The 72,089-nt window shown below is 43.3% G+C and overlaps 1 protein-coding gene across 1 annotated transcript; it reads right to left on the reverse strand.

Annotated features, from left to right (window-relative positions):
- Positions 1-28,457: 28,457 nt before the first annotated feature.
- On the reverse strand, positions 28,458-48,516 carry TNFSF15 (TNF superfamily member 15). The gene is made up of 4 exons (XM_065879511.1): positions 48,292-48,516; positions 33,800-33,842; positions 32,799-32,846; positions 28,458-29,369 (listed from the first exon to the last, which is right to left on the reverse strand). The coding sequence occupies exons 1-4, from the start codon at positions 48,514-48,516 to the stop codon at positions 28,915-28,917; spliced, it is 771 nt and encodes a 256-aa protein (XP_065735583.1). The 3' UTR covers positions 28,458-28,914.
- Positions 48,517-72,089: the final 23,573 nt, after the last annotated feature.

A 72,089-nucleotide genomic window follows, 5' to 3' on the forward strand; every position in this document is an offset into this window, starting at 1 on the left:
CGGCATATATATGGGTCTTATTTTTGTATCCATTCAGCCAGTCTGTGTCTTTTGGTGGGAGCATTTACTCCATTTACATTTAAGGTAGTTATCGATATGTATGTTCTGATTCCCATTTTCTTAATTGTTTTCGGTTTGTTATTGTACGTCTTTTCCTTCTCTTGTGTTTCCTGTCTAGAGAAGTTCTTTTAGCGTTTGTTGTAAAGCTGGTTTGCTGGTGCTGAATTCTCTTAGCTTTTGCTTGTCTGTAAAGTGTTAATTTCTCCACTGAATCTGCATGAGATCGTTGCTGGGCAGAATAATCTTGGTTGTACGTTTTTCCCTTTCATCACTTTAAATATGTCCTGCCACTTCCTTCTGGCTTGCAGAGTTTCTGCTGAAAGATCAGCTGTTAACCTTACGGGGATTCCCCTGTGTGTTATTTGTTGTTTTTCCCTTGGTGCTTTTAATATGTTTTCTTTGTATTTAATTTTTGACAGTTTGATTAATATGTGTCTTGGCGTATTTCTCCTTGGATTTATCCTGTATGGGACTCTCTGTGCTTCCTGGACTTGATTAACTATTTCCTTTCCCATATTAGGGAAGTTTTCAACTATAATCTCTTCAAATATTTTCCAGGTCCCTTTCTTTTTCTCTTCTTCTTCTGGAACCCCTATAATTCGAATGTTGGTGCGTTTAATGTTGTCCCAGAGGTCTCTGAGGCTGTCTTCAGTTCTTTTCATTCTTTTTTCTTTATTCTGCTCTGCATTAGTTATTTCCACTATTTTATCTTCCTGGTCACTTATCCGTTCTTCTGCCTCAGTTATTCTGCTATTGATCCCATCTAGAGTATTTTTCATTTCATTTATTGTGTTGTTCATCATTGTTTGTTTCATCTTTAGTTCTTCTAGGTCCTTGTTAAATGTTTCTTGCATTTTGTCTATTCTATTTCCAATATTTTGGATCATCTTTACTGTCATTACTCTGAATTCCTTTTCAGGTAGACTGCCTATTTCCTCTTCATTTGTTAGGTCTGGTGGGTTTTTATCTTGCTCCTTCATCTGCTGTGTGTTTTTCTGTCCTCTCATTTTGCTTATCTTACTGTATTTGGGGTCTCCTTTTTGCAGGCTGCAGGTTTGTAGTTCCCGTTGTTTTTGTTGTCTGTCCCCAGTGGCTAAGGTTGGTTCAGTGGGTTGTGTAGGCTTCCTGGTGGAGGGGACTAGTGGCTGTGTTCTGGTGGATGAGGCTGGATCTTGTCTTTCTGGTGGGCAGGTCCACGTCCGGTGGTGTGTTTTGGGGTGTCTGTAGACTTATTATGATTTTGGGCAGCCTCCCTGCTAATGGGTGGGGTTGTGTTCCTGTCTTGCTAGTTGTTTGGCATAGGATGTCCAGCAGTGTAGCTTGCTGGTCGTTGAGTGAAGCTGGGTGCTGGTGTTGAGATGGAGATGTCTGGGAGATTTTCGCCGTTTGATATTATGTGGAGCTGGGAGGTCTCTTGTGGACCAGTGTCCTGAAGTTGTCTCTCCCGCCTCAGAGGCACAGCACTAACTCCTGACTGCAGCACCAAGGGCCTTTCATCCACATGGCTCAGAAGAAAAGGGAGAAAAAGTAGAGAGAAAAAATTAGAAGTAGAAAGAAAGAAAGGAGGGAGGGAGCAAGGAAGGAAGGGGGGAAGGAAGGAAAAAAAGAAAGAAAAAGTAAAATAAAATTAAGTAAGATAAAATATAATAAAGTTATTAAAATAAAAAAAATTATTAAGAGAAAAAAAAACAAAATAACGGATGGATAGAACCCTGGAACAAATGGTGAAAGCAAAGTTATACAGACAAAATCTCACACAGAAGCATACACATACACACTCACAAAAAGAGGAAAAGAGGAAAAAATCATAAATCTTGCTCTCAAAGTCCATCTCCTCAATTTGGGATGATTCACTGTCTAAAAGAGGTAAGGAAGGAAAGAAAGAACGAAGATAAAGTAAAATAAAATAGGTTTATTAAAATAAAAAGTAATTATTAAGAAAAAAATTTAAAAAAAAAGACGGACGGATAGAACCCTTGGACAAATGGTGGAAGCAAAGCTATACAGACAAAATCTCACACAGAAGTATACACATACACAGAAAATAAGGAAAAGGGGAAAGAATAATAAACCTTGCTCTCAAAGTCTACCTCCTTAATTCGGGACCATTCGTTGTCTATTCATGTATTCCACAGATGCAGGGTACATCAAGTTGATTGTGGAGCTTTAATCCGTTGCTTCTGAGGCTGCTGAGAGAGATTTCCCTTTCTGTTCTTTGTTCTCAGAACTCCTGGGGGCTCAGCTTTGGAGTTCGCCCCACCTGTGCGTGTAGGTCGCTGGAGGGCGTCTGTTTTTTGCTCAGACAGGACGGGGTTAAAGGAGGCGCTGATTCGGAGGCTCTGGCTCACTCAGGCCAGGGTAGGGAGGGTCACGGAGTGCACGGCGAGCCTGTGGCGGCAGAGGCCGGCGTGAGTTGCCCCAGCCTGAGGCGCGCAGTGCGTTCTCCCGGGGGAGTTGTCCCTGGATCCCGGGACCCTCCAGTGGCGGGCTGCACAGGCTCCCCGGAAGAGGGGTGTGGATAGTGACCTGTGCTCGCACACAGGCCTCTTGGTGGCGGCAGCAGCAGCCTTAGCGTCTCATGCCTGTCTCTGGGCTCCGCGCTTTTAGCCGCGGCTCGCGCCCGTCTCTGGAGCTCCTTTAAGCAGCGTTCTTAATCTCCTCTCCTCGCACACCCGGAAATAAAGAGGGAAGGAAAAGTCTCTTGCCTCTTCGGCAGGTCCAGACTTTTCCCCGGACTCCCTCCCGGCCAGCCGTGGCGCAGTAACCCCCTGCGGTCTGTGTTCACGCCACCAACCCCAGTCCTCTCCCTGCGCTCCGACGGAAGCCCGAGCCTCAGCTCCCAGCCCCGCCCGCCCCGGCGGGGGAGCAGGCAAGCCTCTCGGGCTGGTGAGTGCTGGTTGGCACCCATCCTCTGTGCAGGAATCTCTCCGCTTTGCACTCCGCACCCCTGTTGCTGTGGTCTGCTCCGCGGCCCCGAGGTTTGCCCGCTCTGCCACCCACAGCCTCTACCTGCGAAGAGGCCTTTCCTCCTTCACAGCTCCCTCCCACTGGTGTAGGTCCCGTCCCTATTCTTTTGTCTCCGTTTTTCCTTTTTTCTTTTGCTCTACCCAGGTACGTGGGGGGTTTCTTGCCTTTTGGGAGGTGTGAGGTCTTCTGCCAGCATTCAGTAGGTGTTCTGTAGGAGTTGTTCCACGTGTAGATGTATTTCTGATGTATCTGTGGGGAGGAAGGTGATCTCCACGTCTTACTCTTCCGCTGTCTTCCCAGAAGTCCCTCTGATAACCTATGATCTTAATTTCCCTACTTGTAAACACTTGAGGCAAAAGGGGATCATATGGAGAAGTTGCACAGCAGAAACACCAGGAAAGGCTCAACATTCCAATTTTCAAAATCCTTATAAGTCGGAATCTCTAAGATTGGACCTGGATAAGTATTACTTTAAATATTTCTATGTGAGGTGATTCAGAATCTCTGATCTAATCCTTCCTTCTGCAGGGGAATAAGCTGACGCAGCAAGCAAATAACGAATGATCCCATTCTCTTGCTCAAAACCTTCCAATGGCTTCCCATTGCAATTAGAATTAAATGTCCACTGTGGCGATTTGCTGACTGTGATCTACAAGGCCCTGCATAACAGGACCCCACCTGCCTTTAACCACTCTCCTCCAGGGATTCTCAGGGACTTTGCACTGGCTGTCCTTGTGCTCATAATGTTCCTCCCAGAATTTTTTGTGCGTCACTCCCTCCTATCATTCTCAGCTCAAAAGTCACCTTCTTGGAGAGGCTTCCCCCAACCGTAGCAAGCCTGAACCCTACCCCTGCTCCCATCACTCTCTCCGTTGTTCCTGTTGTCCGTACAGAGCATGTACCACTATCCAAAATCATGTTTGTTTGTTTCAACCCAATTAAGAAATGGCCAGGAGAACTGAATAGACATTTTTCCAAAGAGGACCTGCAGATGGCCAACAGGCACATGAAAAGATGCTCAACATCGTTAATCAGAGATGCAAGTTAAAACCACAATGAGATACCAGCTCACGCCTGTCAGAATGGCTGTCATCAAAAAGAACACAAATAATAAACATTGGCAAAGGTGTGGAGAAAAAGGAACCGTTGTACATTGTTGCTGGGAATGTAAATTAGTGTAGCCACTGAGGAAAACAGTATGGAGGTTTCACAAAAAAACTAAAAATAGAGCTACCATATGACCCAGCAATTCCACTCCTGAGTATATATTAAAAAACAAAACAAAACACTAATTCAAAAAGATACATGCACCCCAATGTTCTTAGCAGCGTTATTTACAATTGTTAAGATAAGGAAGTAACCTAAATGACCATCGACAGATGAATGGATAAGGAAGATGTGGTGTGTGTGTGTGTGTGTGTGTGTGTATGTATATGTATATACACGCACAGTAGAATACTATTCAGCCATAAAAGTAATAAAATTTTGCTATTTGCACCAACATGGATGGATGTGGAGGATGTTATGCTAAGTGAAATAAGTCAGACAGAGAAAGACAAACATGGTATGATATCACTTATATGTGGAATCTAAAAAATACAACAAATTAGTGAGCATAATGTAAAAGAAGCTGATTCACAGATATAGAGAACAAACTAGTGGTTACAGGTGGGGAGAAGGAAGGGGGAAGGGGCAAAATAGAGGTAAGGGGTTAAGAGGAACAAACTATTAGGTATAAAATAAGCTACAGGGCTTCCCTTCTGGCGCAGTGGTTGAGAGTCTGCCTGCCGATGCAGGGGACATGGGTTCGTGCCCCAGTCTGGGAAGATCCCACATGCCGCGGAGCGGCTGGGCCCGTGAGCCATGGCCGCTGAGCCTGCACGTCCAGAGCCTGTGCTCCACACGGAAGAGGCCACAACAGTGAGAGGCCTGCGTACCGCCAAAAAAAAAAAAAAAAAAAAAAAGCTACAAGGGAGAAAATGGCAGCCTGCAGGGGACCTCATGAGGTGGAATATTCTCTGGAGCTTCTGCCACTAGTGTCTTTGTCCTCACAGTGAGTCACAGGCAACCCCACCTCCCCAGGAGACCCTCCAAGACCTGCAGGTCCTATGGGAACTTGTCTTCCTGGTGGAACAGTCAATAGAGCCTGCAGACACTTCATGAAATCGATTTCTTGACCAAGGGCCCTGTCTGTAGGGATCAATGAACCCCCAGAGTTTTGGAGGCTCTCATCCATGAGCCAAGAACTTGGAATGGAAGCCGTGTGACTGACAGGATCTTGGTGCTCCGGCCAGGTGTCAGCCCTGTGTCTCTGAGGTCGGAGAGCCGAGTTCAGGACATTGGTCCACCAGAGACCTCCTGGCTCCAAGTAATATTAAATGGCAAAAGATCTCCCAGGGATCTCCATCTCAGTGCTAAGACCCAGCTCCACTCAAAGACCAGCAAGCTACAGTGCTGGACACCCTATGCCAAACAACTAGCAAGACAGGAACACAACCCCATCCATTATCAGAGGGGCTGCCTAAAATCATAATAAGGTCACACACACCCCAAAACACACCACCAGACGCGGTTCTGCCCACCAGAAAGACAGGATCCATCCTCATCCACCAGAACACAGGCACCAGACCCCTCCACCAGGAAGCCTACACAACCCACTGAACCAGCCTTAGCCACTGGGGACAGACACCAAAAACAACGGGAACTACGAACCAGCAGCCTGCAAAAAGGAGACCCCAAACACAGTAAGTTAAGCAAAATGAGAAGACAGAGAAATGCACAGCAGAAGAAGGAGCAAGATCAAAACCCACCAGACCTAACAAATGAAGCGGAAACAGGCAGTCTTCCTGAAAAAGAATTCAGCGTAATGAGTGTAAAGATGATCCAAAATCTTGGAAATAGAATGAGGAAAATACAAGAAACGTTCAACAAGGACCTAGAAGAACTAAAGAGCAAACAATGATGAACAACACAATACACGATATTAAAAATTCTCTAAAAGAAATCAATAGCAGAATACCTGAGGCAAAAGAACGGATAAGTGACCTGGAAGGTAAAATAGTCAAAATAACTACCACAGAGCAGAAGAAAGAAAAAAGAACGAAAAGATTTGAGGACAGACTCAGAGACCTCTGGGAGATCATTAAACACACCAACATTCGAATTATAGGGGTCCCAGAAGAAGAAGAGAAAAAAGAAAGAGACTGAAAAAGTATTCGAAGAGATTATAGTTGGAAACTTCCCTAATACGGGAAAGGAAATAGTCAATCAAGTCCAGGAAGCACAGAGGGTCCCATACAGGAAAAATCCAAGGAGAAACACGCCAAGACACATGTTAATCAAAGTATCAAAAATTAAATACAAAGAAAAAATATTAAAAGCAGCAAGGGAAAAACAACAAATAACATACAAGAGAATCCCCGTAAGGTTAACAGCTGATCTTTCGGCAGAAACTCTGCTAGCCAGAAGGGAGTGGCAGGACATTTTTAAAGTGATGAAAGGGAAAAACGTACAACCAAGATTACTCTACCCAGCAAGGATCTCAGGCAGATTCAGTGGAGAAATTAAAACCTTTACAGACAAGCAAAAGCTAAGAGAATTTAGCACCAGCAAACCAGCTTTACAACAAATGCTAAAGGAACTTTTCTAGGCAGGAAACAAAAGAGGAGGAAAAGACCTACAATAACAAGCCCAAAACAATTAAGAAAATGGTAATAAGAACATACATATTGAAAACTACCTTAAATGTAAATGGATTAAATGCTCCAACCAAAAGACATACACTGGCTGAATGGATACAAAAGCAGACTCATATATATGGTGTCTACAAGAGACCCACTTTAGACCTAGGGGCACATACAGACTGAAAATGAGGGGATAGAAAAAGATATTCCATGCAAATGGAAACCAAAAGAAAGCTGGAGTAGCAATTCTCATATCAGACAAAATAGACTTTAAAATAAAGTATTACAAGAGACAAAGAAGGACACTACATAATGATCAAGGGATCAATCCAAGAAGAAGATATAACAATTGTAAATATTTATGCACCCAATCTAGGAGTACCTCAATACATAAGACAAATGCTAACAGCCATAAGAGGGGAAATCGACAGTAACACAATCATAGTAGGGGACTTTAATACCCCCCTTTCACCAATGGAAAGATCATCCAAAATGAAAATAAATAAGGAAACACAAGCTTTAAATGATACGTTAAACATGATGGACTTAATTGGTATTTATAGGATATTCCATCCAAAAACAACAGAATACACTTTCTTCTCAAGTGCTCATGGAACATTCTCCAGGATAGATCATATCTTGGGTCACAAATCAAGCCTTGGTAAATTTAAGAAAATTGAAATCATATCAAGTATCTTTTCCAACCACAACGCTATGAGACTAGATGTTAATTACAGGAAAAAAATCTGTAAAAAATACAAACACATGGAGGCTAAACAATACACTACTAAATAACCAAGAAATCACTGAAGAAATCAAAAAATACCTAGAAACAAATGACAATGAAAACATGACGACCCAAAACCTGTGAGATGCAGCAAAAGCAGTTCTAAGAGGGAAGTTTATAGCAATATAATTCTACCTCAAGAAACAAGAAACATCTCAAATAAACAACCTAACTTTATACCTAAAGCAATTAGAGAAAGAAGAACATAAAAAACCCAAGTTAGCGGAAGGAAAGAAATCATAAAGATCAGATCAGCAATAAATGAAAAAGGAATGAAGGAAACATTAGCAAGGATTAGTAAGACTAAAAGCTGGTTCTTTGAGAAGATAAACAAAATTCATAAACCATTAGCCAGACTCATCAAGAAAAAAAGGGAGAAGACTCAAATCAATAGAATTAGAAATGAAAAAGGAGAAGTAACAGCTGACACTGCAGAAATACAATGGATCATGAGAGATTACTACAAGCAACTCTATGCCAATAAAATGGACAACCTGGAAGAAATGGACAGATTCTTAGAAAAGCACAACCTTCCAAGACTGAATCAGGAAGAAATAGAAAATATAAACAGACCAATCACAAGCACTGAAATTGAAACTGTGATTAAAAATCTTCCAACAAACAAAAGACCAGGACCAGATGGCTTCACAGGTGAATTCTATCAAACATTTAGAGAAGAGCTAACACCTATCCTTCTCAAACTCTTCCAAAATATAGCAGAGGGAGGAGCACTCCCAAACTCATTTTAGAAAGTCACTATCACCCTGATACCAACACCAGACAAAGATGTCACAAAGAAAGAAAACTACAAGCCAATATCACTGATGAACATAAATGCAAAAATCCTCAACAAAATACTAGCAAACGGAATCCAACAGCACATTAAAGGATCATACAACATGGTCAAGTGGCGTTTATTCCAGGAATGCAAGGATTCTTCAGTATACACAAATCAATCAATGTGATACACCATATTAACAAATTGAAGGAGAAAAACCATATGGTTATCTCAATAGATACCGAAAAAGCTTTTGACAAAATTCAACATCCATTTATGATAAAAACCGTCCAGAAAGTAGGTATAGAGGGAACTTACCTCACCATACTGAAGGTCATGTATGACAAACCCACAGCCAACTTCGTGCTCAATAGTGAAAAACTGAAACCATTTCCTCTAAGATTAGGAACAAGACAATGTTGTCCACTGTCACCACTATTATTCAACATAGTTTTGGAAGTTTTAGCCACAGCAATCAGAGAAGAAAAAGAAATAAAAGGAATCCAAGTCGGAAAAGAAGAAGTAAAGCTGTCACTGTTTGCAGATGACATGATACTATACATAGAGAATCCTAAAGATGCTACTAGAAAACTACCAGCGCTAATCAATGAATTTAGTAAAGTAGCAGGATACAAAATTAATGCACAGAAATATCTGGCATTCCTACACACTAATGATGAAAAATCTGAAAGGGAAATTAAGGAAACATGCTCATTTACCATTGCAACAAAAAGAATAAAATACCTAGGAATAAACCTACGTAAGGAGACAAAAGACCTTTATGCAGAAAACTATTAGACACTGATGAAAAAAATTAAAGATGACACAAGCAGATGGAAAGATATACCTTGTTCTTGGATTGGAAGAATCATTATTGTGAAAATGACTATACTACCCAAAGCAATCTACAGATTCAATGCAATCCCTATCAAACTACCACTGGCATTTTTCACTGAACTAGAACAAAAAATTTCACAATTTGTATGGAAACACAAAAGCCTCTGAATAGTCAAAGCAATCTTGAGGAAGAAAAACAGAGCTGGAGGAATCAGGCTCCCTGACTTTAGAGTATACTACAAAGCTACAGTAATCAAGACAGTATGGTACTGGTACAAAAACAGAAATAGAGATCAATGGAACAGTATAGAAAGCCCAGAGGTAAACCCACGCACATATGGTCACCTTATTTTTGATAAAGGAGGCAAGAACATACAATGGAGAAAAGACAACCTCTTCAATAAGTGGTGCTGCACAAACTGGACAACTACATGTAAAAGAATGAAATTAGAACACTCCCTAACACCATATACAAAAATCCACCCAAAATGGATTAAAGACCTAAATGTAATGCTAGATACTATAAATCTCTTAGAGGAAACCATAGGCTGAACACTCTATGACACAAATCACAGCGAGATCCTATTTGACCCACCTCCTAGAGAAATGGAAATAAAAACAAGAATAAACAAATGGGACCTAATGAAACTTAGAAGCTTTTGCACATTAAAGGAAACCATAAACAAGATGAAAAGACAACCCTCAGAATGGGGGAAAATATTTGCAAATGAAGCAACTGACAAAGGATTAATATCCAAAAAATACAAGCAGCTCATGCAGCTCAATATCAAAAAAACAAATAACCCAATCCAAAAATGGGCAGAAGACCTAAGTAGACATTTCTCCAAAGAAGATATACAGACTGCCAACAAACACATGATAGGATGCTGCACGTCACTAATCATTAGAGAAATGCAAATCAAATCTACAGTGAGGTATCACCTCACACCAGTCAGAATGGCCATCATTAGAAAATCTACAAACAATAAATGCTGGAGAGGCTGTGGAGAAAAGGGAACCCTCTTGCACTGTTGGTAGGAATGTAAATTGATACAGCCACTATGGAGAACAGTATGGAGGTTCCTTGAAAACCTAAAAATAGACCTACTATACGATCCAGCAATCCCACTACTGGGCATATACCCTGAGAAAACCATAATTCGGAAAGAGTCATGTACCGCAATGTTCATTGAAGCTCTGTTTACAGTAGCCAGGACATGGAAGCAATCTTAGTGTCCGTTGACAGATGAGTGGATAATGGAGGTTTGGTACATGTATGCAATGGAATATTACTCAGCCATAAAAAGAAACGAAATTGAGTTATTTGCAGTGAGGTGGATGGACCTAGAGTCTGTCATACAGAGTGAAGTAAGTCAGAAAGAAAAAAATACTGTATGCTAACACATATATATGGATTCTAAAAAAAAATAAAAGTGGTCCTGAAGAGCCTAGGGGCAGCACAGGAATGAAGACACAGACATAGAGAATGGACTTGAGGACACAGGGAGGGGGAAGGGTAAGCTGGGATGAAGTGAGAGAGTGGCATGGACATATATACACTACCAAATGTAAAATAGATAGCTAGTGGGAAGGAGCTGCATAGCACAGGGAGATCAGCTGGGTGCTTTGTGACCACCTAGAGGGGTGGGATAGGGAGGGTGGGAGGGAGACGCAAGATGGAGGAGATATGGGGATATATGTATATGTATAGCTGATTCACTTTTTTATCTAGAAAAAAGTAACACACCATTGTAAAGCAATTATACTACAATAAAGATTAAAAAAAATAAAATTGCCTTCTACGTAATAAGGAATTAACTCATCATTGGTGAGTAATTTATCGTTGCTTGGCTAATATATGAGCCATTTGGAACTTACTGTTATTGTAGCTTCTTTTTCATTTCTCACTTTTGTGAGGACATTGTGCTGTGAGGACCTTTGTTATTTCTAAATTTTGTAGTTCTGACCATTGCTAGCTCACGCATGGGAAATATTGTGACAAATGCTTAGTCTCGTGATGTTGACATATATTGTATTCTTTTCATACTGTTATAGTGCCATTGTATAATAAACACACTGTATTGCCATCTATTTGGCAAAAAAATAATCCACACTCCACTGTACCTTAAAGCGAGACCTCGGAAGTCCACTTGTTTTTTTTAACATGACAGATTTGCATTGGTAATATTAAGAAAAGTTGCATTACAGGTATAAGTATGAAACTCAAAATGCTCTAAGTTATGACTGCATTACTGTGATTTACAGTTTACTACACAGCAGTTAGAGGTGATGGGAGTGGCAAATACCGGTTCTGTTGGTCTTCTGTGCCATTATTGTGCAAAAGCAGCTGCCTAAGCAAATGAGCATAGCTGTGTTCTATGCAGTGAGTGTTTTTATGGACAGTGAAATTTGAATTTCATATAACTTCCCACATGTTGTGAAATGTTATTACTCTGTTGATTTATTTTCAGCCATGCAACATTAAAAATTTTTTATCTTTAACAAGCCGTTTTACCTTGTGGGCTGTACAGAAGTAGACAGCAAGCCAGATATGACCTGCTTGTTGTAGCTTGATGAGCTCTACTTTAAAGTCAATTGTCTTTTTTTTGGCGTATAATTGCTTTACAATGTTGTGTTAGTTTCTGCATCACAGGGAAGTGAATCAGCCATATGCATACACACATCCCCTCTCTCTTGGACCTCCCTCCCACCCATCCACCCAACTAGACCATCATAGAACACAGAACTGTCAATGGTCTTTTAAAAAATTAACAACTAAGGGAAATTTTCTTTTATATTCCCTCTTATATTTGCCGTTTCTGGTGTTTTCATTTCTTTGCGTAGATCTTTGTTTCCTATGGTTTCATCTTCCACAAACCTGAAGAAATTCCTTTAATATTTCTTTCAGTACAGATCTACTGCTGATAAATTCTCAGTTTCAGTATATTTTAAATGGTTTATTTTGCCTTCATTTCCCCCCCCCACTATTTTTTTTGATGGGGACCATTTTTACAGTCTCTACTGAATTTGTTACAGTACCGCTCCTGTTCTATGCCTTGGTTTCTTGGGTGTGAGGCACGTGGAATCCCAGCTCCCTGACCTGGGATCCACCCTCCTGCCCTGTCCCCACACTGGAAGGTGAAGTCTCAACCACTGGACTGCCAGAGAAGTCCCCATTATGCCCTTTTAAGTATTTTTATTTTCACAAAGACAAAAGAGAAAAGCACTACACCAAATAATGACAATATTAATAACATTTTAAGGAAATTAGAAGCAATTTGTAGTTCTATTATGTAATCACTCATTTATCTTGGCCATCATAATATCCAATAGTATTAATTTCCAATTAGCATTCACACTGCTTATTAGATACATTTTTCTCCTTTCTTTAGTTCCAACATGATGCTGGTACATTTGTTTATGTGATAATGCACATCTCAAGAGGTGTGTGTAAATAGGTGTATGTGTGTGGTATGTGCATGCATGTTTTGGTCCTCTACCCACAACTTTACGAATGTCAAGAAAATCTGGAGTTCCTCTTTTCTGGATCTTCTTTTGTGTTACACCCTCTCAGTTGTCTCCATCTTCATCAAGGCTTCGTGAAAGCTAAGGTCTGCTTTAATTCCAAAACATTATATTCCTCTGCTCTCAATTTAACTCTTTTTTTAATAACTATCAACCAATTGAAGTTATTCAGTTAGATGAAAATTCAAATTCTTAAGGTTACCAAAATAAAATTCATGTGTGCTTAAAATTCAGCATATGGAACTCTCCATTAAGGAGAAGAAAGTGCAGATATATTGTGGCTTTAAAGACTTTTTTTGGTGATCAAGTTTAAGCTGAAATATTTTTATACGTTTCATAGTTTTCATATACCTCAGGAATAGAATTAGCATTTTTTGTAGAATGTTTATACCTTTATACTTCAATTTCAACTTAAAATTTTATCTTACAGACTGGCTATAATTAAAAACTATAAAACTTCTTAGTGTAAATATTTAAAGATGTATAATATATGCATTCCTGCCTTTCAGTAAGCTATTTTCCAGTTGAATATTCATTCAACACATTTTTGTTACATAGTCACTATAATTAGGGCGCTGTGTTAACTGCTGGGATTCTTCAGTGAAACGGCAGATATTCTACCTTATAAGCACTTAAAAATAAACTATGCAAGGTGACATGAAGGAAACGAAAGAGATGTAGAGTTTCAGGGAACTCTTCACTAAGGTAATCAATGAATTGGACGACTTTGATAAAAACATGGGTGAGAGGGATGGTCTCTGTGGGCCATCTGAGACAACAGGAGATTCATTTCAGGTTACTTGTAGCCATATGGAATCTAGTTTCCTTTCGTTCAGTCTTAGAAGCATTCCTATGTGTGGCTGCTGAACTGGAGCTATTGCCTATTGCTACAGCTGAGCTGTATTACCTGCTGAAATGTTAGTTCATCACTGCCCTGAAAGAGCTGCTGCTGGGAACTGTGGTCCAAAAGACCTAGGGTAGCTTCTGAAGAGTCCACTGGTACCTGAATACCAAGACTGTCAACTATAAAAAGTCCAGATCAACTTGTTCCAGGTGTCCAGATTCTGTGTTTCAGCATTTGAAAATTCTTCAACTAGGGCTTTATTACCTATAGAATTCTGAAGAGGCCACAGTTCATCTGGGAGGTTAGTACTGGGGCCCAGATGCTCAACTACTTCAGTTGAGAGACTTGATGACTTCTAGGAGTACACTTAAATCTTTGCAATTAACCTCCATTCCATTTGATAGATTTTTAAAATTTATTTTATTTATTTTTTGTTTTAAATTTTTAATTTATTTTTTTTACGGTAGGTCCTTGTTGGTTATCTATTCTAAATATAGCAGTGTGTACATGTCAGTCCCAAACTCCCAACCTGTCCCTCTCCCCGACCCCCGGAATCATTATCATCATCTCCTTTTTTAAGATCTCTGTCCCCAACTCCATCACTTTCTCCATGGCCCCTATTGCCGATATAGAGCATGTGTACTATCCAAATTGTGTTTTTAAAAGATTCTCCACTCCCACCCTACTAGAATGTTAGCTTCTTTTTTTTTTTTTTTTTTTTTTTTTTTGCTGTACGCCGGCCTCTCACTGTTGTGGCCTCTCCCATTGTGGAGCACAGGCTCCGGACACACAGGCTCAGTGGCCATGGCTCACGGGCCTAACCGCTCTGCGGCATGTGGGATCTTCCCGGACCGGGGCACGAACCCGTGTCCCCTGCATCGGCAGGCGGACTCTCAACCACTGCGCCACCAGGGAAGCCCTAGAATGTTAGCTTCTGGAGAGCAGAGACCATGCCTATGTTGTTAATGATTATAGCCATGACACATAGAACACTGCCTGGTACAAGGTAAGCACTCAACAAATACTGGGTGAATGAATGAGCTGAATGCATTGGCCTCCTAAAATGATATCAAGCCCATAGGTCCTTTCTGTTGATATGTTGTCAATCACAGGAAATTTACCCTAGTGAAATTCTCTGGGGTATTTTAAAAAGGGAATTCTAGTTACTCCGTTCACACAATGCTTTCTGATCGCAGAGGCAGTATCACATTTACTGCATTGTTTCCATGAAAACAACCCTGTCCAGATTTTCTCTGTACCATAAACTGGAACACTGAATGATGAGAAGTTTCCCATGCAGTCTCTCTTCGTTTATTGTCCCCCAAGAAATGTGCCTTTTTGTCGCTTTTGTTAAGGCTCCCAAAGAATCTTTTTCCATAGAAAAAGTTTTCAAAAAATTTTGGTAGTCAAAAGCTATTTCTGGGTGAACAAGTAGAAGAAATTACCCTTCTGGTCGTGTGTCAGTAAAGTTATCATCATCTCTTTCATTCCCTGAGATTTTAACCTAAGAGCTTGAGAGTCATGATTCATTTCATCCACAGACAAACCTAGACTAGTGCAATTCTCTCAGGTCTCCCATGCTGAAATCTCATCTCTATTTTGCCTTCATTTCTGAAGGAGAGTTTCACTGAATACAGAATTGTGTGTTGATATATTTTTTCCTTCAGCAATTTAAAGATGTTATTCCACTGTCTTGTTTCTGTTGAGAAATCGGATGTCATTCCTATCATTGTTTCCCTGAATGTAATGTGTATTTTTCTCTGACTGCTTTGAGATTTTTCTCTTCTCCATTCATTTGAATATGATAACCTTCGTTTGGTGTTCTTTCTTTCTTTTTAAAAAACATATCCTGTTGGTGGCTTTAAGTTTCTTTGGTTCATGTGTTGCTTTTTTTCCATTAAATTTGGAAAAATTTTGCTATTATTTCATGTACATTTTCTGCTTCAGTGAATTTTCTTTTCTCTTTTGGGGACTCTCATTAAACATACATTGGACCTGATTTTGTCCCGCGGGTCACTGGGTTTCTGTTAATATTTTCAGTATTTTTTCTTCTTCTGTCTTAATTTGGTTCATTTCTATTAACCTGTCTTTGAGTTTACCAATGTTTTTTTTCTGCAATGTCCATTAAGCTGTTAAACCCATCCAGCAAATTTTGAAATTCGTGATGTGGTATTTTTCAGTGCTAGAATCTTCTTTTGATTGTTTTTGTAGTTTCCAGTTATTCCCTGAGAGTCCAGATGTTTACTTGTCATGTCCATCTTTTGATTTAAAGCAATGACCATATATATAATATCAAATAGATATTGTCCCCTATTTCCAACAGCTCTGCCATCTCTGGGTATGTTTCAGTGATTTTTTTTCTTTCTGGCTGCAAGTCACATTTTTCCTGACTTTTGCGCATGTCTGGTAATTTTTATTGTATGCTGGATATTATGGATGCTAGGTTGCTGAGAGCCTGGATTTTTGTTGTCTTACTTTGAAAAATGTTGAGCTTTTTTGTGTTTTCTTTTGTTTGTTTGTTTTGTTTTGTTTTGTTTCTGGAAGTCTTGATCCTGTCAAGCCATGTTCAAAGGGCTTGTTAGGATGAGACTCATGTCTACTAACATTTATCCTATTCCTAAATGTGGTCTTTCTAGGGTCTCAGCTGAATGCCTGGGCTTGCAGTCATCTGTCTCTACTCTGGTTGGTCAGAATTCCATCCTATCACAATAGTGTGTGACTTCTGTAATCTCCATTCAGCTCTTAAGCTCCCTGTAGCTGTTTGCTGTGATGCTTCTGCATTTGCACAGTTTGATATTCAACCAAAGGGACCTGCGTGAAGATTTCTGCAGCTTCTCTACACAACATCCTTCTTTCCTGTATCCTTCCGCACAAATTCTAGCTGTCCCCAAACCTGCTGTTTCTTCTACCTGGTAAGACTGCTGCTTTCTCTTTGGGTACCACTTCCCTGGGTCACTGTTTGGAAACTGCACAGGCAGGAAGCTGAGATGAATGTGGAGCACATCTCACATATTTCCTTTCTCTCAAGATCACAGCCCTGTGTTGTCTGTTGTCCAATGCCCAAAAGCAGTTGCTTCGTATACGTAGTCCAGTTTTACAGCTGTTATGACAGGAAGTCTTTTAGTCATTACTCTGCGTGGCTAGAACTGGAAGTCCCAATGTCTTCTTTATCTTTGCTCTCTCAGGGTAGTGCTTAGACCTAGGTGCTGGTGTTGGTTGAATGAGTGCACAATAATTTTGTTAAGTGACCTGGACGAGGGCATGCGGTGGAGCATTACAGGGACCCCATGTCCCTAGCCTCTTGCTTTTCTATGCTGTATTGTAAGGGGCTTCATTTTCTTCTCTCTGTGGTTATGAATTGGGGCCCAGCGTTCACCTTTGCAGAAAGAAGGCTTAAGTTCCCCACGAATGACTTCTTCTTCCCCATTTTATGAAATTGACAACCACACTTGTGATGAAACCACTTTTAACCTTTCAGGATTCCCTTTGGGGGACTATGGGGGAAGCACAGGCAAATGTCCAGTGTTTTTCAGTACTCTCTTCATAGCTTCCTTCTTCATTTACCAAAGCCATGGAACATTGCTTAGAGCATCTGTGTGATTCAATCAGGGGCTGCTTTTCTGTCTTCCTGAATAATCCTAATGATTAGCCTGGTCCATCTGGAGCAACTATTGACTGGCTCACACTCTTTCGAGTTAACACTGAGCGGTCAATCTCTATTTAAGCCATTTCCTGGGAGTGACTGTGGGGGAAGTCGGGTTAGAAGATTGCGTCAGGTCAGAAATGTAAACCCTGGAAGGAAGAAGGCCTCTGAAAGCTGAGTTCTGTTGCTTATGAGGTGAACAGCAGTGGTCAGTTTTCTTACAGCTTTCTAAGCCTCAGTTCCTTCATGTGTAAAACGGGAATATTAATACCTATCTTCTAGGTAAGGTTAAATGAGTTAAGAAGTGTAAAGCACCTTGTGTCGCGCCTGCCTCAGGGGAGGTGCTCAGTAATGGCAGATATCCCTCCCTTTCCCTCCCCTCCCCATCCCCTTCCCCGTCCTTCTTTCTTCTTTTGGACACTTGGTGGAGGATGGCCATGCCTCTGAAGTGCTAGGGCTCATGAATATATGGACGGGGAGAATATCCTAGGGGGTTCTAGGTATTTTTGCTGTGAGCTTCTTTGCCATAAACATCTTTGCCATGAGCCTTTTTGCCGCATAACAAATTGATGGTAAGGCAGTTTTGCTGTGAAAGATAACTGGCTGACAGTTTGTTTTGACAGTTTGGTTTCAAATGGTTGGAATGAATAGCGTTCTTCCCAGTTAGCGACGTTATTGATGGCTTTATCAAGTTGACAAAGCATGATGGTTTGCCCCAAGAGTTGGTTTCTTATTTTGAAACACACTACATTGGAGGTGAAATGGGCCAAGGGCTTTGAAGGCACAGAGTTGAACCCACCTTTCCCATGGGATGTCTATCAACGGACATGTGCCAGTATGTCAAGAATAAGCAACAGGCTTTCACCATGCAATACAGAGCTCGGTTACAAATATGCGTCCTAGTATTTGGAAATCTCTCTTAACGACAGAAGAAATTTTAGCAAAAAGGAAAATGTATGATGTGGTGAACGAGGAGACGGATCAATAAGCCAAAAAATGTATATTACTGTGAATGAAAGACTTGGAAGACAAGTGCTTAGGTACAGCCCACAAAATAAAATCAGTTCTCTGTGCAGTATTGCCATGAATCTACGCACAATTTAAATATATTCAAATATTCTGTATTTTGCAATAAAGTCTTTAACTTTGTTATTCAGTTTTCATTATGTCCTTTCTTTAAGATTTGAGTTTTTTTGAAATTATTTTATTATTATTATTTTTTTTTTGCGGTACGCAGGCCTCTCACTGTTGTGGCCTCTCCCGTTGTGGAGCACAGGCTCCGGATGCACAGGCTCAGCGGCCATGGCTCACGGGCCCAGTCGCTCTGCGGCATGTGGGATCCTCCCGGACCGGGGCACGAACCCGTGTCCCCTGCATCGGCAGGCGGACTCTCAACCACTGCGCCACCAGGGAAGCTCTGAAATTTTTATTTTATATTGGAGGATAGTTGATTAACAATGCTCTGTTAGTTTCAGGTGTGCATCAGAGTGATTCAGTTATACATATACATGTATCTGTTCTTTTTTAAATTCTTTACCCATTTAGGTTATTACAGAATATTGAGCAGAGTTCTGTGTGCTATACAGTAGGTCCTTGTTGGTTATCCTTTTTAAATATAGCCGTGTGTACATGTCAATCCCAAACTCCCAATCTACCTCCCTGTCCCCCACCCTTCTTCCCTGGTAACCATAAGTATGTTCTCTAAGTCTGTGAGTCTTTCTGTTTTGTAAATAAGTCATTATGTCCTTTTTAGGGTTTTTTTTGAATTTCTGAATTTTATTTTATTTTTTTATACAGCAGGTTCTTATTAGTCATACATTTTATACACATCAGTGCGTACATGTCATGTCCTTTTAAATGTCCCTTTTTTTTTTTTTGCTGTACGCAGACCTCTCACTGTTGTGGCCTCTCCTGTTGTGGAGCACAGGCTCCGGACGCGCAGGCCCAGTGGCCGTGGCTCACGGGCCCAGTTGCTCCGCGGCATGTGGGATCTTCCCGGACCAGGGCACGAACCTGCGTCCCCTGCATTGGCAGGCAGACTCTCAGCCACTGTGCCACCAGGGAAGCCCTAAATGTCCCTCTTTTTTTAATTATTTTATCTTTTATGGCAAAATTGCCTTACAACCAATTGGCTATGTGGCAAAAAAGCTTGTAGCAAAGATGTCTATGGTAAAAATGCTCACAGTGAAAATACTGGACAAGGTCGTGGAGATGTGAGGAGGTCCCAGTGTGTTGGTCCTTACTCCTCTGTTCCTGCCTGCATCATATCTGCAAGCACTTACAGGGATTTAATTTTGCTGTGTAGACTTCCAGAGTGGGACATGTCTGGCCCTTTTGCTCAGGGACCACACCCTCTAGGGAAGCACTATAGGGGCTGGGAACACTGTATTGGTGTTGCTCAGACATGGCTCCCTTTATTCCTATGAATCCTTGGGCCTGATGGTTTCCTCTCTAGGCCTCAGTTTACTTCTCTATAAAATGGTTACTGTCATCCAGACCCTATTCTCCTGTCCATGGAACTCTTGGGAGAAGGGATACATGCCACTAATTTTTTTTATGGTGTCAGATTGTGTTTCTTAGTGCCAGGGCAATAACTGGGAGAGTTCCCTAGCACAGTAAGCGAAGTCCAGCTGGGTGTCACTTCTGAAAAACCGCAGAGTGCCAAGAAGCGTTCTCGATCCCCACGCAGTGGTACAGGAGAAATGTTTCCCATCTGAGAGCATGGAATGGAGCTCCAGGGATTGCTGGGGTGGCCGCTACCAGCCGTGCCAGGAGAGCCCAAGGTGCACCTCACTTGCTTTTGGCTCAGGGGCAGCCGGCAGATGGCCAGTGCTCGGTCATCTTGCTCTTTGCCCCTGAGCCCAGTCATTAGCAGTACCGGCTGGGTGAGTCATGCTTGCTATGGGTCAGTAATTGTGTTGTGGAGCCATCAGTCCAAATGTTACTAAATCAGACACGCTGAATCACTTATGTGGGTCCCTCTTGTTCTCTGTCTTTGCACCCTGTGTGTTTCCTTTAGATGATGGCTTATCAGAATGTGTTATTATTTTGTAATTCCTTTATTGTACCCCCCTCACAGTTTCAACTCAATAGCTTGGAAGCTTGGTGAGCTCAATAGCCATGTCGATTTCACTTACAACTCCCAGCAGGAGCCTAACACGTGGAGGGTGCTTCTTAAATATCAGTTGAATGAATGAATAACCAAATCTGCAGCTCATCATCTACCCTACCCCATTGCATTATAATCTTATAACTTCCGTAATTTGCTTTTGCTTCCTTAAATGCAGAAGAAAAGAAATACAGGGAGCAGAATCTCAGGTCATTTTCTGACGGAATGTCAGCCGCCATTTATTGAGCTCTGACCAGGGGCTGTGCACCTTCATGGGCAATATCTCATTTTATCTTCACAAGGACACCTGAGGCATGCCCTATCCTCATTCTCATTTTGCAGATGAGGAAGGTCAGGCGCAGCTAGACTAACTAATCTGTCTGAGGGCTCACAGCTGGAGCAGGGTGGCGTCGAGACCACAAGGCGGGTCTGTCTAGCTTCAGGGCCTTGCTTTTTGCCTCATACGCCAGTGCTTCAAAAATTCTGGTTCAACTCTGGCTGCACCTTGGAATTACCTAGGAGTTAAAAAAATACAGTTGCTTGTCTTGCATCGTTGGAGATTCTGATTTAATCAGTCTGGGGTAGTGCCTGGACATCAGGTTTTGTTAATCTAGCCCCATCCCCCACCCCAGCTCTGGCCAAAGTGTAGTCAAAATTGAGAACTATTGCCCTGAAAAGCACGAGATAAACATACAGCCAGACAAGCCGCTTTGCTTGGGGACAGAGCCCCCTGGGAAAGGCTTTGATGACGGTTCATCATGGTCTCCTGGGATGAGCACACAACCTGGAGAGGAGAGGTATCTGGGTAGGATGTCCCCTTAAAAAGAAAGACCTGATCTTACTCATCTGTAATATGGGGATGATGACAATTCTGGCATTGCTCAACTGGGATTCCGAGAATCTTAGGCTGGAAGTGAACTTAGAAATTCACATTGTGGCCCAGAGACGTTAGATGGTTTGCCCAAGGCCACGCAGTGGGTAAGAGGTAGAGACGTGGGCAAAACAGAGAAGCAGAACATGACGGTGGATAAGAGGTTGGGATTAGGCTGACTGATGGATCCAAATCCAGATTTATCACTCTGGCTGTGTGCCTTTGAGAAAGTCACTGTGCTTCCCTGAGCCTCAGATTCCTCATTTACAAACTAGCCATACTGGTAATAGTATCTACCCTTTAGTGTTTTGTGAAAACACTAAAAGGAAATTGTGTTTGCAACATGCTTAGCATCGTGCTTGGCCCTGGATCAAGATCTTTCTGGGGTTGACAAAAGCAGAATGGTGAATCAAGACAAAGGCAAAGTGGGGCTCTAGTGGCAGGTGGTGATATTGCCAAGACCCTGGGGCCAGTAGAGAAGGAAATCAAGTGAGCTGGAGCTGGCGTGAGGGATGAGTGTGTCCAGACTTAGGGCGTCCCAGCCGGGGTAAGTTTGAGCTGACAGGACAGTGGTGCTGCCAGTGTTCCTATTCCAGGTACCAGGATTAGGACATCAAGTGGGACGTGGTATTCAGGAAGGGAGGGCATCCTTGGATCCCTTCTCAGGTTAGAGTGGTTGTTCAATCAGTGGTATTACACTGAACGGAAGACCCAGTCATCTTTGGAGGTCCGTTCCTGAGAATGCCAATCTCTGTGGGAGCAGATGTGTTTTACTGATTTGAGACTAGGAAATCAGCCTCTGATTGAGGATTAAATGAGATGATGCAGTGCTTATCTAAGTGCCCACTAAATGTCAGTGATTGTTATTTACTGCTAACAATAAACCCTGAGAGTTGGGCACTGTTATCCTGCCTGGGTTCAAATGTTGACTTAGCTGAGTAATTCTGGGCAGGTAAACTTAATCTTTTAGGCTTCATTTCCCTCATATGTAAAATGGGATAATAGTGCAATCTCATCACATTGGGAAGTAAGATGAACTGTCTGAAGAGTTGAGTTCAATGTGTTCCATAAGGTAAGAACACAAAAAATGCCTGCTCTAAGCACTAGTGTTAAAGTCCAACCTCAGCCCATGAGGGGCCATCCCTGTTATGTGGAATCACGGTGAGTGGGCTGCCATATCCGGTGGAGAATCGGGGTGGGAGGGGCAGAGGGGCATGGAGAGTGTTGTCAGCATGGAACAGCGTTCACCGACCCTGGAGTTGAGGTCTCAATTCCAGCTACCTTTCCACTTCATGCCCCGAAGGGGTAAAAAGTCCCTGTGTGCCAAGTGTAAGGTACACGAAGTGTACAGTACATGGGGAATTGTGCTTTCCCTTGCAGAAACCCTCTCCTCTACCCCCACACACTGAAAAAGGGAAGCTCGTTTGAAAGTCAAGCATTATAAGCATAGAATATTGAGACCAGTTTCTAAACCACAAACGAAAGGGGCTTTAGCTCACTTTATCCACTGCTACTCATCATTCTCACAGGAGGACGTTGAGATTCATAGGAGTGAAGTGGTTGGCCCAAGACCTCAGAATTTGCCAGCTGGCAGACCTGGGCCTGGAACAAAGATCTGTTGACTCCAATCCACTGTGTTTTCTACAATTCCACCCTGGAGCATTATTATTATTATTTTGGTGTGTACATGTGGGTGAGTGGAAGCTATGTGAACAGGGATGGTAAATAAAGATAGTCAGACTATCTAACGGTTGGTCAGTTTTGTCTCCTTGATCTAAAGTTCCTAGGGATGAAGAGTCTCTGAGAACTGAGTGCAAAAGTTGTGTTTGGTGAGCTGGATTAGGAGAACAATCCTTTTCATCTGGAGAACTGGCATTATGACTTTTGTAGACATTTGGCTTTTAATAAATTCAGGGCAAATAATTCATTTCTTTACATAAGGGTAAAAAGTGTTTTGTTCTTATCACTCCCAGGAGTTGGGTACAAGCTAAAAGTGAGAACTGAATTTCAGAAGGACACTACTACATGCTTAGATTTCCCACTGGGAGGGGAAATTTTGAGACAGTTTTTGGAGGAGAGCGTTATCCTCTTCTCCCTTAACCCATGTCTCATTTTACCTACAGCTATTAGCTGGAAACAAATGAAATTTCAATGTGACCCTTTTTGACCCACAGAAATGGCAATTTAATATGGTCCCACCCTATTATTGGCTGAGCATCAATGGTGACTCTAACTACTGCTCTGGGAAATGGAAGGAGATGGATGAGTTGAACCCTTTTAATTCTTGCTGATTGCCATTTCATGAGTGGCAGCACGTATAGTTTCAGAGAGACCTGGGTCCAAATTCTGGCTCCATCAAGTACTAATATGACTCTCTCTGGCCTTTCTTTCTCTTTTTTTAGGGTTGTTTGCTGTGAGTTTAAGCCACTTAACCACAGAGTCTCCTAATTCATAAAAGGAACTAAGTATATTCCCTCCTTCTCTTCCTTTCCCTCATCTGACCAGAGTGGCACAATCTGTGGGGTTTCATAGTCAGTTTGTCATAGGATTTATTATGACCTGTGAAAATCAGTTGCCATTTTGAATTCAAATACATGGAGAACTAGAGGCATTTTAAAACCCCAAGAGGTTATCCTTAGACCTTAATCTAGAAAGAAAAATAAATGAGCAGATGGACAAAAGAATTGATCTAATTACTAAAATTCTGCAGCTTTCAATGCCAATTTATTAAGTTACATCTATTAAATACTTCAAACACGTACAACATTTCATTCACAGTGATTGGAATTCATACAGTAGTGCTGGAAGACAGGGCGCTCATATCAGTTAAATACATATCCAACAACATACAATATGCAGTTTACCTCGGGTTTGTGATGTTTTAACATAAAACATAAAATCAGTAAAAGCACATGGGGCTTATCATTAAAACCACATAAACACCTATACTTGTTTAATCTTTTCACCCCTGAAACAAAAGGGGGGAAGTTACATATTTTAATGACTTTATAAATAAAGTCATCTGATTAAGTTCAGCTACTTTATTTACTCAGCATTGTGTGTCTCCTTCCTCCTGAATGCATATGCAACATGGTGGTGGGACTTGCCTGTCATACTCCCTCTTGCCTTGGCTCTCCAGCATCTAGGTAAGTGCTGCCATGTGACATATGCTCAAGAAAATAACTGAGTCGTGGATGACATGGAAAGATTGCTGGGCTGGGTGTCAGGAGATATGCATTCTAGCCTCACACTGCTACTAGCTACTGTCTGGCATTGGGCCATTTACGTCACCTTTCTGAGCCTTGCTTCCTTCATCCTTAAAATGATGGAACTTGGAGCAGATAAGCTCTGCAGATCCCGTCAGCTCTAAAATTCCATGACGTGCTCTGTTGGTCAACATCTCAGAGTCACTTGTGTTGGACAATCTCTGAACAAGTGGGAAATGGCAACCACTTCTAGGCTAGAAGTCCTGAACTCTTGACAAGACCTGCCAGGTTCTTAATGATCAAATAGAACACGCAGAAGTCAATTGAAAAATGACCATGTAATCAAAGATTTGGAAAAGACCTCAGAAATCCTTTGGCTCAATCCTTTCTCTCACCTCAATGAAGGAATGGTTTCTACAAAAGCCTTGAGATTTGCTTGAATGTCTTCTGGGACCGAGCAATCACTATCTGGGGACATTCTATTTTGGGGTGGAAAGTTCATTTGGATATCAAGCCAGAAATGGTAACCCTGTAACTTCAACTTACTAGCCCTAGCTTTTTCCTCTAGGGAGACATGGAAGAAATTTCTTCCCCCTTTCTACGTCACCCCATAGATATTTGATAATATTTCTCATGTCTTCCTCCAATTTCTCCTCCAGTTATTATTAATTACTATTTAATAAGAGCAGAGGGTAATTGGGTGAGCCTAGGATTATGATTCAGGGGAACAGGATCCTAGCTCTAGATCACCATTAACCCATTGTGTAGTCCTGAACAAGTAAGTCCTGTCTGAGCTGGTATGGTATTTTCTTCTTAAAATGGGTGATGGAATGGATGGCAGGGGGTAAATGTGTGTCAGAGCTTGGAAAGTTGTAAATATGGTTAACAGAGTGGAGCAGGGCATAGATGTGACTACTCTGACCCTCACTCTCTCACTGCTGGAGCAAAAGCATTCAGGGGTTAATAGTCCACTGAATTCTTCCCAGGCCCAGCTGCCAGTGTGATGCAATAGCTCTTAATATCCAGGACAGCGGTACATCGTTTAAAAAATTTCTCCTAAACATGGCAGAATACTTCCAGGACTCTGGGTCCTGGGAGAGTAAGAAGTCTTGAGGCAAGTGGCTTCTGCATGTGTTTTGCAAGGTGTAGCGTGTAAAGAGCCCTGTGCTGAAGAATTAATCCCCAGTGTCACAATCATGGAAACACGACAGGGAGAGGACTTGGGAAAATACCTTGCGAGAGAAACTTGGCAACAGACCTGCCGTGCGCACAGTGAGCTAATTGAACTTTTATAAGCCAGAGGGGTTATTGACGATCGCAGAGGTGGAATTTCCTCTGCGGTGACATAGCCTAGACTGAAATAGAGGCAAGGGCTCTGGCATGCCTAGTTATTGAACTGAACCAGACACCTTTCTGGATGTGAAAGTGTACTTTTTCACATTCTACATTATGTTAGTCAAAAAAATCTAGGAATTTTAGTAGCTTAAGCAATTTTGTTCCAAATAGATCTAAACCAGGGTCAAAATACTAGTGACTCCATGCATTTTGATCATGGCTTCTGTATTGGCTGAGAAACACAGGCTTTTCAAAACATCTGGGTTATCCATAAAGTTCTAATATTTTCGTGGGTGTTGATGGCCAAACTCTAGTCTAGGAGATAATAAACCTTTCTCTACATGTGGCTTAAATAATGGATTTTAGCACAGAAAGTACCTTTATTTTCCCCCCTTTTATTTATGGAGAACTATCCTTGAATAGCTATTTAAAAAAACACTTAGAGTAAACACAAGTCATTTTGTTAATGATCATCCTTCATCAGATGGCACCCATTTTTGTAATGAGAAAATATCCATGTGTCTAAAGTTAGCTAATTAATTAGCTAATACAACCAAAATAAATTAAAGGATCTGCAGACAATGGAGGTGCTAAGCGGTTAGAATGAATATGTCTGAGACTAAAATAATTTATCTTTGTATCCCCAGGGCAAGTAGGTACTCAGTAAGTGTTTGTGGAATTGATTTGAATTCAGCCTTTTCAGAGACATGGAATCGGTAAAACATTTTCTCCCTAAATTAACTATTTTCTAAAGCACATAAGCATGCGCCTTTTTCCCTTCCAAATCTTTGGATGCACCCCATTTACTCCTTTTAGGGGACCATCACATTCTTAAAAAGCATTCTCCCACCTCACTCTCCCAAGTAGTATGCTAAGTTTTGCTATGGACATCATGCCTAGGAAACAGAAGTTCTGACTTGAGTTCCACTAGGAACGTCTGGCTGGGCCTATCTGAACAGTAAAAGAAATATCAGAGAGAATTTAACAAATTCAGCAGTGAAGACTTGAGCACAATACAATCTTCAATAAACAAGCTTGTGACAGGAGCAGAACAAATGTGTGGCAGGGATTTTTCCAAAGCCTCAAGTCTTCTAGGATAGTAGGAAATTCCTATTTGTTGGATAAACTTCCAGATGCCCTTTGGAAGAGAGGGAAGGTTTGAGGGCCCTTGGTATAGGGGTTCCTTTCAGTGGAGGGGACTCTGGACTCTTATGCATGCAGATCCTTTGCCATATCCCAGGTTGCTGGGTGTGCGCGTGGGGATGCAGGCAGAGCATTTTCTTTCCCTAATAGGGTGTTAGTTCTGATCTTGGAGCCAGACTGGAGTCATTGATAAAGCATTCCTGATTTAACAATAAATACTGTTCTAGGAGCCAGTTGAGGAAACATTCTCTCATCAAGCTAGGTTTGTAGTTACTGAGAAACCTTTCCTTTCTGCGTTAAGTAAAGGGTAATTAGTCTGAGATGCCCTTTCCCTGAGGCCATCCGCTGCCTGCCCACCTCCTTTCAGGAGTCACTCAGGCTTCACTCCCCTTGTGAAGTCACTTCTGAACCAGGTGGAGGTGACCGTGCCCTGCTCTGTGCTCATGCTGGGCCTGCGCTGTTTTGAGAAGCTGAGGGCTTTAGAACCTTAACCTCCCAACTCAGAAATTAAAAGTTAATTTTTATTTAATTATAACTCAACAGATATTGATCAAGTACTGCTACACCAGTCATCATGTTCAGGAACCCCATAATGCATGTCTCTGCCGCTGTAGTCTCCTGGTGAAAAGAGTAAGTAAGAGTGATGTCATTGCCAAATTTGCTTTCAGACCAACCTGTGAGGTCTCTCACAATAGGGAACATTTATTATAGAGACCAAGGTGCTGGAGATCACTCCGCATGTCACACTGACATGCTCTCAGACTTCACAGAATGCTCGAAGTTAGCATGTTTCATCCCCATGAGCTCATTTGATCCTGGGAAACAGATTGGTGGATTCCTCCTTTACAGACAAGTCAACAGAGGCTAAGAGAGCAGAAATGCCTCTCCAACCCTTGACATATGAGTGCAGAAAATTCATACAGATTAGAGGATATGAACTCATTGAAGCAATGGAAGGACCTTCTCAATGTTCAGCCTCTTCTTCAGGAAAGATGCCTTGGCTGGGCTGATTAGCCAATTCCACATTTAAATCCCTTTGAATATTTTAAGAGAAAAATACCCATATAACGCTCTGCATATAAAGTTGTGAATCAAACCTCAGAGCAGATCTCGGTTAACATCTCCAGATTTGGTGACTGATATTCCCCCCCCCCCCCGCCCCCAGGGAAAAAGTCCATTGTCTCTTGGCATCAGTTAAGTTTGTTACATAATTGGTCTGTTAGCTAGAACTCTGTCTTCAAGTTTTTTGAGTGACCTAACCAGCTGGTTATATTACACAGTCAGGAGAGCTTCAGAAATCTTCTGTAACAGTGTCTGATTTGTTAGAACTTAGAATTAGTCCTTGGAATATGTAGAGCGATATTTGACCAGAAGCCGTCTAGTGGTATTCGTATACATTTGGGTAGAGTCTGTCTCAAGTCTTCATAGTGTCATTTGGGTTAAGGTAGCACACACATAAAAGGCGCTCAAGAACACTGTTCTGAATAGATGCTATTGTTGTATGTATTTCGACATACACATGTGGGAACTCACACTTGCTTGTTTTGATGCATGTGTACATAGTAAAGAGAAAGGTAGTTTTTCTCACTTGCCATAGATGGCGTGAAAATCAGTTTCTTTTTTTGAGAACATTTATGAGAAATATCAGCTCTCTTCATTTTGGTAGGCAAGGCATTAAAGTATGTGTTTAGAGGAACTGACGTAGGATTTTGCCTCTCAAGGGTTTACACTGTTTTCTAGGGCATTAGGTTTTGTTTTCAAGGTTCCTGAACCGAAGCAAATGCTTCATAATAAAATTGAACAGTATCTGGGCCCTCTGGTGATAAATGTGTAGTAGGAAGGCGTGGAAATGTTCCATTCATCTGGTAATCAGTGTTTTAATGTTTAGAAACTCACCACTCTTCCAAGAAACCATGATAATAGGTCTGTTCTCTTATGCCTTTTTCCAGTTAGTATTCTCATCAGTAAGGCACATAAAGTGTGAACTTTGGGCCCCTAAATTTCATGGCTTAACCACTGTCTCTATGGATGTTCAAAAAAAACCTTCCAGTTATAATTACATATGAATGAGGAAAATTAGGAGCTGAGAGGCAGAGGACCTTCACACAATGACATCTGCCTTGCCACTATAGCAAGAAGGCTCCGAAGAAGGTTTTATCTTCTTTTGTGTAATCCACCAAAGAGATGTCACTGACGTTCACCATCAGCTTGTCCCCTTCATTCAGGAAGAACATGGCCCCTAGGTAGATAGGCTGGAACCAGTTGCCGCCTATTTCACACACTGACTTGGTCCCCATTAGGAGCTGGGTTGGCTCAGGGTAGCTGTCCGTTACCTTGGTGATGACCATGATGATTGAGTCTGGCTTGTTTAGTCGGCTCCCTTGGCTGATTTCACCACACTCGGATGTGGTCCCTCGGAATGTGACCTGGGAGTAAACAAAGTAGTCTCCCGACTCTGGGATCACCAGAAATTTGTTGGTGTAGTTCATCCGGTTCTTGGTGAAGGCCAAGCCAAGTTCATGTTCCCAATGCAGAGCTGGGAACTGATTTTTCAAGGACTGCGTGGGAGTTTGTCTCACAACTGCAAAGACAAGAGGGAGGTTTCATTTGCTTGTGTCAGAACCTGTGGAATTTTCTAAAAAGAGTCTTAAATCATTTTCAAAGAGTAAAGAGATTGGATAAAACCAACAGCTAACAAGTTCCTTGAGGAGGAATGAGTAGAGGATATGTGAGTGGACATAACACATCTGTTCAGAGAGTAGCATCTTAGGTAGGTGACCTCAAGCAAATTGCTTTGCCTCTCTGAGCCTGAGTTTTCTTATTCGAAAATTTTGAATTTTTTCCTGAGCCCTGTGATCACGGAAAAGAGTTAAGGTTAAAAAATCTCCTTACTCCTCTGTGTTTTGGAAAACAGCTTACAACAAAGAACTCCTCTTCCCCAGTGACTTAGATAAAACTGATGGATGACCTCCCTTGTTTACCTGTGCCAAGGCCAGACACCAGACCCTCCCAATTCCCATTCTTTGCTTCATAAGTGATTAGCTGGACTGTTTTGTCCTCACTGATTCATCAGAACAAAATGTTTTTTAACCAACCTTTAGTTAAGTTTCTCTCCTTCCTCCAGGCCCCTGAACTTCGGCCCACCTTCAACCTGACCCTCAACCTGAACCAGCCTCCTGAAAATAGGCTGGCCTCAGGGTAAACCATTCTCTGAGCCTATCAAGCCAACCTTTCATCCCACTTCCCCACACCTGGTTCATTTCAGCTTTGGGTCCTCCTCTCTGTAAAAGAAAAACCCTTTTTGCCTAACTCTTGAGACACTTGCAGACTTTATGGTCAGAGGTTCTCCTGACTGCAGTAGTTCCTCACCTCCCCTACTTCCCCACCTTGTGATAATCCTTTTGCTTAAAGTATTTCTTTACTAAGCGAAGATTTGCTTTTTTGATGTACCTTTCCTTAAAAAACAAACAAATAAGAAAAAAAAAAGGAAAGGAAAAGGAGATAATAATACCTGTGGAAAGGATTAAGAGATGGTTAATTTTTTTTTTTAAATGTGGAATTAGGAATATCCTCTAAACTACATTTACTTTTGTTAGGCTTCTGGTTTCAGAAATGCTCTGCTACAGAAAGAGGGCATTGCAGAGAGAGAGAGTCATGTTCCTTGTTACTCCCTTCCAGTGCATGGTCCAAAGCCACATGAAACACAGGCAGTAATTAATAAAAAATTAGCATGCAGAACACCAGAGATCCAGAAGATTTTGTAAATGCTTCTTCCACATCAAGAGGGCCAAAATGTAAGACAAAATATAATTGAGTTGTGGAGTGAAAGGGACTGGGGCTCCGGGCTTCCGACTCTGTATCATGTAGGTTCTTCTCTCTGAGTCTCATTTTCCTGTCTGTGAACTGGAGACAAAGCTCCCTTATAGTGTTTTTCTGAAGATCAAATGAGTGAAAGAGACATGGACATATCTATCATGAAGGCTGGATACAGTGTTACTCAATACATATTTATTTTCTTTCCTCAAATAAACTAACATCTTTCATTTTGACAGATTAAAAAATAAGCCTGTTTCATTTAATATATTTTTATATGTTTTTATGTTTGCATTATTTACAAGTATATGTTATATAGAACATATGAATGAATGCTTTTTATGAGGTTATATCTATAGCAGAAAAAAATGAATAGAATCACACCATTGATTTCAAATAAGATAACCTGCAATAAAACTAGTACTTTTCAGAAAAAATTAAAACACATTTTAATTTCCTACAACCGCTTTTGAAATCCATAGCAATTACCATCATGCACCGCTGGCCATAGTTTTGGGATAGGTCATATTTAAGTAAGTGTTCAGCAAACTTCTTACCTGGTAATTGACCAAAAACCTGGTTCCTGGATTTTTCTAAAGTGTCTTTCCCATTGCTGACTAGACTATGGCTTCTTTTGCAATTATGACACATTTTCAGAATGTGTGTCTCCCCTGGCCCCTGCACTAAGTGGCCCCTGGAGAGCTCTGTTGCTTCTTTGCAAAATCTGTAAAGGGCATTTTTATTAGTCACCTCTTATAGTCTCTACTCCTTCTTTGTGGGTGATGCAATAGATTTAACAAATTCATCTCAGATGATTAAAAGCAAAAATCATGTATTTTCTAGACAAAGCAAGTTCTATTAACTTGGTATGCAATTAGGCCAACACAGCAGCAAGTAGGAGATTGAGTAGGAAGTATTTGTAATGGAAACAGTTGGAGTCAGTCTCAGATCTCAACCCTCCTAGTCCTGTGACTTGGGATAAGTGAATTTAGTTGTCTGAGCCTTAGTTTCCCCATCCTGTTTTACTGATATGCAGATTAAAAGAGATCCTGGATGTAAACTGCCTACCACAGTGCTTGGTACATATTAAAAGCTCAGTAGAACCTAGATTCCTTTCCTCGTTTCCACTCCCCCCATTCAATAGGAAGAGGGTTGGCATCTCCATACTCAGTTTCTAGGATTTTCCTGCCCAGCCTGTTCAATAACCTCCATTCTTAGAGGCAAGTGGTAAGTGATGGTGACTGGCATCTCCCTGGTCCTAATCCTCACTCAGGACTCACCGCAGTTCCCTCTTGGTCAAACGTTAAGACAGGTGTTGTGGGCCACAAGGATATCCCCTTGTGGGTTGCAGGTTTTCTTACAGATCAGAAGAATATGCTTATTTTTTAACTTTCTAGTTTTTCAATGGATTCAGCAAAGTTTATTTATTTATTTTAAAATTTGTGTTGGAGTATGGTTGCTTTACAATATTGTGTTAGTTTCTAGTGTACAGCAAAGTGAATCAGCTATACGTATACATATATCCCCTCTTTGTTGGATTCCTTCCCATTTAGGTCACCACAGAGCACTGAGTAGAGTTCCCTGAGCTATACAGTAGGTTCTCATTAGTTATCTATTTTATATGTAGTATCAATGGATTTTTAACACGTATTTCTGCACTGTCTTGCTCTTTTCTCTGGAGTCATAGAGGTATATGTGACTCCAGATGTGAGGTGTCAGGAATTTTGACACTAGACTTGGGAATCTGGCCAACCGGTGATGTTAAGAGACTGCTCTTAATCTCTTTACATCAATGAAAATTCTTTAGAAATACCTACCTGAATGTAAGTGTCCAATAACTTCTTGAATGGACTCAATAAATTGGCTTAGGGGAGCTTTCATCTTTGACTAGATTCAAAATTACATGAATCTCTGAATCTGAGGAAAGCCATTTCTGAATGATTGAGTGTGAGAATGAAAGAGAAACAGTAGATATGGAAGAGAGCTGATAGAGTCTGGAAGAAAATGCCCAAGAAACATGGGGCTTTGGACACTTTGAGGGAGGAAGACATCTGAAGACCCTGACTGAGAGGAGGAGTCTGTTACCAAAGGGTGTGGTTTCCAGTTTAAAGCTACAAGAATGAGTTTTGGCAAACACTGAAAGAAACCTCAAGCCCAGGGCCCGTAGTCTCCTGGAAAACACACCCAGAAGGATTACCTGTCAGGTGTGCCCTTGGCTTATCCCCACCGGCTCCAGGAGGTGCGTCTGTAAGGAAAGGAGAAAAATGCTTTCTATGAGTCAGAGGGTGATTGGAGTGAAGACAGCCTTTGGTGAGCTGCGTGGTGCCTGCAGCTGGAGAGAAACATTCCTCTCCTGCAGTTTGGTCCAGGTCTTTTTTGGGGGTGGGCAGGGACAAGGCAGCCTCAGGAGAAATAATCTTGAACACAAATGAACCTTGGCCCCATGACTTTGGACAAATTATCCATCCTGTCTGAGACTCTGCTTTCTCGTATCTACCACGGGTACATCAATTCCTCCCATGGATCATGGGTGCTCAGAGCGATTCCTGGCACATGCTTGGTGTTTAGCAAAGCTCACCTCGCCTCTCCTTTGCTTCTGTTGGTTCTGTGGGAGCTGGTTGGCCTTTTGCCTTCTTCATAGTCCCTTTAACCATATCCACTGAGCCATCTGGATGTCCTAACAGAACTAGGTGGGGACTACTCTGTAGCTATATGACCTTGGTAAATCCCTTTCCCTCTCTGGACCTCTGTTTCCCTATCAGTTCTCCAGAAGGCCTCAGCATTTCCTTTTGGTTCTCAGAGATGATTATACTGGACAACTGTGTTCTAACTACAGTGATAAAGATGATGTTATTGATGATAAAAGGAAAAATTATTGCATACTTTTGATGTGCTAGGTATTGTTCTAATATCTTTAAAGGAATTAACTAATTTAATCCACACTAACCCTGGGAGGTAAGTACTATTATAACCACTTTTATTGGTGAGTAAACTGAGACAGAGAAAGGTGAAATTATTTGCCTAAAGGCTGTCAGCTCCACAGGCCATGCACTTGGCCATGGCACCATTTTGCCTTCTTAGTGACTGTGGAGGAGCCTCTCTTTTCCTCTGGGTCTGCATCTTAACTTCCCATGTATCAGACTATGAGAAATGTGCTTGTTCCCCACAAGAAAAGGCATAAAATATGAACACACTTACAAGATCGCTGATGTGAAGGTCCAAGCTCCTGTCCTTTTGGAGTCTATTGGGAAAGAAAGATATGGTTCATATTATCTTGTGGTCCTTTTGACCCCATACCCATGCAGCTGCCCATGTTATGGGCGTGTTTAAGATGCTGCTGCTACCCAGCCTCAGTACTCAGAGATAAGGGAAATGGGAATGAGAATATTGGGTTGATGGGAATCTTGCACCCAAGCTCTCTTCTTTCATCTTCCAGCACCCCAATGACCTTTCTCTCTCCTATGCTTGTCTCTGAAGCTCAACTTTAAAGTTTTGTCCTGAGAGCTTTTCCTGTTCCATTCTAGGGCACTCTGTCATCTTATCATTTCTTCTTTTATTTGAACAAATAGCCTCACTTGCTTTATTTTCTTTTCTTCAGCACAATTTAAAAATTGGAACTGTTGCAAAAAGTGATACCAAAAAAGAAATAATGACTATGCTGTCTTTCTCATCAGCCTCCACAATTCTGCCTTGTTTCCATGCGATATATGAAGACTTTTTTATTCTTGCAACCCTAGTTTGTGAGCCATTTCAGATACCACATGGTAGTTAAAGAGTAACTGCTTTGGGGGTAGACAGACCTGAATTTGAATCCTGGTTCCACCATTTATTAACAATATAATCTTGAGCAAGACACTTCCGCTCTGAGTTTTGGTGTCATCATTTGAAAAATGGGGATAATTACAACCCCAGCGATAGATAACTCCCAGATTTGAGATGAAGAAAATGTATGAGTCAATGCAAAGAATGCATGGAAAATGAAGAACCACCATTCACAAGACCTGCATATAAACTCAGGAGCAAAACCAAGCTCTTAGTTTAGGAATGACATCGCTCTCTTACATTTTCCAATGTTCTCTTCTCTGATACAATTTTGACTCAACCCAGAGTCTTCTGATTTGATCCTCATAACTACACGGTCCCCAAGACCACTGATCCTCATGTCACCATGAACACTTGTCATTTTACATCTTAAAATTCATGTGTGTTTGTGTGCGTGTACTTGTGAATGAGAAATTGTATGTCCATGTGAGTATGAGAGAAGACAGCTTCATCAGTGGAAGAGAGTATGAGTCAGTGTGTTTTTGCATCTGTGTGTCTTCGTGTGTCTATGGTCTGGTGTTGTGTGCATGGATTCTCTACATGCATGTGTGGTTGTGTGGATGCAGCTGTGTCGTTGGTGAGTCTAGGTCTGTGAGCAGTCCTGTGATAACAGTGATCTTATTAGAGCCCAGACCACCAGGGTCTTTTTACTCCAAGACATGTTACCTAACCTCTATTGGAAGCCCTCTTGAAGGCAGAGATCTTGTCTTTGAATGCCTAACTGACTTTCTCCCCTTTCCAGTGCTCTTTTTTCCACTTCCTAATTCTGTTGATGGCAACACTACTGCCTCTCCTCAGTTACCAAGCCTGAAATTTCTTTCTTTCTTCTTCCGCAAACCCAAGCTGTCATTTCTATTTTGGAGTTTTTCTCATTCATGCCTCTACCCCAGGCCTCAGCACACTGCTCTCCGGGATTCTTCCCATAGGCTCCTAACAGAGCTTCCTCCACCTGGTTCCTCCTTTTCTTGAACCCATCTCTTAGCCTGCCTTCAGAGGGCTTTTTCTAAAGCATCACTGTGAGACACGTCTCTGTTCATAAACCTTCAGTGGCTCCCCATAACCTTTAACACAGTCCCAAATACTTACGTTGGCATTCAAAGTGCCAACTGCCATCCCAGTCTTGGTACCTACTATTTATCCTTCTCCAAGTTCTCTGTACTCCAGCCATGAGAGGCAGCCACGGTGAGTGATTCAAGGGACATGAAAAAGGCAGTAAATGTAGCTACCATTTATTCACTGAGTAGTGGCACTGGGCCGTGCTAAGCCCTTCACGTGCATTATGTCCTTCAGCCTGGCAGTGACTCTCCACGATGGATGCTATTTATATCCTCATACTGAAAATTAGGCTTAGGACATTAAGAAACTTGCCCAGTGTCTTATACCTGGAAAGCGGAGGAGCAGGATTTTAACCCAGGTCAACTGGCTCCAGAATCCCAAGCCCTCAGCCATTGCTCCTTATAACTTCCAGGCAAGCCCCTCATCCGCTGAGGTGGATGGATAAGTACTAGTGGTTCCCTGCACTCTGACAGTGGGGGAAACACAGAGACCAGAAAACAGGAACCTGGCCCAGAAGTGGGAGAATCAGGGGGGATTACACCTGAACTGCATCTTATATATACTCACAGGTATATAATACTCACAAGTATTAACCAGGTAGTAAAGATAATGACCATTTCAGACAAGGCTAAAAGCTTGTGCAAGAGTAAGGAGGCCCAACAGAGCACAGGAGCAGTTGGGAAACTGCAAGCATTGCTGCTGCCAAGTGAATATATTATACGCTTTTAGCATAGGGTCATGAGTACCATAGTCTTTGAAAACCTAAACCAATCGACATGACTACTTATCCAGCATCAATAACGTTGATGAGCTTGGGAGGGGGAGAAGCAGCCTAGAAATGGCCTTATTCTGTAGACTGTTTCCTTACTTGCTATTGACAGAGCTGACAAAGGACTCGATCCTTTGGCAAGGCAGAAGACTGAAGGTGAACTCTCAAAAAGAATTTGGAAGAGCCTGGTTGCATCCCCTTGTGTAGGAAATGGCTGCCTTGGTTGGCCGCCTTCTACTTCATTTAGTTCTCTGATGAGAAACCTTCTTGAACATCCTACTTATTTTTGTCTAAGCAGACCCTCAGCTAAGAGTCTGGAGCATTTCTTCTGGCTCAGAGTCCCATTGTCATTAGCAAGAATTTGAGAGTGAACACATTTCCTTATTTGCTCTGCTGGATTTCTGTAACTTGGACACATTTTATTTTCATATATGGATGGATGTGTGTGGGTTTTAAGTGGCCCACCCGGAATACTACTAAACATCTGGAGGCTAAGATAGTGCCCGTTGGCAGGTTTGAAGAACACAACATTCCAAGAGTCTCCACGAAGAACATCAGCTGGGACCCTGTTTCCAAGAACAACATCTAAAGGCTTCCATTGCTGTTTCTCTTAATAATCCCTCTGTTTATCATGGGAGGAAGATTATTGTGATAAGCAGGAATGAATGAAGAGGAGATTTGAGAGGATGAGCTAGTAGGTCTTTGAGGGAAGGTTTATGCATGTGAGCTGGCTCAATGCCTGCTCTCAAGATGGTTGCTTATAAAAAAAGTCAATAAATGGCTTACTGTCTTCCAACTCTGACTCATGTCCATCACTTCTGATTATTCTGGGATACCAAGGAGATGATGGCTCCCGAGAGATGCTGGTCACTGCAACATTAGCTTCCAAATCTGAATAGACATGGAGTCCAAGAACACCCCTGAGGAATGTGATTTATTTCCCCTTAAATACCTTCTCAAATCACTGGCTGAGAACCAGGGTCCAATTTTATTTCCCGTTCGGAGCATTTATTACTCCCTCAAGTGATATGACTTATTTGTATGCTATTGATTTTCTCTCTCTAGCAGAATTCCAGCTGCCTGTAGAATTCTGCCTGTCTTGCTCACCACTATATTTGTAGCACCTCAGACAGTGCCTGGCACTCCCACTGGATTATCCATTTGGCAAAATACACTGATGCTCAGGCACCAGTAAGACAGGCAGAAAACAGAGCAGAAGATGGAGTAAAATTCAGCTTCAGTGACTGTAGCCAGAGTTTTACAATTAAAAAAACTAGGAAAGAGACCCTTTAGTTTTAGAATACATGCAGAGTTTTGAGTTTTTGTTTAAATTTAAAAACGTGATTATGTAGAGGTGGGTAGCCATAATCTTTTAGTACTGGGGCCTCCAGAGTTTTTCATCAGGCTCTGCTTGGAGCATAGCCATGGCTCTAGAAATGTTTGTTGAGAGTTGTGACAGTTGGCCAGAATCAGAGCCAGAAAAGGCAAATGTGTCTGCCGATGGGCATACATATTAGTGGGAGCGTGGGTTGCCTGCCACCCTGGTATTTATTAGCCCGAGCAAAGTAAGCTGGTGCTTTTCACCCCTTAGTTCTTATAGGTCAGGGAATTTTCAGTCTCACTTGATTTTATTTCCTTTTTTCTTCTTGCTTTTTTTTGGGGGGGGTGACTGCATATAGATTGGTAAACCCTAACTCAAACTAACCATGACCTATTACTTTAAGCATTTTCGGGATTCTCTAATACTTCCAACAGGGAACAAAGAAGGATGGAGGGAAGGAGGAGACTACTGTCTAGCTGAGGGTTTCCCTGTGCCAGGTCCTTCTGGTGTTTGTGTGGGCTTCTCAGCTAGTAAGTACTCCAGCTGCTCTCAGAAGAGGTTATCACCTGATTATAGTCTTTGTAAGCCAAAGGCAAAGAGTACATGAAAGGCCTGGGAGCTAAACCTTTAGACCAAGTACAGACTGGCACATATCAGGAGCCCCATAAACATTAGCTGACTACATAATGGATGAGCCTGAAGCGATGCGGTCTTTGAGATTCTCTTATTGGCATTTCCCCAGAAAAATCCCGTGAGCGTATTTTAACTAATGACCCATTTAGCCTTTCTCCCATATTCTGTACTCACTCTCTACTATATTCATAAACAGGAAGAGATAGCTATTTCTTGCCGTCATAAATGCCACAATTGCAAAGGCATAAATATTTTATGATCCATAACATCCTCCCAGCACTTCTAGGAGAAATACACAGACATTTGCCTTTGCCTTTTCCTCTTGCAATTTCCTGTTTGTACTTGCACAAGGATAAATCCAACCTGGACGTGTTTGATTCCAAGGTTGTTTCATTTCATCCTCCTCTACGGTGCACTGGACGGTGTTGTTGTTTTCTTCCCCCAGATCTTTATTGGAGTATAATTGTTTTACAATGTTGTGTTAGTTTCTGCTGTACGACGAAGTGAATCAGCTATATGTATACATATATCCCCATATCCCCTCCCTCTTGAGCCTCCCTCCCACCCTCCCTATCCCACCCCTCTAGGTCATCACAAAGTATCTGGTTGATCTTCCTGTGCTATGCAGCAGCTTCCACTAGCCATCCATTTTACATTTGGTAGTGTATTTATGTCAATGCTACTCTCTCACTTCATCCCAGCTTCCCTCCCCACCCCCATGTCCTTAAGTCCATTTTCTACATCTGTCTTTATTCCTGCCCTGCCACTAGGTTCATCAGTACCGTTTTTTTAGGTTCCATATATATGTGTTAGCATACGGTATTTGTTTTTCCTTCTGACTTCACTCTGTATGACAGACTCTAGGTCCATCCACCTCACTACAAATAACCCAATTTCATTCCTTTTTATGGCTGAATAATATTCCATTGTATATATGTGCCACATCTTCTTTATCCATTCGTCTGTCAGTGGACATTTAGGTTGCTTCCATGTCTTGGCTATTGTAAATAGTGCTGCAGTGAACATTGTGGTACATGACTCTTTCCGAATTATGGTTTTCTCAGGGTATATGCCCAGTAGTGGGATTGCTGAGTCATATGGCAGTTCTATTTTTAGTTTTTTAAGGAACCTCCACACTGTTCTCCATAGTGGCTGTATCAATTTACATTCCCACCAACAGTGCAGGAGGGTTCCCTTTTCTCCACACCCTCTCCAGCATTTATTGTTTGTAGATTTTTTGATGATGGTCATTCTGACTGGTGTGAGGTGATACCTCATTGTGGTATTGGTTTGCATTTCTCTAATGATTAGTGATGTTGAACATTCTTTCATGTGCCTCTTGGCCATCTGTATATCTTCTTTGGAGGAATGTCTATTTAGATCTTCTGCCCATTTTTGGATTGGGTTGTTTGTTTTTTGATATTGAGCTGCATGAGCTGCTTGTATATTTGGGGGATTAATCCTTTGTCCATTGCTTCGTTTGCAAATATTTTCTCCCATTCTGAGGGTTGTCTTTTCGTCTTGCTTATGGTTTCCTTTGCTGAGCAAAAGCTTTTGCTTCATTAGGTCCCATTTGTTTATTTTTCTTTTTATTTCCGTTACTCTAGGAGGTGGGTCAAAAAGGAACTTGCTGTGATTTATGTCATAGAGTGTTTTGCCTGTGTTTTCATCGAAGCGTTTTATAGTGTCTGGCCTTACGTTTAGGTCTTTAACTGGACGGGTCTTTACATGCAACACTTAGAGTGGTACAGAGCAAAGAATGTGGTGTTTGCAGCCCAGCAGATGTGGAAATCCCAGCTCTATTATTTCCTAGTTGTCACTTAATCTCAGTAAGACTCAAGTTTCCTCATCAATAAAAGTAAACAGTGGGGCTTCCCTGGTGGGGCAGTGGTTGGGAGTCCGCCTGCCCATGCAGGGGACGCGGGTTTGTGCTCCGGTCTGGGAGGATCCCACGTGCCGTGGAGCAGCTGGGCCCATGGGCCGTGGCCGCTGGGCCTGCGCGTCCGGGGCCTGTGCTCCGCGGCGGGAGAGGCCACAGCAGTGAGAGGCCCGCATACCACACACACACACACAAAAAGTAAACAATGATTCTTTCCTCCCAGGACTGTTGTGATGGCTACGAAAGACCAGACGCATAGAGTGGATAGCCAATTCACTTTCCTTCTGTGTTTGTGCTCAATCAATCCTTGTGGTATGTGTTTTTGGTTCCATATACCTTCCCCTTGGTCCCACCACTGTAGTGGTAAACAGAAGCCACCTGTGTGTCTCTTTATGACCAGTGGCACAGAGATCATTTCGGAGCTCTGGACGGCTTCTCCCTTCTCCCAACAGGAGGGGCCTCCTCAGTCCACAGTTTGCTTCTGGACTCCTGCCGTTTCACAGTCTCCAGGAGTTTAGGGAATGGGATATCCCTCCACCCGTTCATACTCCATGCTTGTTGCTGCTGTCAGCTCCTGGGCCTCCTTAAGGACACCAGGCTGGGAGATGATCTCTTATAGCCACGGTGCTGCGGCTGCTGGGCTGCCTGTGGTCTGTTAGATGAGGAAGCTGGGGTTGAGCGATGTGCGTGTTGATTTTAAAGGGGGAATGAATGGATCGTGGAATCACCAGCCAGGAGCTGCAGCGGAGGTGTGGGATTCACTCTCCCTGCTCGCTTGCCCTCCCTTCATTTCATTTCGACAGCGCACCCTCACCTTCTCTGGATTCTCTGCCCTTTGCCCCTGGCCTGACCTTGGGAGTGAGCTGGGCTTCTCCTCCAGCTGTGCCAGGGCTCCCTGAGGCTACAGCAGAGGCAGCCACTGAGTGCTCAGTGTTTTGCAAAGGGGCTTATCGTTACCGTCCTCATCCAACAGAGGGAATAGCTTGAGTGAAATAAAAGACTCAGATGTGGAGTCTGTAGAGAAGTAATGTCTGTGGAGCATCTACCTTATGGCAATAGCTTTCCGGACTTCTCCTTGCAGAATTCTCAGCAAAATGCTATGAAGAAAGTGTGTTACACTCCCCATTTTGTAGACAGGTAGTATGACTTAGGGAGGTCAGGTACCTTGTGCGTCTCTCCATCCTTCTCTCCAACCGGGGAATGCTTAGTGAGTGCCTCTGTATGCCAGGGATAGCTAGGTGTCCCCAGGGGAGGAAGGGAACTAGCATTTATGAGCACTTACTATGTGAAGGGCATTTTCTAGGGTGTCATTTTTAAATCCCCCTGACCACCGCCAGCAAGTGAATGATTTGCTGGGTTTATACTCAGAGGCACACTAGCGTAGTGGTTAGGAGGGGCGTACACGTGGGTTTGAATCCCAGTGTCACACTCTGTGTGACTTTGGACATGTGGTTTCGATTTTCTAAGCCTGAGATTCATCTTCTTTAAAGTGGAGATAACAGTAGTGCTTTCTTCATTGTGCAGTTTCAAGGATTAACTGAGATGATGCATGAAGTACCAACGGTAAACACGTAGTACACGTGTTATACGCCAGACCTCACATTAAGAACTTTATATCATGATCTCATGTACTCTTCTCAAAACGCTAAATATGAAAAAACTTAGAATGGAGTCTGATATATAATAAATTATTATGAGGCCACAGTTGTGATGTGGTGGGGCCATGGCTTTCCTTCTAATCTGTGTACCTCTGAAGCCTGAGCTGGCCTCACTGTGGGGTCCTGCTGGTCTGGATGGAAACCAGGGCGTCTCAGGGGAATGTGTAGGAGAAAGGAGGTGCAGGGAACAAGGACTAGGAGCCTTGCGTGGATTTTCGGGAAGGGTCGAAAGTGAGATTGGAGGGGACCAAAGAGAGGTGAGGAAAATGTGTGCAGATGATTCTAGACGTAGGACTTGGAGGGAAGGACAGAGACTGACAGTGGTGCAGCCCTGGGAAGCAGTGCCTCCCTTGGCATCCCTGACTCTTCATCGCACAGTGCTGAGTCCCCGTTCTGTGCTGGGCTTGGGCTGAGCCAGTGTGGTGCATTCGGTTATGCCTGGAGCGTAGAGTCCTGTGTTCTGGAGCAGTGCTCGGGGAAGACAAAGGCCTGGCCTCTGGGGACCTGTGGGCCAGAGCGGGGGCGGTGGACCTGTCCTGAAGGCAATGGATGCCACTAAGGACCAAAAGAAGGCCCAGGCCATGGTCAAGTGCAGCCGGTAAAGGATGGATTGGAGCGTGGGTTGAGGGTACAAGACCAGGGTGCAGAAGGAGGCATGAGGATAGCTCACAAATATCAGAGACCAAGAAAAGCCCTCCAGTGCCAGAACCTGCTCTCTGGACTGGTGATGGCAGATTCCAGGGCAGCTGCAGAATTCGTTCTCTTTGACATAATTTCCATGAGCAGGGAAGTTCCGAGGACATAACTGTTACAATTGCTAATCCTCCACCCCCTGCCAGCTACTTTAAGGGTTTTATTTCTAATTATCTCTGTTTCATACATTAAAAAACTGAGGCCAGGAAGCTTAGGTAACATGGCTAAGAAGTGGCTAAGCCAGAAATCAAACTGGGTTTGAACTTTTGACCCATGGTTTTTCCACGTTGCAAATCTATCTAGCATTCTCCAGGAGTCTAAAGATCCTAAAACATTTTACTGTGTTGCTCTCTCTCTATTTTATATATATATATATATATATATATATATATATATATATATATATATATATGTATGTATTTTAAAAATATAATATATATATATGTATTTTTCTGTATAGGTAACATATACATTTTGTACAAAAGGATATAGGTTCAAAAATGTGTCCCCATTTCCCTTGTTACCCAGCCACCCAGTTTCCCCATCTGGATGCTAACAGAGTTACCAGACTCCTTGTTCATCTTCCTGAGATAGTCTGTGCCTTTATAAATACATTCATATATATTAATGTGCATTATTTTTTCAGAAAATGAAGTGTTTCACATTCTATATGCTGTTATGTACTTTGATTTTTTCACTTAATATACATCTTCAAGAAATTCCCCATCCTCACACATAGAGATGCTTCATTTTAATTTTCCATTGCATGAAAGGACCATGATATATTTAATCGATGCTATATTTATGGTCACTTCACCTAAAGGCAGTTAACCCAACCTTCTCAAATCTAATTTTGATTTCTGCTCTGCAACTTACTGGATAATAAGTTTGTCATGTTGAATCTTTCCTTACACAACCCCTGAAGGAAGAGTCCAGTTTAAAATATTTTTTAACAGTCCTGGTGACCGTTTTTGTTGCTGCTAATAAAATCCTGGAACATTACTCACAAGTTGCTGTTGCTTTTCCACAGTCTGGTCTAGGGACCCAGCAAGAAAGGAGTTGGTCCTGTTTTCTGGTAGAACGAGGCCAGGCAACATAGAAATAGTATCTAGTTCTAGGTCAGCCCTCAACCTGCTCTGTGACCCTGAACTTTTCCTTCCCTTCTCTGATCCTTGGTTTCTTCAAGTGTAAAACGAGGAGATTAGACTAGATCAAGGGTCAGCAAACTTTTCCTGTAAAGGGCCACATAGTAAATATTAACTTTGCAGGTCATATGGCCTCTGTCACAAATACTTAACTCCTCTGTTTAGTGTGAAAACAGCCAAGGCAGTACGTAAGCAAGTGGGTGTGGCTGTGTTTCAATAAAACTTTATTTATAAAACATGCAGTGAGTGAGATTTGGCCCATGGGTCATAGTTGCTGGCCCTGGGACTAAGGGCACTTCCATCTCTTAATTTCTATAAATCTGTGAAGAGCTTTTCCACTTAGGGGAAAGAAAGGGACAAATACCCAGCTAGTGCCCATATTGCAAGCACTTGTGAGGGGCTTTATAGAGGTTCCTTAGAATCCTCACTGCACTTCAGTAGGGTGGGTATTATGGGAAGACTGAAACTCGGGGAGCTTCTGTACTTTGCTCACTCTCTTCCTTTCAAGTCCTTTTGAGCCTTCTCTTCTCAAGCCTCAACTCCCTCCTAAATTAGAGTAGAAAAGATTCTCAGGGATGCTGGCCTCCTCTGGTTGCTACAAGGATGGAATGAGGAAGTCCCTTAGGGCAGCCCTGGCAGAGGGAACGGCCCTGCTGAGGACCGGGGACAGGAGAGCACTGGAGTCCTGAGGGAACTGAGGGAAGCCGGGGTGGCTGAGAGGCCAGAGGCAGGAGAGAAGGGAAAGGGGTAGAAGATGAAGCCACAGAGGTGACACAATGCAGTGAAAGCTTCCAAAGAATAATTTTGGCTCCTGTGTGGAGAATCAAGACCAGGCCCATCTTTACAGAATTTCCTGTTTCACAGAATACTCCTGTTTCCTGTCCTCCTCAACACATGAGGGTGATCCCCTCATTCATCCACAAAAAGGGCAGATGGAAAGTATTTTCGTTGATTGAGAGCTTGACTGTGGTTGGGGAGGAGGTGGAAGGGAGGCAACAGGGAAGCCGAGAGAAACCTGATTTGCCGACTGAGACTTGACTCCGTCCCTCCCCGCTGTGACCTTGGTGCTCACGCAGACGCTCTCTCTCCGAGTTCCTCGTCTGCCACATGCCACTGCTCACCGTCTTACTGCATCTCTGGGTTGGTGTGAATATCCAGCGGGATCATGTTTGTGAGGGCTCTCTACGAGTCTGAGGTGGGAGCTCATATCATGTCGTCATTATTGTCATTCATCATTGTCATCAGCTTATCCTCTGCTGCTGCCGAGCCAGCTCTTCAGGCCTGTGAATGTATCTGAAGGTCTGTGTGACTCTCCTCTCTCAATTTTTCTTGTGTTAGGATTGAATTGCCTTTTGCCTGGCCACTGTGGGAATGGAAAACTCATTCCATAGACAACCTCAGATTCCATGGATGTCATGAAGGCTGTGGGCAGAAGAGGAGGACTGTGGGGCTGCGTGTGCGAGGTGAAGAGGAGGGGGGAGCAAGGCTGGGACACGGGGGAAGTGGGTGTAGGTGGCGGCGAAGGTGGTTATTGGCCCCTAGGTGAGTCTGGGGGAGTCCACTCGGGCAGATCACAGTGGGGCTTTGTATTTGCAGGGCTCGTGGAATGTTCCAGGCTTTGAGGGAGACAGATCTGAGTTTGAGTTCTGGATCTAGGTCTTACTAACTGTGGGGTCTAGATCATAAGAACAAGTGCAAATGAAAAATAAGAGGCTTAGTTCCCCCTGTTGAAAATAAGGGACGAGATTTCTTTCCCTTCCTTTTTCTTAGAGCATTTAGGTTAGAAAACTTGTAAGTACTTTCTTCTTGCTTTGAAATGTATTTAAATCCTTTTGAAGAACAGATAGGCCTTTTCTTCCCCCGCTGCCCCCGTGACCTGGGAGCATCTCTCTGAAATGTGAACACCAGGAGAGGTAATGCCCCCACCTCCCAGTTTCTGTAGGAAGACAGGTGCCTAATTTAGGTGGGCACCTTGCTCCAATTTGCCACACTACCATAAGGAAATTAGAAGTTGGTTTTTCCCCTGGAGAAAGCCAATTACCTAACACAGATGGTCACTTCAATTACAAGGAGAATTTTGGACGAACTCTGCATGACAAATGGTGCTGTCGAGTCCTGTTCCCGCGTACTTGTAGCTCTCCCCACATTCCCAACATATAAACTGCTCCTGCACATACCTTATTAGTGCTGTCAGAGAACTGATATTAGTATCTTTTTTTGGTAGAAAGAGAAACAGACTCCCCAGAAAAAAGAGCCATGTGCTTATTTACACAGCTGGAGGTTATGGAGCTGGGAGTCAAACTCAGATGACTAAGAGTCCTGACATTTCATTGTTATGTCCCCAAGCTGTCCCGGTGACCTGGTTTTCCCACTTGAATCCCATCTTCTTGCATCTCTTTTGAGCTGGTTATTGTCTGTTAGCCCCTGCGGATCCACTCTACGCCCTGAGCCCTCACTGACCTCCTGGCACACTTGCTCCTTGACTCTTTTGAGCCTGGCTTGCAATTGAGTCTGGCCAAGGGGATGAGAGGCTGGGGGCAGACTGGTCAGAGTTTTCCCTCGCTGCTTTCTGTTCCCTCCCTGCTGCTTTGGCAGATGGCCTTCCTCAACTCAACCCTCAGCTCCTCCAGGCAGGCCCTCTCCTACGTTTTAGGTCTCCTTGGGTTCCTCTAAAACTTTTCCCTCTATTTGCCTTTTCAGGCCAAGGGATGGTGATCAGCTTCATACTGTTGGTAACCCCAGGATGCTTCCGGCCCTGCGGTTCTCATTAATCTGTCTGCCACTCAGTAAATTGACCTTTCTTTGAACTCTTTAAGCATTCTTACTTAAATCTCTTCTTTGAATGGGCCATGTGTTTCTTTTCAGTACTCCCATTGTTTCATGTGCCCCAGCCTTAGCCCCATTTTCCTTTCTTTTTCTTCTAAGTTATATAGCTTGGCCAAACCACAGCTCCAAAGGTCCCCATGACAGAATGGGGTATTGGCCTTTGCATCTCTTTTTTTTTTTCCCGGTACGTGGGCCTCTCACTGTTGTGGCCTCTCCCGTTGTGGAGCACAGGCTCCGGACACGCAGGCTCAGCAGCCATGGCTCACGGGCCCAGCCGCTCCGCGGCATGTGGGATCTTCCCGGACTGGGGCACGAACCCGTGTCCCCTGCATCGGCAGGCGGACTCTCAACCACTGCGCCACCAGGGAAGCCCAGCCTTTGCATCTCTTGAGTGCCTGCAACAGGGCAGGCATGCAGCTCCTTCCCTCGAGGGGCTTCCTGGGCAGCGCCAGCTTGTGCTTCACACTCTCTTCCTAAGCACATCACTGGCCTCCACTGTACCGTGGCATCGCACCTGATGGACTTCTAGATCAACACGACATGGGCAATCTCAGACATCGTTTGGGGCAGAGGGAGTGTTTTTCATCAGAACGCAGGAGAGCTCAGGTTACTGGAAGCCACTTAATGCCTCATTCAAGAACAGCCATCTCTTTCTGGCTAAAGAGGGACTGAGTCCAGAATGCTGACTGCACGCTGCAGTTTGACTTTGTTGGAACCAGCCCCATGGTGGTCTAGGCATCACAGCCTGAACCGCCATGCCCTCCCATTCTCCTGTAACATGAACAGCATTTCCAGTTGTCTGCATATTTCTACATTTCCTGAATGATGGCATGTGGCCATGGATGTTGCTGTCTGAATCTCAGTCTGTTGGCTGACCCTCATGGGTGGTGAAAGTTACACATTAACCATGGCTTGCTCATGGTCTCTGCTTTGAAGTTGCCAGCAGTGCTTAGAAAACAGGTTTCCAATTAAACCAACTGAAAAACCTGTTTTCCCCTCTGGAATTTAATACTTTGGACCGAGGTTAAATTGCCTACCAGAGATTATGTAGGAGAGTTGTTTTTGTTTTTTTTTAAAGGGTATCCCTTGAATGACACATTCAGGTTTTAAGGTTTTTGAAGTTCCTAGTCTAGAACTATGTTTTCCCCATCACCTGTCAGCACCTGCCCACCATTGCACCATTGTTTTCCCTAGACCCTGTATTCTTTTTTGACTAAGCTCCCTGACACCCCACCCCTACCAAGACCAGAGAGATAAATAATCAGGTAGGAGATTCTTTCTTGAGTTTCGAAAAAGAATATTTCTAAACCCAAGAAAGGGGAGTTGATTGAATTATAGCATCTACATACATAAGAATACAATACAACCATCTGTATCATCATGCTGCTGTGAGTTTACTAACAATAAACAAAACCATAACAGGAGACTCAAAACGATCCCATCGTATTAAAAACTATGGAATTATATATCCCCAAATGCTAATAATGGTCACTCTGTGCGGTTATGGGTAATGATAATTATCTTCTTTTCCTTATCTGTGTTTTCTACCTTTTTTCAATGACTATGTATTAGTTTTGTAATTTAGTTTTTTATTTTTTTTTAAAAGAAAATGAATGTTCCCAAATTATCAGTGCACTATGATTATAATTATCTAAAATAAGTGGCTTGTGGTTGTTTCCATATAAACCTAAAAAGGCACAATTCATCCCCCAGAAATACTGAGAATAAAAACCAAATTGGAGTTCTCCACCTTTCACATTCTACCTTTCCTTTGCATATGGAAGCAGGGACCATGATGGAGCAAGAAGCTCTGTCCAGAGCTGCAATAGCGGCCAGGTGGCCCCAGGGGGTCTACTAATCCCCCAGGTCACTGCGGAGTCTTGCTTACCTGAAACACACAGGCCTCTCCTTGGGCCCGGAGCTGGCCAAGGAGCAGGTAGGCGGTGAGTCCTGCCAGGATGGGGAGCAACACGAGGCAGCAGGTCAGAGCGCAGCGTGCACTGTTGCTCCTGGATGCTAGCCCAGCTCTGGCCTTGGGCCTGTAGCCTCCGTCCTCGGTCAGCATTTCGACACTGGCTCTTTCCCCAAAGCCCGGCCCTAGATCCTCTGCCATGCCCCTGATGGTCCTAGAGTTGCCTCTAACTCCTTCAGAGCAGAGAGACCCCCCCCATTAAATAGAAGCCCAGCTCTCACAGTGGGTGAATTAATCACTGCCTACTCCTCCCCCTGCCCTCCCCCCTCCACTTTCCACAGCGCACTGTGCCCCGCCCTACCCTGCTAGGGAATGCACCGCCTACAACAGAAACCAAGTTTGGTTTAAGAAAAAAAAAAAAGAGAAGGAGAGAAGAAGAGGAAAGCTTTCCCAAGCATATTTATATATACAGTGTACTCATGTGCGCCTTCCTTCCTTTACAGAAGGAAGTTAGGAAAGTCCCCGGAGGAGGAGGAGATAAATTCATCAAGTCAGTGGGAGGGGCCAATGAAAGTGGGAGGGGCCAATGAACGTATACCTGCTCCCTGAACTGGAGGCCTGCCGGCGTGCCAGTCTGGGGAGCGTGCTTCTTCCGGAAGTGAAAGTGAATATGGGTGGTGTGGCTTGCAGACTGGGAGATGGAAACCACGTTTGCACCACCAGTTTGCTAAGTGCTGCCAAGCCCTCTGTCTTTTTGAGTCTCCTAGGAGCTCGTTCCCATTGCACAGATGGGACTACTGACGTTCTGGAAGGAGAAGGCACTTGCCCTAGGTCAGCCAGGGATTAAGACGGAGGAGCCAGGAAGAGGATCTAGTTTTTCCAAATCATGGTTTAAGGTTCTTGCCTCTACTGCACGGTTGCCTGTGAGAGGAAAGCGTATTTCTAGCTTGTGTTGACCAATTGCCTGAGGAAAGAGTATGCGGTCATAGAGGTGACTGTCTATAGGGGGAGGACATTGACTTCTACTCTCTGATGAGTCCAAAGTTGACTGAGCCTACAGTTGGGTGTGTACGGGGACCACAACACGTAACGAAGGCTAAGACTGGTTAAACGCTGGCTTTGGGCCAGTCACTCTTCTGAGTGAGTTAAATGTATCCATGAAATTATTCCACCCTGAGATAATCTTTTGACATAGAAATGTTGTTATTTCCACCTGACAGATAAGGAAACTGGAGCGTAGAGAGTACGCAGTAAAGCCAGGCTTGGAACTGGGGCAAGCTGGTTCCAGAGCATCCTGATTGTTACGCTATACTGTATGTGATGCTCTACAGTGCACCTACACAGATACCCATACCCACTCTACCCGGAGTAGGTCATCCCTTCCAGTTAGGGGTTGGGAGGCTTCCTAGAGAAAGAGGTGGTATTGGAACAAGGTCTTGAAACTTAGGGATGGTGATAGTGGACAAGAATAGAGGGCCCTGCAAAAAGATGGGTTACAGAAAGAGGAAAGCTTAAGGATGTCCTGTGGCATGTGGTAGAAACCAGTCTGACTAGTGCCTCCATTCAGTGGCTATATCTGCTTATATCATAGTCTAAACCCTTCAGGCTACTTGGAAAAACCTTTCATGACCTGCCCACCGTCATCCCTCCTCGGCGTCCAGCTCTTCTCTTACTACGTTCTAAGCTGCAGTTTCTCCAAATGCACTGTGGACTAGCTGCACTGTTATATCTGCTGTTCCCTCCACCGGGAAATCTTCCATTCCTTTCCTTTCATATCACCAAGCTCCCATATTTTTTTCAACTTCATGTAGAAAACTTTCCTGCATCTCCCTGCCTCCAAGATGGGGTGAGATGCTCATCTATGTTCTTATAGCTTCCCATTCTTCCTCTGTGATTGACTACTTCATACTAGACTGTGATTGATTGTTTTTCATCACCCTGATTAAGGTAGCAAATCTAAGAGGGCAGTCACAAGCCTTCCCTGTAGCTTCTAACATAGTAACTGTCACACAGAAGACTCTTAACCAACATCTATTGAAATAAGCATCTAACATATTTTCAAAGAATTCCAGCAAAGGATGATTTTTTTTTGTGTTCCGTGGTTACCCATTCTTGGTTTAACAAATCAAATAAGAAACTTTTCCTTGAAACTAACCTAACGCTTTGCTGTTGTAACTTTTAAACACAAAATCACACTTAACATCAAATCATCTTGAAGGGATTTACAAATGTGTTCTTACCCTTGTATTTCTTTTTTAGAAAGTTGGTGTGCTTGATCAAACCAGGGTCTTAAAAGTGGTAAATGTATGGGTTCAAATGAAGAGATATGTATTATCATCCATAATGTAAGAAGGCCTTAAAAGATGGTGAATACGAAAAACACCAGACTGGGGATTTGGATACCTGGGTTTTAGTCCCTTTATTGTGTGACCTTGAGAACTCTAGCAGGCTCTCCTCATTCTAATGTACCTAGCTATCTGCAAAATGTGGTAACTAAGCTTGTTATAATTCTGTTTAAAGTGAGGGTCAGTGGATTCTGAGTTTGTGCCTGGGGAACTTCTGTGGGAAGAGGATAAGAGTTTTAGGGCATGGACCTACAGACCTTTATTTGAGATAACTGTAGAGGTAGATTTACATATAGTTGTAAGAAAAAATAGAGAGAGATTCTGTATACCCTTCACTCTGCCTTCCCCAAAGACAACATCTTGCATAACTATAATATTGATATAGTACCACAACCAGGAAGTTGACACTGATACTCAGATTCTACCAGCTTTATATGCAATTTTTTGTGTATATGTATTTAGTCCTGTGATGTTGATCACATGTATAGAATCCTGTGACCATCACTACAGTCAAGATACAGAAAATCTCCATCAGAAAGATCCCTTGTGCTGCATTTTATGGTCGCAGCTGCTGTCCTCCCCCTCTTCCTCCCTTAATTCCGGGCAACTACAAATCTACTTTACAGCTTGGAGTTACGTTATTTGCCAGTGTAATATAAATGAATCATGTGGTCTGTGTCTTTTGGGGACTGGCTTTTTTCTTTCCCACTCAGCATCATTTCCTTGAGGTCTATCCAAGTTATTGTATGATTAATACATCATATCTTTTAACTGCTGAATGGTGTTCCGTGGTATGGATAGACCACAGTTTGTTTAACTAGTTACCCACTGATAAACATTTGGGTTATTCCCAGTTTAGTGTTATTATGAATAAAGCTGCTATGAATACTGGTGTACAGGTTCTTGTGTGAACATGTTTTTATTTCTCTAGTGTAAATGCCCAAGAGTGAAATTGCTGAGGAAAGAGTATGCGGAAAGCTTACTGGTGCATATTTAGTTTGTAGGTAACTTCCAGACTCTTTTCCAGAGTGGTTGTATCATTTTATTTCCCACCAGCAATGTGTGAAAGAACCAACATCCTCTCAGCATCCTCTCTCCAGAATTTGGGGTTACTACTCTTTTTTTTTTTTTTTTTTTTTGCGGTACACGGGCCTCTCACCATTGTGGTCTCTCCCGTTGCGGAGCACAGGCTCTGGAGCACAGGCTGAGTGGCCATGGCTCACGGGCCCAGCCGCTCCATGGCACGTGGGATCTTCCCGGACCGGGGCACGAACCCGCGTCCCCTGCATCAGCAGGGGGACTCCCAACCACTGCGCCACCAGGGAAGCCCCTACTACTCTTTTTTATTTTAACTGTTTTGTTAAGTGTAGAGTGATATCTCACTGTGGTTTTAATTTGCATTTCCCTGATGGCTAACAACATTGAACATCTTTTCATGCACTCATTTGCCATCTGTATAACCTTTTTGGTGATACAGACATCTATTTTGGCTGCTACAAGGTACTTCTCCCTTCCTTCTTGATTCTCAGTGGATTCTAAGGCAGAGGTAAATAGCTTACAAATAAATAATGAGCTATTGTACTTGAGTGCTTACTATTGGGTACAATATAGTGTTCTAGGTGATGGGATAAAGCAGTGATGAAAACGGATAAAAATCCCTGGTTTCATGAAGCTCATATTCTAGTGGGTGGAGATGGCCAGTAGACAGCACAAATAAGTTACATTTATAGTATAGTAGATGGCCTTAGTGCTTTAGAAAAAAATTAAAAAACAGAAAAGAGAGCCAGGGAGTTACCTTAGTTGCAATTTAAAGTAGGGTGGTCAGAAGAGGCAACCTTTCCTGAGAGTGGACATTTGAGTGAAGACCTGGAGTGAGGGGAAGCTCTGTGGGTGTCTGGTAGAAGATTTCTCCTGGCCTTGAAGCGGGTGTGTTCAAGGAGCATCAAGGTGGCCAGGATGGCTGGAGCAGTGTTGGAGGAGGGTGACCACACAGGGCTTCTGGAGTGAGAGTTGGGTAGGACTTGGCTTCTCCTTCAGTGAGTTGGGGAGGCTTTGGAAGGTGTGGTGCAGAAGGGTGGCGGGTTCCGATTTCAGCTTCAGAAGGATGATCCTGGTTGCTCTGCTGAGAGTGGCCTGAAGACAGGAGGGTGGCATCAGGGAGACCATGTTGGAAACTACTGCAGTTTCCTAGGTGAGGAGTGATGGTGGATTGGATAGGGTGGTGGCAGGGAGGATCGCAAGAAATGGCAGATTCAGGATATATTTTGTAGTAGAGCAGATATAATTTCTTATTGAGCTGAATGTGAATGAGCGGGAAAGATAAGAGAGAAGTCTGAATCCAAGTTCTTGGTTGGAACGTCAGAAGGATGGAGATGCCTTTCATGTAGACAAGGAAGACTGGGGGAGGGAGATCAAGATCTCGGATCAAGATGTGCATCCTTGGGGCTTCCCTGGTGGCGCAGTGGTTGAGAGTCTGCCTGCCGATGCAGGGGACACGGGTTCGTGCCCCGGTCCGGGAGGATCCCACATGCCGCGGAGCGGCTGGGCCCGTGAGCCATGGCCGCTGAGCCTGCGCGTCCAGAGCCTGTGCTCTGCAACAGGAGAGGCCGCAACAGTGACAGGCCCGCGTACCGCAAAAAAAAAAAAAGAATGTGCATCCTTTAAGGTGATTTAGAGACCAAGTGGAGAGGACATGATGAGGAGGCAGTTGGATGACTGGGGTCCTGGGGAGAGACTTGGGTGGAGATACTAAATTTTGGGTCACTTCTGAGGCAGTACCTATCACATAGTTAGTGATTTAAAATGGAGGCTCCTTTTGTAATCACAGGTCCTCAAGTCCTTAATGCAAAATCCTCGGGACCAGGTTTTAGAAAAGCATTAAATTGAATATGAAATTGCCAATATCTGACTATTCTTGACGTACAATGATAATAATTTTATTATTTCACTGTAATGATACATTCCAAATGCCTTATATTATGTAACACTCCCAGTGCGGTCTGGAAAAGTACTCTATGATCAAGCATGGAGGTATTTCTGTAAGTCCAACAACATACTCATACGGAGTGGGATTTATCTACACACACACACTCACCCTTTCAGGTCAGCTTTGCTGCCAAAGGCATCATAACAGTGTTTTACATTTGTGTCTCACATTTTTAGATTTTGGATTGTGAACTTGTATTATTATCATTGTTGTTATTATTATTTTACCATTCTGTGTGGCATCCACAGAGTTGAATGAGTGGAAGGGTACTGAGAGGCATATTTCAGCTCAATTTTAAGCCTGTGTCAGTACTCTTCAATGATAAATCATGGTGCTTCCAAAGGTGGGAGCTCTCTGTCTTTTCAGTAAATACGAGACCTGAATAACCACTTATTGGGGGATATTTTAGGAGAAATTCAATCATTGGAGAGATGATTGGAGTTGATGTCTTTTACAGTTCTTGATCTCACTGAGACAGGATGACTAAATCCTTTCTACTCTTCAGGCCTCATTCTCTGCATCTGTAAAATGGGGACAGGGAGTTGAACTTTGTGAATGCTGAGGTGCTTTTGGCATTAATGTTTTCAGGGTCTCTCTGATTCTCTGTATCTTCTCACTGGTTGTTCCCCCCACCCATCTCTACACATCCTTGTCTGCTAAGTAACCCTTGTCCATACTGTACCATGGCAATTTCCCCACGATGTGCAATGAGAGATTAGCATGGGCAGCTGGGAAAGGGAGGCCGAGGTTCCCCTGTTGCTTCCCAAATTGGGAAAAAGTCATTTTTCAGGAATTACTTCTTGACCTCTAAGTGTTTTGACTTGTGCAACATCCACAGTCTTCCTGGGAGATTGCTAATCCAGGGCAAAACTTCACCTTCCTGGAATGGTGTTCTTGGTTGCAGGGCCTCCCCTTTCCAGTTCTGTTGGGAAATGAGTTATTTGATGAAATAATTTTTCTTTTTTTTAAAAAAAAATTTATTTATTTATTTATATTGAAGTAGAGTCGATGTACCATATTATATAAGTTACAGTGTACAGTATAGTGATTCACGGTTTTTAAAGGTTTATAGTCATTATAGAATATTGGCTATCATCCCTGTGTTGTACAATATATCCTTGTAGTTTATTTTATACATAAGTTTGTAGCTTTTAATTTCCCATCCCTATATTGCCCCTCCCCTTTTCCCTCTCCCTACTGGTAGCCACGAGTTTGTTCTCTATATCTGTGAGTCTGTTTCTTTTCTGTTATGTTCACTAGTTTGTTGTATTTTTAAGATCCACATATAAGTGATATCATGCAGTACTTGTCTTTCTGTCTTACTTATTTCACTTAGTATAATACCCTCCAAGCCCATCCATGTTGTTACAAGTGGCAAAATTTCGTTCTTTAAAAGTTTTTTCGGCTGAGTACTATTCCATTGTGTGTGTATGTGTGTGTGTGTGTGCGTGTGTGTGTGTGTGTGTGTGTGTGTGTATATATATATATATATATATATATATATATATATATATACACCATATCTTCTTTATCCATTCATCTGTTGATGTACTCTTTGGTTGCTTTCATATCTTGGCAATTGTAAATAATGCTGCTCTGAACATTGGGGTGTGTGTATCTTTTCAAATTAGTGTTTTTGTTTTTTTCAGATATATACCCAGGAGTATGTATCACATGGGTCATATGGTAGTTGTATTTTTAGGTTTTTGTGAGCCCTCCATACTGTTTTCCACAGTGGCTGTACCAATTTACATTCCACCAACACTGTATGAGGGCTCCCTTTTCTCTAAATCCTCGCCAGCATTTGTTATTTGTGTATTTTTGATGATAGCCTTTATGACAGGTGTGAGGTGATATCTCACTGTGGTTTTGATGTGCATTTTCCTTATGATTAGTGATGTTGAACATCTTTTCACGTGCCTGTTGGCCATCTGCATGTCCTCTTTGGAGAAGTGTCTATTCAGGTCTTCTGCCCATTAAAAAATATATATTTAATTAATTAATTAATTACTTTTCTTGGCTGTGCAGCACGTGGGATCTTTCTTGGCAGCACAGGGCTTCTCTCTCGTTGTGGCGTGAGAGTTTTCTCTCTCTCATTGAGGCGCATGAGCTCAGTAGTCATGGCTTGTGGGCTTAGTTGCCCCACAGCATGTGGGATCTTAGTTCTAAGATCAGGGATCGAACCCGTGCCCCCTGCATTGGAAGGCGGATTCTTTACCACTGGACCACCAGGGAAGTCCCTTCTGCCCATTTTTAAATTGGGTTGTTTGTTTTTTTTGATGTTGAGTTGTATGAGCTATTTATATATTTTGGATGTTAACCCTTTATTGGTCATATCATTTGCAGATATTTTCTCCCATTCAGTAGACTGTCTTTCATTTAGTCAGTGGTTTCCTTTGCTGTGCAAAAGATTTAAGTCTAATTAGGTCCCATTTGTTTATTTTTGCTTTTATTGCCTTTGCTTTAGGAGACAGATCCAAAAAAATACTGATACTATTTTATGTCAAAGAGTGTTCTGCCTGTGCTTTCCTCTAGGAGTTGTATGGTTTCCAGTCTTACTTTTACATCTTTATGCCCTTTAGACTTATCAAAATTCTCAAGCAGGTTAGAGCCAACTGGTCCACTCCTAGGCACCTGCTCAAGAGAAACTCTTGCACACATTCAACAGGAGGTACTTACAATGACCTTTGTCGTAACAGTCACCACGGTAGAAAAAACCTGGATGTCACCAGGAAAGGTGGTGAATAAAGTGTGGCAAAGCCACCCAATGGGGCATTATACAGCCTTCCAAATGGAGGAACAACACAACATGCCTCGATATGGATGAATCTTAGCAAAATGATATAAAGTGAAAGGTTATATACAGCAAGGTTATATAAAGAGGTTATATCCAGCAAGATTATATAAAGTTAAAAACAATGCATGTGCCTGTACACACACAGAAATACATACGATACAACTAATTAAAAAGGAGAATAAAGCAATGATGAACACAGGACCCAGGATGATGGATACCTGAGCTGGGGCAGTTAATGGGTGGCTGCAAGAGGTTTCATATAGTGGCATATGATACCCCTCAATGTCCTGGCTTTCATTTTACATCATTGGTTAATTGGTATTTACAACATTATAACTCATTAATTAACTAATTACAAGGCAGTCCAAGCATGGACCATGATGTGTGTGACATGATCCAGGGATTATGACAATTCCAATTCTGTCTTTTTGAGATCCAAAAATAGACAAGAAATAAGAATCAGTGGGTGCTGCGTGTGGTCCTAATAGACTTTCCAACGAATCACGTGGATGGGTGTTAGTACATAGATTTCAGGGTATCTGTTCTGGCCTCACAGAGGAATGTTTTTATTTCTTCTTAGCTCTTGATTCTGGTCCAGCAGCTGATGTTGCTAGATAAATGAAGTCTTGTTGAACCTGGTCCCGTTGTTAAGTCTTTCCTTAAATCAGCATTCCTTTAAAAGGGCCAGGAGTTATGATTGTGTATTTGTTGACCACTTGATTATGGTAAGAAAATGGTGGAGAGCTGTCTCTGGACAGATGACATGTTCTGGTTGGGAGGAGAGTGCTTGGGTGAAGAGAGGGTTGGAGCAAATTTGGAGCAGGCAAGATGGACACTGAGTTGTCTTGGCCAAACAACTAGACTCTTTCCTTGAACTCTTTCTTTCTTCTCTGGCTTTTATAGTATTCAATCAATAAAGTTGCTAAGTTGTGAGGCCTGGCTGTGGCTGTGGGCATTCTCTGATTTCTCAGATACCTACTCTGTGGCCCAAACTCAACCAGAAACTGGATACACAGATGTGACCCAGATCTGAGGCTGAACACCATTATTATTTTGCCCTTGTCTTATTCTCTCTCAACACGGACAGCATTGGCTCTTAGTGCAGCATTGCATCAAGTGGATCTTGCAATAGAGGAGCAGAGGGCTCAGCTATGCAGCTGCATTCACAGTGGTAGCCCCAGGCAGAGTTAGAGCTCCCTCCTCTCAGTATGTCTAGCCCACACCTCAGTTACTGAAGTCTTACCACACTGCATTGTCATGGTTCATTTACACAGCTCTCCCGCCCACTAGCCTGTGAACGTCTTAAGGGTAGAGACTATGCGTTTTTCCTTGCCAAGTCTCCCAAGTTCAGGACAGAGTGTAGGTGCTACATGAATGTTGAGGGAGGATCATGCATTTCACCTGCCATCAGCGCCCAGTGACTGGGACCTCAAAGTGGGGACAGATTATCACTGTTTGGAGGGGTCCAGGGAAGCTCGGAGATAAGTGGGAGGTGGTTTGGTTTGGCGTTTGAAGTGGATTTCATGGATGGAGGTGGAAGGGGAAAATGGGGAGGAGTGGTGGTGATCGTGGGATGGGGATATTCAAAGTAAACAACTACTAGAACTGCGTGCCTGCTGATCCATCAGAGTAGACACTGGTGGCAAACATCAATAGTATTGCTGTCCCGGGGTCTACCAGCTGCAGGTCAGCCAGGGAGACGAGGAGGGGCCTGGAGTTTGGGTGGTGAAGAGGTAGAACAGGAATAAATGTTTCCCTATCACCGTCTTTGTTCCAGCTCTGCATCAGGAACTTCCTATACATGATCTTATTTGATTCTCACACAACTTTGGCAGGTAGGCACTATGACTCCAATTTTTAAAAGTAGGAAAGAGACAGTAGAGGGGTGATGCAGCTTGCTCAGAATTACCCCAAAAGTGAGTAGTAAAGCTGGAGTTGAAGTTGAACCCACACCCCCAAGTTCCTAGCGTGTGCTCTGCTCCCTCTGCCATCCTGTCACACTGCCGTGTGTGGAGGGTGTGGCCAGTGGAGGTCAGGGTGAGCACCAAGGCATGAGGCAGGAGCTATTAGACGCATCCAGAGGACTGTGTGGAGGAGGGGCAGGAGTGAGGCTACAGCAGAGGGCTGGGCCGCTCCTGAGGCCGGGGTGGGTGTCTGTGGTCAGGGACATTCTATGTAGAGTCTGTAAACCTCCACCCTTCATCCCTGAAAAAGTCCGCAGTGGCCACACCCTTGTCGTGGGCTTTCTGGGGAATGTTTCTGGAACTGGACAGAGAGCTCGGGCAGGGAAGGAGGGCAAGGCACTGCCCTGGAACCAGGGCCAGAGATGATTCTGGAATTTAGAAGGGAGAGGTTGAGCACAGGTTTTCAGCCTTTGGGGCTGGAGATGAGTAATGTCTGGTTGGGGGAGGAGCTACAATCTAGGGATGAAAAGGAAGTGATAAAAAGAGAATCAGAGGCAGAAGATGTGACTGAACGAGTAAATGGTTTTAGTTCCAGTTCTGGTGGGAGAGAAGCCCAAGGACTAATTTCAAGGGGTCATCAAAAAACGTCTGAGTGGGGCTTCCCTGGTGGCGCAGTGGTTGAGAGCCCGCCTGCCGATGCAGGGGACACGGGTTCGTGCCCCGGTCCGGGAGGATCCCACATGCCGCGGAGCGGCTGGGCCCGTGAGCCATGGCCGCTGGGCCTGCGCGTCTGGAGCCTGTGCTCCGCAGCGGGAGGGGCCACAACAGTGAGAGGCCCACGTACTGCAAAAAAAAAAAAAACGTCTGAGTGGTATATTGATGGAGAGACAGTGTATGTGGGGGAGAGATAGAGTGGGGGGGAGATAGAGTGAGATAGAGGAGAAAAGATTCACAGGAATAGAGAGACAGACTGAGGTGGAGGCAGAAACATACAAAGGTAAAAGAAAAACACAAAGACACGGAGACAACACCCTGGAGATCCAGATGCACATAGAAACCAGGGCAGTGAGAGAGAGAGAATCAGAGAAGCAGAGAGATAGGGACAGAGACAAAGAGAGAAAGGGGAAGAGTGACACAAACACCCAATGGATAGCTGTGTTTAATGGAAAAAAACCATATAAACTTCCTGAGAAGGACTGCATCCTGGCCCTTTGGGCTTCCTGGGAGGAAGGGTTCTTTGGCTTACCTGAGGTGCTGGATAGTCCTAAGTCTCTGTGCTTTCCTCACTGACAGGTGGAAATGCTGGGGTAAAAGGCCACCTACAATATAGACTTTCCCTGTAACCACAGCATCCCAGTCCCAGAAGAGGCCTCAGTGCCGTCTCCTATCCTCCCATCTCACACCTCTGCTTACAGCCCTCCAGTGAACTGCAAAGACCAACCACTTAGTACCAACTCTCAGAATATTATTCTTTAGGCTGAGCCACCTCCACGCGACTTTCAGTTTGGGAGCATCACGTGAGCAAATCTGGTGCTGCTTTTCCACTTGGCTCTTCAGGTTGTTGATGACAATGACTGTGTTCCCACATGGCCTCTCTTCTTCAGGACCGTGATCTTCGGTTCCTTCACTGGTGTTACCGGTCAGGACAGGCTAAGTTATGCTGTAGTAATAAACAATCCCAAGATCTCTGGCGTTCTCAGGAACAAATAGTTATTTCTTATAGTAAAGAAAAAATAATCTTTTAACTGTTAAAGAAAAAAAAAATTATTCATGACCCTTGTTAAAGAACAGTAAGGAGGGCTTCCCTGGTGGCGCAGTTGTTGAGAGTCCGCCTGCCGATGCAGGGGACACGGGTTTGTACCCCGGTCTGGGAAGATCCCACATGCCGCGGAGCGGCTGGGCCCGTGAGCCATGGCCGCTGAGCCTGCGCGTCTGGAGCCTGTTGCTCCGCAACGGGAGAGGCCACAACAGTGAGAGGCCCGCGTACTGCAAAAAAAAAAAAAAAAGAAAAAAGAATAGTAAGGAGACTTTATTCAAGGAGGGTGGTGGTATTTCGATGGGTGTAGGGGCCACCACAACAAGGCCTTGCAGAGACTGGACTCAACTCCAAATATAGCATATGGGCAAGTGGGAATTTATAACCAAGGAGCAGGGTGGGGATCAGTGGATGGAAAATTGCTAAGGAGAAATATCAGGAGTAAGGGGGATTCTGGCTAACAGGACCTAACAGGATTCTCACTGAAGGCGGGCCAGGGTGACCACACGTCACCTGGGTGGGGGGTGGAGGATGAAGACCTGAATAAATATTGAGAGCCATCAGATATGCAGGATGGAGGATTCTGGCTAAACTGACTTGGCAGGATTCTTGCTAAAACTGGACAATGCAAAGATGAGCACTGAAGCTCAAAAGTCAGAGTCTACTTGAGAAGACAGTTCCCTGGAGCCTGAATAGAGTTGGCCGAGGAGAGAATCTTTGTCATTTGCTCACGCTCTATGTTCACTGTGGGCCAGAACAACGGCTCCAATTCATATTCATTCCAGGACCCAGGCTGGTCAAGCAGCCTCTCTCTGAGCTCCTGGGAGTCCACCTAGGAGAGGAGGCTGGGCGCACAGGACAGCGGAGCATGCGCGTTGCCTTCCGTCCGCGATGTGACGCAGCACGCGGACGCCCTCCGGGTCGTCCCCGGCCCCAAGCCAGGCGCTGCCGTGTGCCGACCGCCAGAGGAAGCGCACCTTTAATCTGATCGTTCTATACCAAAGTTCTACTGGGCTTTACCATTCAGTGCCTTTTAAAAATCTCATCACTTGGGGACTAGAAGCAATTGGCTCTTCTGTAGCTCCAAGATGGAAAAGGGCATCTTATCTTCTTTGGGCTTTGAATGAATGAGAAATAAACCTTTATTGTTTTAATCCACTGAAATTTTAGGATTTATCTGTTTTGACAGCTACTGTTAATTCTTTTAATGCAGAAATTGGTAAGAAGTGGAGTGCTCCATAACAAAAACGTAAAATATATGATATCTTAGTGATCGGGGACAGGTAATGGGGAAGTGAATTAGAGGCTGGAAAGATGGAGGTAAGAGTATTCAGTGACAAGGTATTTGTAACTTTGTTGCTTGTGGTGACTTGAAAATACAGAGCTTGCGCTTACTGTACTTGTCATTCCAGGGAAGGTGTAGGAAAATAGAATGATGGTAGCGTGGCTGCATTTGGCAAGGTATTATAAGTATGAGATGAGCTCAGAAAATTCTAAGGTGGATTGCAAGCAGAAATTAAGGAGAGAGAGTCCAGAAATGTGAGTCCTTGAGGGTGGAATAGCATACTGCTTTAGACATCACACAATAAGAGATGGGATTCAATAAGGATTTAAGTGGCAAAGGCCCAGGAAAACCTGTCAGTTGGAAAAATGATACAGGGCATAGATCAAGTGAGAAGAGCAGACTTCTCATTGATTTTTCCATATAGTCTCAAGATAGCTGCCATTGGCTTAAGAGAGAGAGAAGCAAGGCATGAGAAAGCAAGGAAAATGACAGATTTGAGAACTATATCTTAGAAAGAACTTTGGTTGTGGTCAGTGGAAATAGATCAGAAACCTATTATATTACTGGGTGAAATGCAATGCCAAAGAAACCGTGAGCCTCGTCTAGAAAATCTTCGAGGCTTAAAACAACCCTTGGGATGCCAACCTTCCACGAACAGAAAGTAGACTAAGAAAAAGATACGACACCCAGGAGGGCATAAATCCCTAATACTTACTTCATAAGTATCTAAGGAAGGTCATGGCTCCCCAAAGGGGGACCCTGGGGTCATGAGAACAGTGGTTAAGCATTGGTTGCTCTGAGAGGAAATTTATTCCCCCTTCCCCGGAGCAGGAGGCTTCCTGGAGTCTGCCCAGCAGGATTTCAGAACTGCTCCGGATCTGTGACTCTTGTATGTTTCCCATTCTTTCCAAGCAGGTATGTTTTTTAAAAAAAATTTATTTTACTTTATTTTATTTTTTATTGGAGTATAGTTGCTTTACAATGGTGTGTTAGTTTCTGCTGTACAATGAAGTGAATCAGCTATGTGTATACATATATCCCCTCCCTCTTGGACCTCCCTCCCACCACCCCCCATCCCACCCATCTAAGTTATCACAGAGCACCGAGCTGAGCTCCCTGTGCTCTACACAATGTTGATTGTGATTATCCTGCCCTTCTTAGCCCATTGTATTTTGGATAAGTGGTGTGTATGTCAGGGGAGAGGGATGGCTGGGAGAGAGGGATATGTAATTTGTCCTTTTAGATCTTATGTGTAAGGTAGTGATTCTAAACTGGGCAACATTTGGCAGTACCTGGGCATTTTTGATTGTCACGCTGGGGGAGGGATGCTACTGGCATTTCTTTAATAGAGGCCAGGGGTGCTGCTAAACATCCTACAATGCACAGGACAGCCCCCCCCCCCCCCACCAAACAAAGAATTGTCCAGTCTGAAATGTCAATATTAGGTCTAGGGAATACACTTTGGTCTAGGGAATAAAAGTTGTAGCATCCTGACCTAATAGCAAGATTAGTGAGCTTCACCTGCAAATAAGAGAGCCTGAAGTGGAGTTGGTGCACACTCCTTCCTTCAACACTTAACTGAGTGCCTGCAAAGTTGGGGTGGGGTGGGGGCCTGGAGGGGTGGGGAATTGTCAGGTATTAGTGCTAGTTGCTGCAGTAGACAACCTCCCTGAGTCTTAGTGTCTTAAACAATAAAAGTGTGTTTTTCGCATCATGTCAAGGAAAACCTGTTTTTCTCCCGAACAACTAATATGTTTTTTTCTTAGGGGCATTGTGAGCCCAGTAATAGATTGATTTTCCTCCTTGAGTTGGCTACAAGGAAGCTCATCATAACAGCTGTTCATTGCTGTTCACTCATGTTCCCTGGCTCATCTTCCGATTTGACACTCATTTGCCCATGACTTCGATTTTTTTCCATCCCCGCCCCCTAACATTGCATGTACTTTTGTTTGTTGCCTCAAAATACCAAAATACCTTTGGGGATGAGGTGAGCTATAGAGTAAATGAGTGACTCAAAAGCATTCTTGCTGGAAGATGGCTGCTGTTAAAGGGAAATTAGGGAAAGAGTAAGTATCCCTTTCCTTCTTTAAAAAGGAAAGTGGAGCTTTGGGCCCTAGCTTGAAAATTTTCAGAATTGAAACTGTTGTTTGGGCTTGGGATCTGCAAATAGCTTTTCTTTTTCATTCTGCGGTTTTACTTACCCCTTTTGAGTTGCTGTTTTAACAATCCAGACTCCCATTTGCTTCAGCTGGCAGAGGGAGACAAGAAAACCTTTTCTCCAAAGTCTTTTGGGGAATCACTGCATGCAAATGTCTTTGTCTCAGAAGGAAGCTGTCCTGAGGTTAAGTCTCTGTCCACTCCTGAGAAAGCAGCATTCAGAGTTGGTGTTTTGCCTTTTGCTTTTCTGTTTCCAAATATGAAACAGTCAAGGAGTCAGGAGACCAGTCACAAACTTGCTGTTTCTGATCTCTGAAAAAAAAGTGGGCTGAGAACCCACCCAGATTCACAGTTCTCATCCATGTACCAAAAGAGTATGCTAATCCAGTGAAATGTGCTTTCTGATGACTTTGGCTGAGTGGAATTTTAGTGACACCCAAACCGTGTATTCAGAAGAAGCTAGCTCTGCTCCCTGTAAGCATGGAAGAAATGTTGGGTTTGGAGGCCCAGGCCAGGGTCTCTCTGGTGAGCTTTGAGAAGTGGGTCAGCGTGAACCTAGGGGCCCCACCGCCTGGCTTCCAGTCCCTCCTGCATCTCTCAGTTGTGTAATCTTGGGCAAACCACGTTGCCTCCTTAAGCCTCAGTGTCTTCATTAGCCACAGTGGGATGACAACAATAGAACCACGTGTCATAAAGAGTAAATGACATATTACTCATAAAGTGCTGGGCACACTATGCAACATGTATTCGTGATTGCTTCCCTTAATTGGGTAGGACACTGCTGGATTGGAGTGTGGCCACCAGAAGGACTGAGCCAGGATGGCCTCACCCTGGGCCCCTTGGACCTTCCTTTCCCCTCTTCAAAGAGGTCAGAAAAGAAGTGCCCCCAAATGGGGAGCAGGAAGGGCATAGAAGCATCCTCATGGAAAGCTTCCAGAAGTCCAGCTCTTAATCGGCAGAATCCTCTTCCTCTCCATGTAATCCCTCCTTGGGACATGAGTCGCTTTCCCTTTCTGATTTCCATTTTCTCTTTTGTGAAATGAATAGGTTAAATTAGATCATCTCTAATCTAACGTATTTCATTTCACCCCAGTTTAGATATTTTGTATTAACTTAAAGCAGGATTTCTCAACCTTGACGTTATTGACATTACTGGGCAGATAATTCTTTGTTGTCCTGTGTATTGTAGAATGTTTAGCAGCAGCGCTGGCCTCCAGCCGCAAATGCCAGTAGCATCTCCCCCCCAAGTTGTGACGACCAAAAATGCCCCCAGACATTGCCAAACGTCCTGAGGGGTAGGGGGAGCACAATTGTCCTAGTTGTAAACCACTGACTTAGGAGTACTTAAATGTAATAATGCTGATCACCTTTATTGGGTACTTCTTTATGCTTGCCACAGTGCTGAGATTTCCATGCTGGAATCTTATTCAATCCTCACAGTATCTTGTGAAGTAGGTATTAATAGCTTCTGCTTAGCAAACGAGGGTGTTGAGCTACTAATAAATGATAAAACTGGGATTTGAACCCATGTTTTCCCAACACCAGCACCTGTAATGCTTTACCACTTTAAATGTTTAGAAATACAGGGGCAGTCTTTTGAAAAGTACGGCAATAGGGTTTATTTAGTAAGAACACAGAATTTGGAAACAGACAGACCTCATTTAGAGTATCAGCTCCAAGCTGATGAGCTCATCATGCATCTCCTCAATGAGCTCCATTTCTTCCATTGTTAAATCGAGGGTAATACCAGCCTCGTAGGCTGCTGGAGGAGAGAGACGCCTGGCACTCCAGGTCCTTCTCCAGCTAAATGACATGCTCGACAGTGATGGAGAACACTGTTGACATTTCTTTCATTCCTTCCCTGCAGCCCTGGGTGTGCTGTCAGCAGTCCTGAGGTGGATGAAAACCTCATGCCATAGTGTATCACCTCATTACTGGTCCCACCCTCATTTGGGTGTCTACACCTTTCTTCTGAGCTCCAGACCAACATAGACAGTGGTCTTCAGAAAATCTATACTCAGTACAACCAGAACTGAAATAGTCATGCTGTCCCTAATCTACTTCTCCATTGTGTCCCCTTCTTCAGTGACCCCAGTCACCTAAGACAGGACTCTGGGAGTCATTCTTGACTTCTTCCAGCTCCTCACTCCCCGTAGCCAAGCAGTAACCAGGTACTGTCCATCGCACCTGCTGAGACCTGCCTGCATTTATCTGCATCTCTCATCCTCTCTGCCTCTGCCTATGCCCCCTCACAACCCCCTTCTCCCGCCCTGCCAGCCAAGTCACCATACCTTGCACCAGGGTGCTGACAGTGCTTTCAAGCCAGTCTCGCTTCCTCCACACTTGCCCTCACAATCCATCCCCAAAATGTGGCCAGAATAATCCTTCTCAGCTGTGCTTGTGCGTCTGACCAAGTCTCTCCCTCCTTATTCTCAGGATAAAGCCCAGTTCCGTAACTGGCACTGAAGCGCTTCTCATTCTGGTTCCATCTTCTCTTCATCCTCACCGTTGGCCTCTCTCTCCATCTTTTTCTCAGTTTCAGCCATGTGGAACCACTCACAATTTCTCAAAGGGGCCATGCTCTCCCTTCTCTTTAGCCATCTGTATATGTTTTCGCCTAGTAGAGAACACTTCCCTGCCCCTTTTGCTCTGGCCTAGGTAACTCCACCAAGCCTCAGCTTAGAGCTCACTTCGCCTTGGGAGCCTTCTCTGATTCCCTAAACCTGGTCAAGCACTTCCTTGGACTTCCCCACTAAGGCAGTTCCTGTACTGTGCTGTCACCACCTGTGGACAGGTCTGTCTCCCCCACTAGACTGCAGTTTTTCTGGGCGGCCAGTGTGCCTTTTTCTGTAATCCCCAGTATCCAGCACAGGCCTTGTTATAGTAAATGTTTGTAGCACAAATGAATGGTACTCAGTGTTGCATAAGTTAAAGAGTGGCTGTCAGAGGAGGGAGGAAACCAAGGCAGTGAGTTAACAGAAACTGGTCCTGAAACTAGCTCAGAGACCCCTCTTTCCATCTTGAAATCTCCAGGAGTTCAACAGGAAGATTATCCTATTTGGTGGAAATGTGACTCAGGTACCTTTATCTTTGACATTAAAATAGATAAGAAACCATCCTCGTACCTCTCAAGGAACTTATGTTCCTTTTTGTGGTATAAATGTCAGATGGAGAGGGTCAAAGAACCAGGAGCGATATGACCTAGGATTCACTTTCAGCTTAGCTGTCAGAGAATTTATGAATGAGTCTTTCGGATGCTGTAACTTGAAAACCTAGATGAGCTTTTGGTATGCTTTAGAGCAGGATTTATCAACATTATGGTGACAAAATTGGTCCTGGTTGAGAATCATGGAACTAGAGGAATTAGAACGGGAGTCCATCTGAAGGAGGCAAAGGAGCACTGGATGAGAGTTGGGTTTAAAGTTCATTGCCAACGTTGCAATTTACAGAAGATGTTTTTCATAAATTCTGTACGAATCCAGAAGTAGGACGTTTGACTTTGAGGAAATCAGCTTGATCTCCGTGGGTTACAGCCTCCTCGTCTGAAGTTATAGAATAATGCAAGTTCAGAATGTTTTGGATCCTTCCAATTTCAGTTTTGGACTTAGGAGTGATCAGGGAGGTGGAATGAGCTCAGAACTGGGAATGAGGGCCTATGGCCTGGCAGCTACAATCAGCGATGAGATTTAGGCCTCTGCTTGCTCAATATGGCCTGTTTCCACAGGCCAACTCGGCTCTCTCCCTAGAGCTTCTCAAGATCTCCCAGGAGGCACTGTCTCACGCAGTCATTTTTGGCTGTCCTCCCTCCCCAACAGCTAAGACTGTCAGAGCTGGAGAGTGCTTAGGAGCGTTTGGTCTGAGCCCTTTGTTAGAGAGGGGGAATCTGAGACTCAGAAGAGGGACGAGACCTAGCTGAGGTCACACAGTGAGTTCGAGTAAAGGCCTCTTACTGACCAAGTTTCTTTTTTTTTTATTAAACTGCTTTGTTAAGGTATGATGACATATAAAAAGGTGTGCATATTTAGTGTATATAACTCAGTGGGTTTGGGGATAAAGTGTACACCTGTGAAACCATCACCACCCTCAAGGTCATAGGCAGATCCATCACCTTCCAAAGTTTACTCCTGCCCCCTTTATTATTATTACTAAATTTTTTGGTGGTAAGAACACTTAACTAAGATCCATACTCTTGGCAGATTTTAAGTATACAGTACAGCATTGTTAGCCATAGGTGCTCTGCTCTAGAACTAGTAGAGCTCTAATACTTACTTGTCAGTGTCAGTTATGACCCAAGTTTCTTTCTCCCGCTCTGTGCTAACTCTGGAAGCCTACCCGTGTCTTCCACCAACTCTTGGTGGAAGTCTTTATTTCATTGAAACTTAACATGTCTTTGGTTTTATGCTTCCTATATCCTGATTTCTGCTTGGTGATAGCCATCTAATGCAAACATAGGACCATAACACTTTAGCAAGAAATAATGTGTTTACCTCCAGCAGAAACATTTGGCTTTTAATTGAGCTTTGAAATGAAAGCTCAAATTTGAGCTAATGAAATGAAACTAATAGTAGGAATTTGAGGCACTGGGCTAGGTTTAGAAAGACTTTTGGAACAGCTAGATCCTTTTGGGAAATTCCCCATCTTTGGAGGTCATGTAGTCACCCTTTCATATAGAGCTGCACACTGGGGTTGTTTGCCATCATGTGATTTAGAGGAAAGAACCTGGGCTGTGGACATAGGTTCAGATTCCAGCTCCACCTCTTCATAGCTGTGTGAATTTATCACAAAGATAACACCAGTTTTGAATGGTATGTATGGGCTGGTCACGTTACATATATTATTATTATTATTATTATTTTTTGCGGTACGCGGGCCTCTCACTGCTGTGGCCTCTCCCGTTGCGGAGCACAGGCTCCGGACGCGCAGGCTCAGCGGCCATGGCTCACGGGCCCAGCTGCTCCGCGGCATGTGGGATCTTCCCGGACCAGGGCACGAACCCGTGTCCCCTGCATCTGCAGGCGGATTCTCAACCACAGCGCCACCAGGGAAGCCCCTACATATATTATTTTATTAATTCTTATGACAGCTGTGGGCAGAAGGGTTCAGAGTTTATGGGTGAGAAAACTGAGTCTCAGATGGTTTAAGATACAAAGGTACATCAACTAACAAAGTTAGAAGTGGTGGTGTGAGGAGTTTAACCCAAGGCAATCCGGGTCCAAATTATAAATGACCAAACTGAGATTAAAAACAAACGACTAGGCATAACATAACTTCCTGGAACTTTAGTTTCTTAATATGCTAAATTGCGTTGATAATGTCTCCTTAGATGTATTGCTGGCAGGATTAAATAAAATAATGCCTGTATAGCACCTGGTACCCACTGAGTGCTTGATAGATGGTTAGTCTTCTCTTTAGCTCATGTTAGTTTAATGTCACTTATGATTTATGAAGTGCTAACTTGGCATGGGCAAAGTGCTAAGTAAGTTTACAGATGTAATTTCACTAAATTTGGCAAAAGTTATGTGAAGGAGGTTAGTATCATTTCCCCCTATTCCCACTGAACGAATTGAGGCACAGAGACATGAAGGAAACTGCAGAGTCAACCAGTGAGGAAATGGCAAAGTCAAGATTCGCTTTCAGGCCTGGCTGACTCCAAAGCAGTGCTCTTGCCCCCTTGGCTATGCTCACCCCTCTAACTGCTCAAAGCCACACCTGAGCTTCAGAAAATCTCAGATGCCCCAAGCCATCCCCTTGGCATGCCTTTCACCTCGTGAGACTAAAATAAATGCAAATTTCATCTTAATTAGTAGATCTCTTACTGTTGGTGCCTTGAGGACCATCTGAGCTCTATTAAGCCTTGAGGATACTGGAGTCAATTCTTGCTTTATCTTCGGTGAATGTCTAATTCAGACTCATATCCATCCCTCTTCCATCCTGCCCAATATGGCCTCAGGGACTTCAGACTAATCTTAAGCCAAATTGCAGTGAGATCTAATTAAAACCAGCTCACCCAGCTGCACCCAGCTCACCCAGCCAGCCTCATTTCCCAACACACTCTCTCCTCCTGGAGCCCCCTTGCGAATCCTAGCTTCCTCTGAGCCCTTTAACCTGTCAGATCCCTGTTCCTCTGCTCAGAACAAACCTGTCTTCATTTGATTCAAACTTCTTCTCTCCAAACCCATGCCTGCAAGTGTGAAAAAGTTGGGTAGGGTCAGAGTCACATTTTTTTCAGACCAAAATGATGAGACTGGAAGCCAATTTTCTCTTCATTCTTTATCTGTAAGAGCTCACTATGGTGCCAAAACCTGTAGGCCCTAATAAGTGCCTGGTGATAAAAGAGGAAACTTCACATGGCACACAAGCAAGGGCTATGGAGGCAGACAGACCTGGGTGTGAATCCCAGCACTTCTTATCTCTCTGGTCTGAAACAAGTTATACTGAACCTCTCTGTGCCTCAGTTTCCTTACCAGTAAAGTAGGGACAGCAATGTGGTAGTTGTTAAGATCCAAAAAGGCCACATCTGTAAAAGCACTGGCACTGCTGAATTTGATCGGAGCAGATGTTTGCTAAATCATAGTGGGACCATGAGTTGCTCTTCTCTGATCTGACCTCATGGCATTTTCTCTATATCTCTGCAAGCCGCTGAACACTTTCCACCTTGGTTGTGGTAAACTGGATGTGTACAAATGTTCTCCTACTACTCTGAGCTCCTTGAAGAGAGGCCTCATAGCAGACTCGACTTTGACTTCCAGGTCCGCCAGGGCCATGCCTTATATAGAAGTGGTTAATAAATAGTTCATTAAGAAAGAGAATAGATGAAAGAGAAATTTGCTCCAAAGAGGAATTTGTGATAATCACCATCTGAAGGTTGGGATCAAGTCTACCTTGGTCCACAGCTGTGTCCTCATCACTTGGCACAGGGACAGGTGATAGCCAGAGTTTAACAAATGCCTACTGAATAAATGAATATGGGGTCCAGGAATATTTAACTTATCAGAGTCCATAGAGTTCACTTGGACTGATGCCTGCCTAGTCTCAGAAGGAGAAACTGAGGCCCAGGGAAGGGGAAGGACTGACCAGTTTCACACAGGGACTCAGCAGCAGGTAGTTTAGATTACCTGGTGTATAAGATTTTCTATAACCTGGTACAACCATAGCTCTTGGTTGACAAAGACTGACTCTGTGTGGCCAGTCAGAACTGAATCTAGCTTAATTCTTGTGCGCTTCAGTGATTGGCAGGAGCTGAACAAACCAGAGGATAATGGGGACCAAAGCATTCGAGGGGTTCTTTTTGGGCTGAGATTCAGTGCATTCCTAAATTGAACTGAGTCTTGGTTATTTTTTCGTTGTGTGCCTTGACTTTTACCACGTGGAGTTCTACAACCAGATTCTGCCTCTTTTTCTTTCCCCCCAAGTTGTGCTAAACCATCTAGTTATGCTAGTTAGACGCCTTCTCCTTGGGAACCAGAGTCTTGCCTTACAAAGCATCAAGGTATGTTGTGTGGCCCAACACAATAGTTAGTTAGAGTCAAATTCTGTTTTGGTTTTCTAATTCTGAACTCACTTTGTTTCCTTTTCTTCATGGCTTCTCTGAAAAATAAGTCTTTCCTGTGATTCAGATGGGTCCATAAAGAATTACATAAGAAACTAGAATGTAAGCTTCACGAGGGCAGAAACTTTGTTTTGTTGCTACTGTGTCCCCAGTACCTAGAATAGTGGCCCTAATGTTGGTGGGAGTTGAAAGAAAGAACGAAAGGAAGGAAGAAAATGAATGAATGAATGAATGAATGAATGAGTGAATGAATCCGCTGTTCCTTGAGCGTGCAGAAGAACCTTAAAGACTGGTGCTGAGAGATCCTGAAGACATCTATACTTTTGCTTATAACTAACTGTGCAACGTTGGGCAAGCATCCTCACGTCTCTGGATTGCTGACTGGTCTGTAAAATGAAGTGGGTGGGATGAGTGGATATGAAGAGGATTGAGTTCAGGAATGGATATGAAAGTATTTGGGAAAAATACTTTGCTTTCATCATTTTCCTTTCTTTAAACTTTCTCTATAGGAGACTCTCCAGATATGTTTATTTTTGGACTCTTGTGGACAACCAGCTGTACACCAGGGTGGATTGTGAAGACGTTGCTGGATGGTTTATGGCAGGTGGGTTATAATCAGATCAAGTATGTGTAAGTGGCAAAGACTGAGGTATTTTCTGGAAGTTTGTACTGGGGGTAGTGTTGTGTGCCTCCCTGATGGGATCTGCATCCAGAAACCATTGAGGAAGCTGGAGAGGCAGAGATAGCAGTACAGAAGTTCGTCGAGCTGCTTTGGAAAAGCATATCAGTAAAAGTTAAAGTTGAAACTTCGGGTTGTTCAGGTCAGATTTGTATCCACAAAAGGGTGGGAGAAAAAATGAGGAAAGGTGAATAATATAGGGCTGAGAGACTGAGAGAAAGCAAGTGAGGAAATGAGGTTATCAAGAGTTGATTCACACGTGACCTCTTCTAGTTGTATGACCTTGGACAAGCCATTTGGAGAAGAGCCAAGTGTT

The sequence above is a fragment of the Phocoena phocoena genome, chromosome 6 (assembly GCF_963924675.1).
Source record: "Phocoena phocoena chromosome 6, mPhoPho1.1, whole genome shotgun sequence".
NCBI lineage: Eukaryota > Metazoa > Chordata > Mammalia > Artiodactyla > Phocoenidae > Phocoena > Phocoena phocoena.

What these genes read in the sequence shown, in the direction of transcription:
- TNFSF15 (XM_065879511.1), bottom strand. Translation starts at nt 48,516, where the DNA reads ATGGCAGAGGATCTAGGGCCGGGCTTTGGGGAAAGAGCCAGTGTCGAA. An exon ending in ACCTTCACATCAGCGATCTT is followed by an intron (nt 32,847 to 33,799) that starts GTAAGTGTGTTC and finishes CTTTCCTTACAG; the next exon opens with ACGCACCTCCTGGAGCCGGT. An exon ending in GCCAAGGGCACACCTGACAG is followed by an intron (nt 29,370 to 32,798) that starts GTAATCCTTCTG and finishes TTGTCTTTGCAG; the next exon opens with TTGTGAGACAAACTCCCACG.